We start from the raw sequence: 72,089 nt of genomic DNA, 5'->3' as shown, positions 1-72,089 counted from the left end.
ACATTTTTTGTAATTAAACTTTTTCTCACCTTTAAAAATTTCTATAGCATTTTGAATTTCTTTCTTTGCTAAATTTTTGTGTAATTACTATTTAGTCTAACATAATGTATTATCAAAACACAAGGATTATGGAAAAATATAACAAGTTTGTGAGGGAAATCAAAATTTTAGTGTCTTTTAGATTGGATGGTTGACAATTGGCAGAAAAAAATTGTGAAAATTTGAATTTTGGATCGAAATTTAGTTTTGAGAATTTGTCACTTTATTCAATTGATTGGTCATAACGGAGATAAATTTTCTCATTTTCCACCACTATAAGACAAATTTTTGGGTTAATATCATAAACCTCCCATGAGATTTCTTCTAATCACATCTAGCACCCCTCGAGTTTCCAAAATCACACCTAGCACCCCTGGCAGTAGCATGTGACAGTTTGTCCTAATCAAAAGGTGAGAAATTACCCAAAAACCACCAATATCAGGCAAATTTTTAAGTGGGGAAATGTTGGGAAAAAATAATGAATAAGAAGAATTATTGGAAACCAGAAAATAACAAAAATGCCATTGTTTTGGCGCACAAATTGAGCGCCATTTTCTGCATATATAACCATGATAACCATAAAAGGCGGGCTTTCACAAGTAAGACAACTTGAAAGGTAAGTTGCACTCTTTTTTTTAACTCAAAATTGCTCATCTACTGGAAGAATTAGGAAGAGATTGCTGATGATTAGCTGCAAATTAGTGTAGTGGTGAAGTAATATAGAACTTATGTAGTTGAAAGTGTCATTTTTAGGTGGAAGGAAAAGTTCGGCTGCATTTGAAGTCGTGGATTTTCAGCTTAACCTTCAACTTTGGATTCAACAGAATAGGTAAGCTTCATAGGCTGTCCTTGCATATTAAATTTGAAAATAGTACTCTTGATGTTGTTGATCTTGTCAAAATGAAGCCGTGAGTGATTTTTTTTTATCACAGATGTTAACAAGTAGAAGTTCAACAACTATGAGACTAAAAAGGAGTAGCTTTTGTTGTGAGCATGTGATATTCATTGATTTTGACTAATATTATGAACAAGCTAGCAAGTATATGTTATGGATATTGACAAAATTGAGATACAATACTATTTTCCATAGCATTCATGATGGTTGTTTCAATAGAGTATTTATGAAACTCAAAAAATAGCTTCGGCCAATGGTATGATCATGATGATCAATACCTATGCTGAGTGATTGTTTAATATTGCACTAGAAATGATGAAAACTTTCTTGTATACTGCTCTATAATTGTGCATTTAAGGGTAGAAATGCTTTAATGTATACATGAACATGCCTTTTTTTGTCTGTTGTATTAATCTTGTAGTGAGTAGGAACTAAAAAGTTTCTAAATTGGGATATGTAGGATGGCATCTATTTTGCTCATGACATTGTTGTTCATTACTTGGGAAATGCTAGTATTTCATACATGAATCTCAAGTGTCCTTTTAACCAACCAAATATGTTAGTTATAGCTACTTCTACATTGATACACTCCTCCTCACTTATGTTTAATCCTGGCTATCCAAAGCACCAGTTGTTTTTTAGATGCTCTTCTTTCTATTTCCTTCCATAGCCCCTAAGTGTTCCATCCATTCCTGCATAGCTTTTTGTACCACTTGTAAAGGTTGCCTATTCTCGTCCTTGAAAACTCTTTCATTTCTTGCTTTCCACAATTGCCATAGGATATTAGCCGTAAGGCCTATATGCTCCATCCCCTCTTGTCTATATCTTGCTCCTACCAAGGCACTCCACCATCTCCTGAAGTAGCCTCTTTGATCAGCTATCCAATCCCATTGTACAGGTGAAATATTCCACACTTGTTCTGCATTCTTGCAGTGAAAGAGTAAATGTTCCATCATTTCTTCTTCTTCTCCACAACCTGTGCAAATAGGGTCTCCCATCTTTGTTCTGTCGAAAATTAGTTCTTTAACTGGTAGCGCGTTGTTCATGCATTTCCAGATAAAGACTTTTAGCTTTTGTTTGACATTCACTTTCCATAACTGCTTCCACCCCTGCCTGCCCCCTTGACTCCCGCTTGGATTATCCTCTCTTTTGCTGCCTCTATTATCCTGAGTTTGCTTGCTGTTCAGTTCCTTGTATGAATTTGATGCTATTATGAATTATGGGATTTGGGGGATTTTTGGGTTTAAGGTTTGACTAATGTGCTGCTTTTAAAATCAGGTTTGCTACCGAACACCTGCTTCTGCAGCTGGAATTGAGGCGGGTGATGTTATGGTTGAGTTGGACGGAATACCCATATACAGCATTGAGCAGATATCATACTTTAGAAATAGCTGATCTGGAAGCACGTTTGTACTGTTAAGATGTTTGGCTTTAGAAGGTAATGAACATGGATTGAGAAACATGATAGAGGTGATATGATCGATTCTTTCTTTCAGGTTATGAGCATCATCGGCAGTAGGATCAATGTATCCATTAGAGTGATTGTCATCCGTTGGGATAGAGCACACTATCTTACCCTTTTTACTGGGGATGGAGCTGATCCAGCAGATGATGAACTTCCTTTCTGTATTTGAGCTTCGTTAAGATAGAAGTCAAAGGTAGAGGATTATAAGAAAATTGTAAAGATCCCCAACATGGATCAGTTAGCTTATTGTTTGTCTAGTTCATTATGACGGAGCCAAGGGGTTCGGGTAGGGGCAGCATCGCCCCAAGTTTTGGTTAATCCACTTTAAGCCCTCGAGAGTTTTGATAGTTGCCTCAAAATCTATAATAAGAATTGCTTTATATCTGAATAATTATGTTGCTACAACTTCTCTGCAGTTTTGCTGTGAAAACAGAGACTACTTTCATAAGTACACAATTATCTTCTTTCCAATGCCAGCAAGTTTTTGTGTTTTTGCTCAGAAATGCAGGTAACTGGTACTTTTGATACTTGCGACTTCAAATCCTTGCTCTCTTTTTCCAATTGTCACAGGCTTGTTTGGTCTAAGGCGTAAAAAAGTTCATCTTCTGTTGATCCAGAGCTTTGATGGTGCTCTGAAGAAGGGAAGAAAAAAAAACTCTTTCCGTTGAAGCAGTTTGAATGCCAAACAGTAGTTTGTGCTAGTATAGGAAAATCAGTGTCTTTTGTCAAGTTTTGAGCCAATCTGATATTTATTTTATTAAAATTTAAGTGTGGGCAAATGTGCCTCATTTGAACAGATATTAGTTGCAGTATTTTTTTTTGATAATTAACTTCTAGGCAAGTTACTATGACTCATACCTATTTATTCTTGTTTCCTGGAACGTCAAGTAAATAATATTAGGCGCACATTTGTGAAGTGGGTGGTGAAATAGATTTCTAATTTGGCAAAGGATCAAAATAGCTCATTAAGTTAACAAAAATATTTCAAAGACTATTTAGGTAATTTTTTAGTGATCAAATCTAGAAAAGAACTTTTTCGTTTTAAAGAATCTTGAATAAGATTCATCTATAATAAAACGGAACATGTAATATGGTCCAAATGGATGAACAATTTCAACCTTCAATAAAAAGGTCACTCCACCTTTTTTATATGTATAATACTAGTACGTCTTTGCTATGCTACACACAGCCAGTGAGCATCTTAAAGTGTTTAAGAGTAGGAAATTTTCAAAGAATGTTCCTAAGTTAAGTGTCATTTTTAAATCTATACGTATTGTGTGTATATTACTAAAATGGAAAGAAATTAGATATTGGATATAAGTATACTATTAATTTATATGTTCAATCAAAATAGCTAAATGAGTACTGTGAAGAATTCTTATGCTTCTTCTTGCTATTTAAGATTTTTTGCTTTATTTTATAAGTAATTGAAGTGGATATAATAGATAAAATTTAGTAGAAATTTTATTAAATTTAGATTTGTTGATTAATTGTTTGCTTTTAATTTTCATGCTATAATTTTTCCTTTTCATTTTCAAAATGTGGAGGCTGTGGAACATGGAATTTTTTGGGGGTTTTTGAAACTCTAATTATGTTTTAATCAAATTGTGCAGTCTTGAGATTTTAGAGTTGGCAGAGGACTGGAATGTAATTTGATGGTGAATTGCAATATTTATAAAATGAGTCTAGTTAATTGTATACATTAACAAATTATTATTATTTTTGTTTTTCAAGATTTTTTCAAGTTAATAACTTTTGTAATGTTTGTTTATCTAGTAATTGGAAAGTGCATGATGTATTTATATGTATAATATGATCGGATAAATATAAGCAAAGAAATTGAAAAACAATGCATTTGTAATATAGTTTTTAAATTTAGTTCAATAGATATTTACATGTTTTTTGTATTTAAAAGTTAAGTAGTTAAAGCAATTGGAAAGCAATGCAAAGAACTTGTGCAGGAATTCTTTTCCTTCATAAAGGCACATCTATATATAGATTGGATTTACAGCTTGTGAGCAGATTTGGTTTCCAATCCAAAAGAAACTACTTTCAAGTACATTATGTGATAAGTTATACATAAACGACAAACCAGATTATATTTTAGCTACTGTAGGACTCATTCAAATAGCAAGCAACTACTAATAGTTTACTGATCAAGCTTACAAATAGGAAGCAAACTTAAGCAGTATTCTATCAAACATTAGGCAAGTTAGTTATAAGCATTGTGATTGACCTGAAGGGATGTAATCAGCAAAGCAACAGTCATCAACAACCATGTTAGTACTGCAAAATGAAAACATAAAACATGTAAAAGAAACTATATGTTAGTATGGTAACTTATAAAAGGGGATGTTGAAGAAAAATCTGAGAAAAACCATATTACCAAATTGCAAGAAATCGAAAAATTGAAAGAGCCTCTATGTTTTGTGAGAGCACGAACAACAAGAAGCAGAGCAACACTTGCAAGTCTACCTAGCACGGTGTACTATATGATTGAAAATTTGTTTATTCATAATATTTTTTTCTAAAAAGCTAGTCAATGATATCTAAACTAACCCCATACCTTGTGTTTCAATCTAATGGTTATGAAACAATGAAGTACAATTGATAATTCATCATATGGTTGAGATTGTTGTCAAGGACTACCTAACATTAAGGGAAAAAGCAACTATCTAATCTGATTAGGTAATTGGGAAAAAGTAGAAAAGTTGAAGAAGGATTGCATTATTGACTTAAAAGAAAATAAGAGGAAATAAGGAGAACCAGACATAAAACAACGGTTGACTGCTTTTAAAATTGAGTAAAAGAATTTAAGCTTTATTGCATAATCTAACAATCCAATGACAAGGCAAAAAGGCAAAAAAAAAAAAAAATCTAATGCCTAGCACCTAAATAACAAAAATAAACAAAAGCAGCTGAATAAAATAGAATAAAAGCATATATTTTTTGTCATTCAGACATTAATGCATTCATTTGCTCAACAAAAAAAATTGTCACAATAAAAGACAAATGTACACATATCAATAAATTAAAATGAAATTGATTCGAAAGTGTATATTCTATTAGGTGGCTGGTTCGGTTTTGCATTTATAATAAATTGGAACCAATTTTTTTATCATTTTTTCCCACTTTGAAGATATCTTTTTTTTCCTTTGAGTTTCAAAAATAGCCAAGGTTTGATTAAGAAAGTTTAAATTTTTTTTAGCATGCAGATTAAAATAATAAAATTCTTGGTATGAGATTTGGATATTTCTTTTAATTTTTTAAAATGTGACAATTTTTCTATCATTTTTTACGGCTTCTAAAATAGCAAAAGTTATATTAACAATGTAGCAAAAAAAATATAAACTTTCAAAAAGACGAATAGAATTCTATGCTTTTTAATAAATTCAAGTTAATCTGTCAAATATAACTTTAAATGATATTTCAAATTATAATAAATTTAAATTTAAATAATGATAATGATAATAATATTATAATTGGATTACATCTGTCCAAGACCTAGAGGTTGAAATCAATTTTAAATATTTCTTTTTGTTTTTGAAAATACTATGATTTGAAAAATACTCTCTCAAATTGATATCATAATAAATATAAATTGAAATAATGATAATAATAATAATTTGTAATTGAATTACATCTATCAAAGGCTTACAAACTAAAAAGTCCAATAAAAATAATTGGACCTCATACTTGAATGCCAAGGCCAGACCAATTTTGGTCATTGTGCAATGCAATCCAATCTATCTACCATTTCCTATGAGAAGAAAAGGAAAGAAAAAAAGCTCAAAAATATAACAAGAGTGCCATGTGTCAGTGAGACAGCAACTTAAAACCTTTGCTTATCTTATAGTAAGAAAAAACTAGGAGGTTATCGGCTGTGCTAAGCACAACCTAGGCCCCCTATAATCTATTGTCATATATTTTCGTATAAGGTAAGATTAACAGTAATGTTTGTGAAATAGCATTCTTAAAATTACAAATTACCAATCAAGCATGCAGCTAACAATATAAGACTAAACAAAACCAAAAAACCATTAACATTGCAAAAGATAAGAGAAGACGACAAAAGATTGGCAAGTAGTGTTACAAACAACTTGATATCTTCAAGTGCAAGTTAGTCTTACAGAGATGGCAGATGACTTGCTGAATGCTTAATATAAAGTGCAATGATAGGCGGCAATTACAAAAGATCACATATTGAGATCCATTAAGGTGCACAAAAGAACAATTTCTTAATGGATGTCAATATTATGTCAAAAAATGCAAGATTAGTAATTCAGCTCTAAAGTGCTTCAACATTAGCAAAATTAGCAATTCAAAAGGCTTCAAGGAAGTTCAGAGTTCATCATCACGCTGCTTCTTCAAGGGACTTCTAGGTGCATTGGTGGGCAGCAAGGTAGATGTATTAGCTTCAGCAAAATGCAAACCAATTTTAGAAGGCACAGTTCCAAAAACCAAGGTCCTTTTTGCTGTGGTCACTGGAGGCAGCACTTTGTTTGCAGTAGCAGAAGATTCAGCGATGGTATCAAGCAATTTTTTGGTTGATGGACTGAAAAATTCATTTTTCTTGGTAGATTGTAGGACAGTAGCATGAAGGTTTGGAATTTTTTCATTCATTTCTGCAGTCGTGATTGCCATTGGAATGTGAATTGATTCCTTAGTAGTGTATGCCTTGACAATATTATACTTGCCTTCCTTCTGGCCTTGATAATCTGCCTCATAGTAGCGAATGAAACACACAATCGAATGCTTTCCGATTGCAGATGCTAGTTCAGCAGAAAAGTTAAGCTCCTGCAATTTTTTGTTTTAAAGTATAAATAATTAGCAAGTGTATCCTGAAATATTAGCTATTTGTTTGGAAGTAGAAGCTCTTATTGTAGATTTTGACTTGGGCAATGATATTCAAATTCTGAGTAACTGCATGTTGTGTAAAAAGAATTGGATCCCAATCATAAGTTATGGAAGGAAACAAAACATATTATACCCAAGACATTATGGAATTACTGTGAATGATGGCAAAGCCAAATAATCTTTTGTTTCCTACAATCATTACACGTTTACATGGTGAGAGCAGTATTCATACCCAAGAAAAGAAGCATAAAAATCATATTATTCGGTAGTTATTACTTGTGCCTACTCATCAGACTATTCTGAGTCTGTTTAAATTATTTGACTCATTCTGGACATGCAGTTCCAATTCGATTGAGGTTGGATCTGTCATGCGAAGAATGTCCAATGCTCTAATTGTCCAATCGTGCACAAACTTTATTAGTATCAGATATATAGTTCCAATTGTGCACAAAATTTCTATTTACTTATTTACCTAAAACCAATCAAATCTAGCAAAGAAGGGGCTGGAAGAGGTAACTCGATATCCCATTTACAGGATAGCTCAATTGGACTCAAATCTCAGAACCTTATCCAGAAAAATGTACCCATTGACAGCTATCATTGTTTTTTCCTGAATACCACCACCCCTCCTTTTGCTTTATGGGTTTCTTACAACTAAATTTCTAATAAATTATCGTCATACAACAGTAAGAGTTTGACAGTTTGTGGCCTTAGTAACTAATAGAAAAGGCTACAAGCATGAAAGTTCAAATTAGCAGGAAAACCAACTGGCTGAGTATCACACACAAAAACAACAAAAAAATGGAAAACAAAAATGAAACTGGCAATTCCACCAGAAATATAGTCCACATGATATAGGAAACTTTCAAGTCACTAAGAATAATCAGAGACATTTTATGTAGAAAAATGGTAGAAAAACCAGAAAAGAACTAGACAAGAGACTACTATCAATTAATGTTATCAAGAGACCGCTATCCTTTGCCTCAATTTTCCTTAAAGGCAAAAAAAGCATTTCAGATTCAAGGATATGTAACAGCAGAAAACGTGGGACTCTTCGAAAGAATTGAAGTAGCAAAAATCTAAAACGCTTTCTGTATAGATACTTTAGTAGCTGTTGGTCACGTTAGTAGGAGGATTTTTTCAGATTCTATTCCTTCTTGAAAATTTCAAGAAGTTCTTTGTACTTCGTAAGTCCAGAGGAGAAAAATTGGAAACAGGTGAACTACTCTTGCTTACAGTTGTTGTGTTTTCCTCTTTTCCTATAAATCATTTCCGTAAGTCCTCAGTACTTCGTTTTAGTCATTGAATGCACATTGAGACACTCAAATGCATCCAAGTTGTAACATTTTCAAATCACTATACATGATCTCCTATGCAAAAAGTTATATTGATTAGGCATATATCATTGGTTAATAATAAACCTTGGAATATTATAGGGTAAAATCATGTAAGTTAAATCAGAACTTCACTATAGTCAATTTACAAGCGGTGCTATTTTAAGTTCCAACGAAACAATATTACCCAAGAAACATAAAAAGAAACCAATATTAAAAAGTAATTGGCCTGAAATTAAATTGCGCAAAGGATAATTAATAATCTGGACATGTTGATGATTTAGGAAATGTTAAATTGCTAAGATTAGTTTCAGCTTATATCACCTCAGAATTTGTTAAGACGAGACGCTGAAATCTGATAGGCGGCAATCCGTTACTGGTTAACACCTGTGATTTCTCCACAACTTGCACAAGCACTGTCCACCTTCTCATCTTGTCATGGACTTCATGCACTGAAAGACATCTCCTTGCCATTGTTATCTATACTAATAAGAAAGACACATAATCAGTTTGTAAGTTAAAAGAGAAGAAATTCTGGAACATTCAGGAAAACTAAAACTAAATCATAAAACAACATATTTACTTGGCAGCTAAGCGAGAAGTTTCAAGAACTTCTCTAAATACAATAATTTTTGTCTGATCTGTTCCAGGCTTGTCAAAAAATGGAGGTTTAATGAGCACTTTGACTTGAGAAGCAGTTCTTGCTCGCGATAATGCAACATAGAGGTGCCCATGAGAAAACATTGGTTCCTTCAAATAGATACCAACACAATCAAGTGTTTGTCCTTGAGCTTTGTTTATTGTCATGGCAAAGCACAAACGAATTGAAAACTGAGTCCTTGTATATGGAATAGGATATTGTTCATCAGTTGGAGGTTGTAAGGGAATTCTATGGATGAAGACATCTTTTCCAGCAAAATCTCCCACAGCTATTTGAGCATGAATGACATGTTTGCTCAAACTTTTACAGATTAATCTTATTCCATTGCATAGATCCTCAGTAGCATCGAAGTTTCTAAGCAATATCACAGGAACACCAGGTTTCAAGATTAGTCAATAGGGTGGAAGGCCACTGGGAGATAAGGAGTTTAAAAAATCTTCATATTGAACTTGATTGTTTGGATTCAAAGCTCGATCAAAACTCAGATATTCTACTGCTATACCTGGAAATTTTTCAATTAAGATATCATTCACTTCATCCACAAAATGATTCTTTGTGATGAGGATTGCTCGATTTAATGGCAAGGCAGGATTTTCTGATCTATGTTGAATGTAGGGATAAACCATATCTATTAGATCATGAAGCGATGCATTCTGTGAACCATTGCTAACCAAAATAGAAGAAGGCAGTTGTATGAGACTGTCATCTTCAGCTTGGTCAGTGCCATCACCAACCCTTAATAAGAAATCAGCGAATGAGGGATCAAATCGAGCCCTCATGTTTTGTGTGAGCTCTAATTTTTCAAGAGCTGGCCAAATAGGGGAATTAATCAAAGAAGCAGCAATGGTTTCAGATTGGCTTCCCTTACGAACCACTGGTAAGGTTTGCCTGAAATCACCCCCAAGAACAATTACTTTCCCACCAAAGATCTTATCTGAATTCATAAGATCTCTTAGAAAATCATTTAAAGCTTCAATCGCAGATCTCTTGCATATTGAAGCCTCATTCCAAATAATTAATTTGCATTCCTTAATCATATTTGCCAAACTGCTTTATTTGCTAATTTTGCATGCTCTACCCTCTGAGGTATCAATTGGTATTTTAAACCGAGAGTGAGCGGTTCTACCTCCAAATAGTATTGATGCAGCAATACCTGATATGGCTATCGCTAATGCTATATAGCCCTTTGACCTAATATCAGCCAACAACGCTCTATAAAGAAAAGATTTTCCAGTCCCACCAGGGCCATCAACAAAAAATGCACCATTCTTATTTTCATAAACTCTTTTAGATATAACTTCAAATGCATGCCTTTGGTTCTGATTAAGCAAAGAAATTGCATTTAAGTCCTCTTCAAGGACTTTTATGATTTTTTCAGCCAATACATCTCTTGTTTGGTTCTCTACATCTGAGAATGAGTAATTATTAGGAAGTAAGCCAAATGAAGCTATATTTTTTCCCATTGACTGTAGAAAACCATTTATTTGCTCTAAAACTTTTCGTTTGATTTCTCTAGCAGACAATTCAGTATTTCTCATGAAATCTTCGGACATGACAGCCTCAAATTTTGTCCATAGCTGTTTGGGGTCATTAGGACAGGATTAAACTAATAGCGTAGCAAAAAGTCGTCTCATTTCATAAGGCATATGAAAAAGAGACGCTTCTTGTAGACAAATTTCCTGGCTATTATCATCCTCAAGTAGGCCGCGCAAAAGCGTTACCTCACGAAAGGTGGTAACTTGCACTCCATTATGAGTCATTAAGTCTTCAAAAGACTTTGGAGCACGGACTTTAGACAAAAGAAGTCTAAGGTAATATCTTTCTCCCTCAGATGGATGAGCTGTATTTATTCGACCTATAGAATCTCCCTTATCTCTAATTTTCCAGCGTTTTTCACCAACTAACCAGACAAAATGGTCTGGAAATTGAGCATCTATGCAATTTAGTTCTTGTGCAACTGAATCTGTTCTATTCATATAGAAAAATTCAGTCAACATTGTCTTCCTATTTCTTGGATTTTTGACTATGTTATTTAAATTTTCATGCTTCTTGAAGTGAATTGGCTAAAAATTTGGAAGATGCAATTGTAGGTGAATGATAGCCGGTTTAATTTCTCCCATGGAAAATCGAAATAGTCTCCAAACAGCCTCAGGCGGCGAAACCCACCGAGCTGCCTGATATTGCTGAATTTCATCAATCTGATTGTTTGGATTATCAGAATTGATATGGAAACTGATTCGATCATGCCCTTTGCATATATACTTGTAAATATATTTGACAGCCTGAATTGTTGAGCAGATCTCAACATTAATGTGGCAATTGAACTTAGCAAGCAAATATGCATTATGAGGAACGACCCATCTATTATCAAGCTTTTGTTTTCTGACTTTAATTTTAACACCATTGTTTCTTCTTCGATATTTTGGATAGGAATCTAGTGTCTGAATTGTTTGCTCAAAAAACTCTTTTGGATAAGAATTTTTGCAACAGTCATGCTTAATCATGCAAACATTTGATGGGTTCAACATACCACAAGGGCCGTGCTCATGTGTTTTTTAACCATTCTGTACAGGTGTGGATATTTTATTTTATCTAGAATTTCTGCACTGACAATTTTATCATATTCATCAGGGGTGAACATTTTGTGCTGAGGCTTTAAGATTAAAAGAAAATGAACATGTAGCAGGCCTCTTTTTTGAAATTCTATCACATATGTATAGGCTACCACTTCTTCAAAAATATTTTTCTTCAAAAGCTCATTCTTTAATTCTTTTAGTTTAGCACGAAAGACCCTTACAACCAAATCTGGTCGATTTTGGGCTTCCTCTGTTGGCAGCAAAGTCAATATGAAGAATATATCTGGCTTGCCAAATTTTTGGACCAAAGTCATTGCATCTATGTATTTTCTTCTCATATTTCTTGGTCCTCCAATAAAGCTAGCTGGTAAAAATACTCTTTGACCGACATTTGCTGCCCGGACATCACCAGTACCTATTGAGTTTACTATACCTTGTAAGAACTCTTTTCTAAATTCTTCTTGCTGGGTTCTCAAATAATCTAATCTTTGTGATTCAAGTTTAACATACATATCAACAACATATTGCTGAAATAGCCTACCAAAGTGCAATAAGAAAGATTCATCATCATTTCTCATTTGCAATTTATAGGCATAGTATTCACGGATGAAAACGAAATCAGGATCGCCGTCTGTGCCTGCCATTACTGGTTGAAGGAATTTAGAAAAAAGGTTAATGAGGCTGGCTGGCTAAAATTAATAGAATGCAGGTGGAAAAGATTTATTCTACTTACAGTCTTGTTCCATTTGTATTAACTCTTCGGCAGTAGAAGCATTCATTGGAGAAATAGAAATTTGAGCATCTCTTTTCCTAGTTTTTTTTTTGTGCACCTTTTTTCCTTGTTTTTTAATCCCTTGATGCCAACCAGATTCACGAAAAGGAAGCAAAAGAGGGTACTGGAGAGGGTCATAACAGCCATAGTAATATTGGATATTGTGTGAATAGCCACCATGGGTGCACACTCGAATATCTCGACGGCTTGTTTCTCCATTTTCTTCTCCTTCTACCCATAAAGTAGCAACTTGAGACACTGTAGGCTTATTGAATACTCTTTGGTCTAAACCAGGGTGTGTTCGTAAAACAATGCGATAAGTATCAAGGTTATGAACCTCTCTTAAGGCGCGAAAGAATCTAGCATAGGGATTTTGCTGCATGACATTCATGGTTTTTTTGGAGAATATTCTCAGTTAATCTTGGGTAGGCATCTAATCAATTTGCTAATTCATTTTCACTGTCATGAATATAGAACTGCAAATTTTTTGCGGTCTCTAAATCATTGATGAAATGATAAACCTGACCTTGCACTCTAAAAGTATAAATGCATTTATTTCTCTTAGCCAGATTTTTATCACATTTTACTCCAAAGGAAGTGAAAGCAAATGTGTTGTTAATTGTTCTAATACAGGTCCTAAACAGTTGAGCTTCCTCAGATGATGAGGTAAGAAGTTCTTTTAGAACAGTTGGGATTGAATTGCTAGCTAAAATAACATCCCCATTAGAACAACAAACATTTGCTATTTCATGAACAAATTGTTTTGCACCACAATGGGGGCAGTTTGGTTGGCGAGGAAGTAGATCGGCAGCAATAGGAATGTGATTTAAGACCTCCTAACCTATTTTTGGCATCCTTGCTATAATCGACAAGAAAAAGATATTTAGTTATTCATTTTGTGTAGTGCAGGGCAGTAGAAATTAATAAATTGAAGCTAGTAAGATATTAAATAGTTTACAAAACTTGTACGCCTTCTCTTAGGCTTTACTTGGCTTGATTGGGGTATGTCTCTATCTATTCCTTCAGTGTTTGCTACCGAAACTGGATAGAATATGGTATAAGTTAAACAAAATGGCTAAGGTGTAGGAGGTTAAAGGTTTATGTTTATGTGAAAGGTTTATCTAAGGTTAAAGTTTTTCATGGCATACTAAAGGTCTGGAAAAAACTATTTGTAAAAGGATAATAATTGCAGTAGTCAAGGGAACTCTTCTAAATGTGAAAAGGCATGAAAAATGTATAAAATTAATTTTATAGTTTATAAAAGGATAAGTTAGAGTAATTGATTTAATTTTAAGATTAAAGTCATAGGAAACTGAAGTTTATGAAAATGGCTTTAAAAGACAAAATGAGTTTAAAGTATAATCACATAATATTTTTTATGTTATGGACCTGTTTTGGTTGTCATTGAATAGAAGTCATATACTTTTACAAAAATTTAAAATGGTTAACTTGGAAAATATGCAGAAAGTAGTGAAAATAATGATATGGGAAAAATGCTGGTATGAAACTGTATGAGCTGGTTTGACTTTAATAGCATATTAATGGGGGTGATTAAGTAAAGAACCTGTAGATTCATATTGAATTCATTATGGTTGCACAATATCCACTGCAGGGATGTCAGCAATTGAAGAAAGATGAAGTTGAGGTTTGGCAGGCGCACGTTCAGATGTCTTTTTTTTTTGGCACCTTTTATGTTTTAGTATTACAGATCTCTGCCTTCTATTATTTGCTGCAACAGGATTTTTTGTTGCCAAGAGTTCAGATGGTGCATTGACCAATGAATGCACCATATTTGAACTTGCAAACAGCAAAGTAGCTGGGCTCACAGGATGAGGCATACCAGACTCAATAGAGTGAGTCACAAACCTAGAGCAGCTAGCATTTCAGCTTCCATTTGCTCTGTTTCATGCATACAATGCATCTGAGATATTTGAGTTTCTAATGTAAGAGGATCCTCTTTGTTATAGTCTATGCTGGAAGACTCAAGTGCTGCAAATCCAAATGGCGTATTCATGGATGCTTCTGTGTCATTTGAATTGGCTAGCAGGATAGAATGAAAATTTGGACGTCTAAGAAGAAATGATTGATGTGATTCCAGAGATATGGAGTGAAGCAAGCCATCTCTTTGGGATTTTTTGCTTCTACATCTCATAATTTTTTGGCTTCCATTATTTCTTATAGTAAGAAATTGATTTTCTCGAAATGGAAGTGATCTGCTCATAGATAGTTGGCTGTTATTTAGGCCTATAGGAAGCAAATGAGACACATTAATTACATTCGAGAGTCCCAGACCACGAAGTCGTGACAGCCTATCTAACCATTTTTGCCTCCATCTTTGAATAGCTTGTTTTCTATAACTAACTTTATCCATATTTTTCAGTCACCTCAAATGGAGGAATACCGGTAGCATTCTCAGAATCCCCATTTATGACAAAATATATAAGAAAAGAAGGATGCTAGTCCATCAAGGCAGACATGATAAAATAGCTAAAAGAACTTCTCTAAGGTAATGGCTGACTATCAGATATGTCGATCACTATTTAGCCAACCATGTAATTACTCTATATTATACGGTTGTTTATATACTCTTACTCAAACAATATTAGACAATCAAATGAACAGAAAACAACTATAGAATAAAGGTAAAACCAACTGGACAAATGACTAAGTAGAGCTTAAAGGAAATGAGCATATAGAGCCACCAAAGTCAAATAACAAAAGCATAAAAAATCACGAACTAAGGAGACAATATAGCTAACCACAGTTTTTTTTTGTAAAAGTCAGATTGAAGTATTAGACATACCTTGCAACAGTAACAATAAATCAGAGAGGGAAACGTACAAAGCTTTGCGTGTAGGATGAAGTATAGATTATCCAAGCAACAAAACATATGAAAAAAGAAATATCAGGGAAAGAACATAGACAAAAGGAGCAAAGGAAAATAGTAAATGTTAATTCTTGCATTAGTTTGCTATATGAACTGCTGCACTATAAAGTTGTAATCAGTGAACACATTGCGTCTAGATTAAACAAAACAGCAAGCATATCATATGCAACTTGGGGTAAAACAGGCATAATACCCTAAGTTGCTTAACTGATAGTCATATAAATGAGTGAACGAGCTGTGCCTAAAAGGGCTACAATGAATAACAGCCGAAGAATGCTCTACATACAATATCCTTAAGAAGTAACCATCAGCCTTTTCATTGCCCTAGACAAGTCTAGACTAAACGAAACAGCAAACAAGTCACACACTAAGTAATCAATTAGAAACAACAAGTACAAAGTCTTAAGTTGCTTAACCAATAGGCACTTAGATCACTAAACAAGCTTTGCCACCTTAAAGTTCTCTAAAAAATAGATAATCACTCTCATTCCTTATTTAGAATAACAACAAGTCACATATATATCAGATATGTATAATGTAAGAAAAACTAACTTAGATTCTGCATAACTTCATTGTGATTAAAGACAAAAGCACCAGTAGCAGGAGGTTGCTAATGACTTTGGTTCACAAAATCTGTTATTGATGCCCATTACTACAATCTTTTTTCTAGTGTATATAGCAATTTGACTATTTGATAGAACATTGATTATATGCAAACCAATAGGACAGCTTAGTTACCCAGAATAATATAAGCAAATGGATCTCTCCTTTTTATAGGTATGCCACTAATAATATATTGCTTCAAGAATTCACCAAATTTCAAAATAAGGATTATTGAATTGGGAACTGGATTGGTATCTTCATTTTTGGCTTGTTTTTTTAGGTGAATGGGTAGCTGAACGGGTTGTAGCAGCACAATTGTCAAAGGGTTGCAACAGGACACAAAAGAAGATTACCAAAGGGTTGTAGTCATCAACAGGCTCATTGGACTCTTAAAAATGTCATCAACCACTGGAGTTTGGAGTGGATGATGAAGAATGTATGCATCAAACTTTAAGGTTTTACCGATTTTCTCCTTTATTTATTGTGCTTTATTTGTAGAAAAAGTATAACTGTCAATATTAACAAAATCACCTGCTCAAATAAGCAATCATTTGTTTCACAAAGGATCACGCAAAACAAATAGCACCAATAAACTTAAAATAAATGAAGCAGTAACTGAAGAAAAACTACTAAAAAGAAAAGGGAAAGGTGAAATTTTACTTATGAAAATATAGTCACATAGATGAAGAAAAGCTGTTCATAGATTGAAGAAAGACAACAAACTGACCTTCAAGCTAAAGGATTCCTTGGAGGAACTGTGAGGATCCGAATTTTTCTCATTTTATTTTATTTTACTGGTTTAATTAATCATCTAACCCCTTTTGGAACAATTTACATGGAACTATGACTTTCGTGTATTTTTAAAATGTCCCGTTAATAAATTTAATTTTTGAAAACTCGTTTAGCGAGATTTAGTGAAATCACGTTTGGAGGCAATAGTCGATTCGAGAGTACAGTGACATTAGAGATTGGAGGACTCATGCGTTAGTCTTAAAATAGGTATTTTTATGATTAATTACCCAAGTATTAGTTAGTCATACTATCGTTACAAGAATTTCTTAGAAATTTCGCTTTATCGCACGCGAGTCGGAAGTTCGCGTTTTCGCGCGCGTGACAAATTGAGGGACTTTGGATATTTATTTTTAGACTACTAAGAGTGAATAATAATAGTGATAAATGAAGTGCATTAGAGGTTTAGTGCACAAGTGAAACAAACCCGAGAGGAAACGAGCACGAATCGCGCGCGTACGTGCACTATTCCTAGTTAACTTTTGGAGTAATTTTGGCCACAAACTCTTAAGCATCCAAGAGAAGCTTTTCATCAGCCACAACTCTCTCTTTCTCTCTCTCAAGCTGCCATCCAATCTCAAGGAGAAGAAGACCAAGTTTCTTCATCATCTCATCTCACTTTCTTGCACCAAATCCTCTCAAATTCATACCACAACTAGCAAATAACATGGAGATCCTCTTGGGCTAGGAAAGGAGCTTTATTCTCACGGTTTTCTTGAGCTTCTTGTGGCCAAAAATTCTGGTCTTCATCATCTAAGCAGGTAGCTAATTATCTAACCCTTAAATCTTAGCTTTTGTAAGTTAGATTGCACTTGGAAGCTTGTAGCTTCATGTGGGTAGCTTTGGATTGTTGAAAATCATGTGAGTGGCCTCTATGAAATCCCACAATGGACTTGATAATCTGATTTGATGATTTTGAGTGTTATTTGTGTTGATTAAGTGTTAATCTAGTGGATTTAAGTTGAAAGAGTGAAAAGAAAATCAAAGGAAGTGATACATGTTGAAGGGCCGAATCTGCCCTGTCATTGCCGCGCCTCTTTGTGACGGCCCCACTTCCCCCTAAGGCGAACCAGAGGGTTGGCGGGTCGCCTGCCTAACTCTCGCCAGGACTCACGCAAGCAAGCTAGTAAAATCCTTCCGAAGTATAACCTAATCTATTACAACATCGTTTCCCTCCAAATAGGCCGATAACTAAAACCACATTAACTTCAGAGATAACAGCACTATAAGATAGCTAATCGTCGATTCTTAGGATACCTTCCCGATTACAAACCATGAAACAAAACATACAATTCAAATACATTCGTACAAGCCAAGTAACAAATTCATACAAGCCACATAATCATTCTAGGGTTTGCACTTTTCCAGCTTAAAGTGGCAACCCTAAACAAAAGCTACATTGTTTAGTATGAATTACAACCATACAAAGTAAAAGTAGAGTTCAAATCTTTCTCAAGTGCCAGGACCTGTCAAGGAAAACAAATAACGTGAGGTGAGCTAAAGCTCAGTGGTGCCCCGAAACATGCAATCACATAAATCAAACAGCGAATAATAATTTCAACAAAATTAAACAATTAGGAAAGCGTATAACAGCACAAGGTAGGATACAGGGGCTCTCAGGAGCCATTCTCCACGCTTGATCAAAATTTACCGTAGTTGACCCTCCGTCAACTTTCACTACTTACGGTCCATGTAGATCTTTTCATTTTTTTTCTTTTTCTTAACTCCGACCACAGATCATACCCCTTTATCGGGCCCGCACGCCAATCACGAATGAGAGTGGTAATACTCGAGTATACCTTTTTATAAACTAGTCGAAAGATTCACCCAACGACGTCACAACGCGTAGTTACCAGGTCAGGATAAGAGGCCCTCCCACCCTAAGGTGTGGTACATTCCCCTGCCTGGTGATTTAGTACTTGAGATAGGATAAGAGGCCCTCCCACCCGCAGGTGTGGTACATTCCCTTACTCAGTACTTAGCAAGTGCGAGCAAGATATTCACAAAAATATTTCAAGCAAGTCACCACTCGAAAAGCTAGTGTGATAAAGTACACACTGCTCACTTCGATGGATCAGAAACCATTTTCCAAATTATCACGTATCGAGTCAAGAAAGCACTTTAACCAAATAAGCATAGAACAAGCAGGGACACTCACCAAAAGTGAAGTCACAGGTCAAGCTGGGAATCGAAATCCGCATCCTCGCTAAATCCTAGAAAACCAAGTTTTAAAACTATAAGTTTTACTATACAAGTTCTTGGTTTACGTATATAAAAAAAATTATCTAGTATATGACTAGTTTATTTTCTCGAAATAAATCGACAATCCACTTAAAGTTAAAACTAGTAAAAGTAGTAAAATATTTCATATAGTTTCCTTAAAAATACTTTTCTTTCTAGAGGTTCAACTAACTCTAATTTACTTGAAGTAAGTTTTCTTGCCGAGCAAGTTTTCTATGCTTTTTAGTTAAAATTATTAAAATCTCGTGTTTTTTACAATTTCCCTCTAGAACAACTAGCCAGGGACAATTTTTTAAGAAAAGAAAATAATACCTAGGGTTTTAAAAACTAGTGCAATCATTTTCTAGAAATAATAAGGCTAGTTTAAGCCAAAGAAAGAAATAACTAGTCTGCAAGGTTTTAAAAATTCCCGACACTTGAATTTCTAACATTATCGTGCTATACTAAATTTTGTAGTTCAATACTAGGGTAAAATATATTCACGTAGCTTGATTTAAAAATACTCAAGTTCACAGGACCAAAATGGACTTCACGATTTCAGTTCACACGCACATTGTATCCCAGTTGGCCACTACAGCAACATTATATTTCAAACAGCAATCTCGCTAGGACTTCATCAATCATTAGCCCTAGGTCTCAATAAATCCATTTCAAATCGGAATTTGAACAAAATAAGTCCAAGGCATCCAACACAATCCCATCAAGATTCCAACTTTTGTAAAATGTATTCAAACGACCAAGGCTTCATCAATCATTAGCTCTTGGTATCCAACAATTATTTCTTACACAATTTAGCCAAAATTTCAAATGTTTAAAGTCACTAACATGTATTTGAAACCAAGGACAAGATTTGCAACAACCTCTTATCCAAGATTGCCACCAATAATCTCATTACACGTACACAAATGCAGATTAAACATTTTCCAGCAATTTATATTCCAAAGTATCTGTTCCAATGCCAAGAAATTCCATCGACTAAACCGCAAGGGGTTTATCCACCAAGTAACTTCTATCTTAACATTTCAGCCATAAAACCAAATTGTCTCCCCAAAATTTCACATGCATGACCATCTTAATATATTTTGAAGTGCCATCAACAATAATATGACATTTCACAGTGAATCAAACTTTAGTGTAACAATTTGGAACCCAAAATTCGCAAAAGAAATCTAGAAAAATTCTTTCTTCTTCCCTCGGTTACACTGAAAAAAAATTTCAGCAGCTATGTTTCAACATTTTTGGCCAATTCTACCAGCAGATCAAGTGATTCACAACTGAATATCTTACAAGACTTAAAACAACATATTTCAGGCATTTCCAACCATTATGCTCCAAGGAAAAATTTTCAGAAGCAAGCTGAAATTCCAACTCAACTCTCGGCTACCACCAAAAATTTCCAGCAGCTAATTGGTCATAAAATCCAAACTTTTCCTCAGCTGAATCATTGTGTTAAGTACCCAAAACTAACATGCAAGGCTACGTAATGAAATTACTTATCATTTCCAATTCAAATCAAGTTCGGTCAGCAACTATAATCAACCACAATTCCAGAAATTCTGTTCACTACCCTCGGATGAACTTGCATGTAGCAGTTTTCTGTTTCATTTTTTTTCTTGCTTAGCCGAACTAATGAACTTCATGCAAAGCTTAATCACCTAATTCTTAGTTATTTAATCACGTTTATAAGCTCAGATTACTACAAAGAGACAAAATTAAAGCTGCATTTTCGTTTCAGCTTCTCGGCAATTCCATTTTCTTCCTAATCGGATTTTTCTCATGCTTTGATTTCATCATCCGAACACCTAGACTTCACATGCATGGACATAAATAGCTTAATTTACCCTTGATCAACGTATCTCAGTCCAGAAATTACCTCACAGTGAAGCTCACTCACGCGACAGAACTGAAGTTTTCTTTCCCTCTCGGCTCGCTCGCAAACTGGATGTGGTGGTCCTGGTTGCGGTGGTGCAGCTGTGGTGTTGCGGTTAGGAGTGATTGCAGCTGGTTGAGGGTGAAGAGAAGAATGGAACTCATGCACTGCCTCTCTCTCTCTTTCTCCCTCTCGCTTCACCTTCTCGGACAGAACAGAAAAGTTGCAGCTCGCAACTCGCACGGCTTCCTTCCGTTTCTCTCCTCTCGGCTTGCAGAATGCAGCTCTCTCTCTCTTGGTCGATGATCATGAGGTAAGGAAGAATGGTGTGGGATAGTTGTGATTGTGGTTGAGGCTGAGGTAGTGGAGGGGAAGTGGTTCGCGGTTGAAGGAGTGATTGAGTGTTTGAGAGGAGAAAGGATTGCATTCGGCCGAATGGAAATGTTGGTGCTTTTATGGTTGGCCGAGGGAGTTTTGATGGTTGCATGGTAAATTTTGAAATGGTGGAGGGTTAATTTGGTCTTTTTACATCTTCTCCGAATATCCACTTAAATCCTCATTCTTAATCTAATTCCACAATTTACCCCAAATGTGATTTGAATGCCTAATAATATACTAATCTCAAAAGAGTTCAATTATCGAAATTTTAACGTCCTACATGTACTAAGTGTACTTGTAACAAATCTTATTCTAAAATTTATCGACTTCGTCTTAGGGCTAAGGTTCCGGTTAACACTTAACGTTATGAACACATAAAATTAGCTATCGGAATTCAAAGAATTTACAGTAAGGCAATAAAATTAATCTAACTCAAGAAATATTAATTTAACTTAACAAAACAAGTAATTTAATATTTTAGCACAATTATATTGTTTATCACATAAAAATTGTTTTTACGCACCTATTTAAAATAAGTATAAGTAATGCTAGAATTTATTAAAGAATCAAAAGTGCAAATGCAATATGCATTGATATCTATATATATTTTTTCGAGGTTCTCACACTCTGGGTGCAATTTTTTGTGATCCAATTGACTTTATTTCAGTGTATATATGTTTTATAGGTTGTGTGAAAAGTTTCCACCAAAAATCACTTGATTTGGTTGGGTAAATGTTTGGATTTCGAGAATTTTTCATGGCTGGAAAACGTGTCCATAGTTGCTCTGGCAGTGAATTTCAAATAACTATAACTCTTTGCTCCAATGTCTAAATAGAGTGTCATTTGTGGCATTAGAAACTAGACATTTCCAGTTTTCTAACGGTATAAAATGCATCCCCTGATTCCACTTGAGTGAACCGTACTAGCCTTTCAAAGTCACCTGTCCTGTTTCTCGGCTGTGTTGGAAAACCTGTTACGTGTTGCTACTTGTTGCTCGAAAATGAGCTAGTTATGGACATAATTTCAGAATGATTTCTTTTGAGAAATTGTAGCCCTATGAATTTAGTTTCCAAAACCACCAACCACACCCAATTCTAAGTTGAATTGAGTGAGTTGTGGCCGAATTATAAAACTATCTCAGTGATGGAAAACCCTCGTTTTGGCTAGCCGATGGCTTAGCTCAAATTGGGACTTGATATTTTGAATCTTTTAATGTCAATCACCTACCAAATATATGTTGGATATTTCTTAGACCTTGTCTTCATAATTGAACCATGTTTGAAAATATTTCATTGACCCAAAAGTTAGAAAAGGGAAAACTGAAGTACAACGCAGATTTGTCTTGGAAATTCTTGGAACTTTAACGGCTTTGTTAACTGACCTTCCATACGAATTTTTGCTTGAAATTTGATAGAGGAATAGCCCTTATATGGTAGGGTAATACTACCAAATTTGGTGCCATTCAAAGTCCATTTCGATGCCCAACTAAAGTCCCAAAATTCAAGCTTCAAATCTGGAAAAATCTTTGTTCAGTGAGGAAATTTCAGCAAATTTGAGCTGCTATATCTTGGCGCTCAAAACTCCGATTCTTGTTCTAATTATTGTGTTTTAAACTTTGATTGTAACTCTAATTTATTTCCAAATTTTAGAGGCTAGTTCGCATTCTGTGAATTTTTCCGAATTTCCAAAGTTTGCCAAAAACCAACCTCAAATTTGTCTCGATAGTACAAATCAGCAACTTTGAACCGAATTTTGAGTGTCTTCCATTTTGAATCATGGAAAAGTATCTCCTAGGAACTTTTAGTACTTTAGAAGTAGTTTCCAACGGTGCCAAGTTTTCCAATTTTGGACCTACAGAGACTGAGATACTATTTTTCAAAGATTACTTGTCAAATCTGAAATTTCCAAACTTAAAGGCAATTGAGTTTTTAGAACTCACCATTTTCCCTCGATATTGCTTGATCATTTTACACTTATTTCAAACCTGAAAATCAGATTTCTCTTGTGTTTTAAAACCCCACTTTTGAGTCTCGATTTGCAAGTAATTAAGGATCATTTTTATGATTTCTTCTTAGATTGTACAAGAGTGCAATCTTCCTCGATAATTAAGGGTTTTAAGCTATAGTGTGTAATAGTTCATTATCAATTGGTCAGGCACTCATGAGGACCTTCGAGAGGATCCCACGGTGGACGCCTGAACCCTCAAGTGGACATTTCTCACTTGTTTTTTATTTTACTTGGTGAGTGTCAAGTGCATGAATATTTGGAAATTATGTGAATAATTCATTATGAAATGGATGGTTTATAACTGCTGAGTCGAGTGTGTACTTTATCGAACGTGTTCTCATTTAAATGAATTGTAATTGAATTGCTTGAAAAGAATTGAATTATATGCCAGGGCTGCATATGTCGTTGGAGTGAATCTCCTCGACTCATAATTGAACTGTATGACTACCGATTGGAGTGCGCTCCTCGGCCTATAACGGTATTAGTCGATTGGACTGAATGTTATCAACCCTTATAATTATAATCGTATAATCGGGTCTCTGAGCGATAGCATGTACCACACCAATTCGGGTGGGAGGTATGTCTCATGTCGTCTCCGAACCATAAACCTTTCTAAGTCAATTGGAGCGATGTCTCATCGACTACTGGGCGAAGTATGTACCACACCGATTCGGGTGGGAGGTACCTCTCATGTGGACTCAGAATCATAAACAAAATATAAGTCGATTGGAGCGATGTCTCATCGACCACTGAACGATAGTATGTACCACACCGATCCAGGTGGGAGGTATCTCTCATGTCACCTCAGAACTGTAACACATAATCGATTTCCTGAGCGATAGCATGTACCACACCAATTCGGGGGGGAGGTACCTCTCATGTCGATTCAGAACCATAAATGGAGGTATTGAATTGAACTTGGGCAAAACAATTGGAAATTAGCTCCTGAGAGCTCCTGCATCCTACTCAAGTGTATTTTATTATAAATTGCGAATTACTTGAATGTTATAGCTTTCACTATTGTGTAAGTTTTATTGTTATTTGAACTACGTGTTTTGCATGTTTTCTTGGCCTCACGAGCATTCGCTCACCCCGTTAGATTTGTTTTCCTTAACAGGAGCTGAAATGGAAAGAATTATGGAGAGGTCGACTTGATGGCTCTTTTGATTAGAATTTTGAATATATTCGTTTAAACAACTTCTGGATACTAGATATTTTGGGAATGTAAGATATTTTTGGTAGCTTATGATGTAAGCCTTAAACGATTATTAAGGAATTGACCTTCCTTTGTATCTTCGACCTTTAATATCGTTTGATTATTCATAAATTTGAATTGAATTTGTATCGAGTCCTGGCGAGATTTTAGCAGGCGTTCCGCGGATATCCTTGTGTTCGCCCTTGGGAGAAGTGGGGAAGTCACAGTTGGTATCAGAGCTTAGGATTCAAATCTTTGTAGAGTGTCCTAGGCTTGAAAGTTTAGGATGTTGGACAATGGGATTTGATTGTGTAATGCGTGCAATGTGATCTTGGTGCTTGAGGTTGTAGCACCATTTTTGCTCACAAAATACTATAAGACTTTACTCTTTAAGTTAGGTTGGAGATGAGTCAAGATTAGGAAATTTAAATAGCCATTTGGTGAGTTTAAGGGTTAGGAACCTTGCTTTCCCCATTATTTTGCTTGCCGAACTTTCTGAAAGAAAAGTTGAACCATTTGAACAATTTTGGGCTCCACTTTGAACTTGAAAATAATATATCTATTGCATTCCATTTGATTTGACTTATTACCCTAGTTTGTATAAGAACTTTCACCTTGAATCTAGTAAGGAGGCGAAGAATTTAGAAAGTAGTTTAGGTTTTTGGATGGAATTTGAAGTTTATAATTACTTAAATGATATGGTTTGGTATCATGGATTCTTCTAGTTTTGTCCCTAACTAGACTTATAGTTTTTCTTTTGATCCTGCCTAGTATAGTAGGGGTGGTGCTCGCCGTGAGGTCTCTTGTATTTTGCCTACATGTACTCCTATATTTGTGGCACTTAGTTGCCTATGACCTGTATTTGATACTATTAACTCGTTGTATACACATTGACATGTGACATGACTTCTAACTTATGCAAATAGCTGTGCTTTGATTTAAAGTGTTCTTGCAATGTGTACATGTTTTTCAATTCATGCGCTTATACTTTTCACTTTTATTATGCATTTAGAATCTTGCTAAATGGATCGGCGAGAACGTGGACGGGGGCGTGGGTTTCGGCAACCCCGCACTCCCGAGAGAGGTGAGGGATTCGCGATTGGACCAAACCAAAACCCTAGAAACGAAGAGAGTGATCAAGTGGCTATGGCCATTAACCGCATGACCGATATTCTTGAGCGCTTAGCTGAGCACAAAGGACCTGAACTAGTCAACCAACCTAGGAACCAAGAGAGGGGTGAGGATAAAGCCCTAGAGCGATTCTAGAAATTCGCTCCACCTAAGTTCCATAGAGGGTCTGATCCCGAAGTAACGGAAAATTAGTTTGAAAGGATGGTTGATATTTTTGCTGCTTTAGATTATACCGAAGAAAGGCAAGTGAATTTTGCTGTTTTTCAATTTGTGGGGGCGGCACGCTCGTGGTAGAATGTTGTTAGTGCAAAGTGAGAAAGAGAACAAATCCCTTGGATTTGGGTAAACTTTGGGAGGGAGTTTAATGTCAAGTTCCTCCCGCCAATTATACAAGAAAAGAGGGAGGATGACTTTATTAAATTGAAACAAGAATTATTAAGTGTGGCCAAATATGAGGAGCGGTTCACCAAACTTTTCAAATTTACCCCTGAGCTTGTAGTCATCGAACGGAAAAGGATAAGAAGGTTTATTCAGGAATTAAATATAGAAATCCAAGAATCTCTAGCAACAGCCCAGATTACCACTTTTACGGATGCCTTGGATAAGGCACAGAGGGTAGAAAATGCTAAATCTCAATCTAAGACTTTTCATGCTAGAAAGAGGGGTAACCAAAGCGATACCCCTAAACAATTCGAGAGATCTACCCAACCCCTTAAAATGGGAAAAGGGCTGGAGGAGTGAAAATGCCTGAAAAACTCAGAGAAACTCTATCAAGCGAAGCCCCGCCAGATGGAAATCAGAGTAGGCGAGATCAACGAAAGGGAAAATCTCAAACTAGTCAAGCCGTGGCTCCTCACGTAACTTGTGGATACTGTGGCAAGATTAACCACACCGAGGCCGAGTGCTGGAAAAAGCAAGGAAAATGTCTGAGGTGTGGTAGTACCGAGCATAAGTTTTCGAATTGTCCTAGAGCTTCTAAGGGAGAAGGAAATTCTCAACAACCTACTAAATCCACTGCAAATCATTCGAGTGCCAAAAGGAGTGATTAATGCTGATGATTGTAAAAGGAATCCAAATAGTGAAAACTCTACGAGTAGGGGTGAATCTGACTCCACTCGACAAATAGAGATCGTAGTTTTACCCTAGTATAGACTGGCACTTTTAGAGGTTGTAATCTTTTGTATAGAGGATGACATCCTTTTGTTGTATATTGTGACTTAGCACATTTTGATCTTGTTGTTTCCCCTTTTTCTTTTGAAATGATTTGATGAACTTATTATAATTTAGTGTAACTATTATGATCTTTTATGGCATATGAAAATTTACCTTGCTTTTAATTGATTTTACGGTTTATATGTATATGTAATCTCTTGCTCCAAGCCTCTAGACCTGTAATAAACTCCTGAATGGCACCTGAGAGTAGTTAAATTCAATAAGTGTGAGTTTTGAAGGAGAGAAGTAAAAGTGATGAAAATTGGTCACGTGAGAATAGGGCCGGTCAATATTTTGATCGAAAAGTGAAGAAGTTAAAATGCAAGCAGACCCCTTTAATGAAGGTTTTATAGAGACATTATGCAATTGAGGAAGCAATTTGAGAAGTTAAAGAGGAAACCGAAAAAAAAAGTATTTGGGGTTATTCATAAATCAAGATATGAATTTCGAGAACGAAATTCTTTTAAGGAGGGAAGGTTGTGAGGACCCGAATTTTTCTTATTTTATTTTATTTTACTGGCTTAATTAATCATCTATCCACCCATTTTTTTTGAATAATTTATTTCAACTCCTTTTGGAACCATTTACATGGAACTATGACTTGCATGTACTTTTAAAATGCCCCGTTAATAATTTTAATTTTTGGAAGCTCGTTTAGCGAGATTTAGTGAAATCGCGTTTGGAGACAATAGTCGATTCGAGAGTACAGTGACCTTGGAGATTGGAAGACTCATGCGTTAGTCTTAAAATAGGTATTTTTATGATTAATTATCCAAGTATTAGTTAGTTATACTATCGTTACAAGAATTTCTTAGAAATTTCGCTTTATCGCGCGCGAGTCAGAAGTTCCCGTTTTCGCGCGCGTGACTAATTGAGGGACTTTGGACATTTATTTTTAGACTACTAAGAGTGAATAATAATAGTGATAAATGAAGTGCATTAGAGGTTTAGTGCACAAGTGAAACAAACCCGAGAGGAAACGAGCACGAATCGCGCTCGTACGCGCACTATTCCTAGTTGATTTTTGGAGTAATTTTGGCCACAAACTCTTAAGCTTCCAAGAGAAGCTTTCCATCAGCCACAACTCTCTCTTTCTCTCTCTCAAGCTGCCATCCAACCTCAAGGAGAAGAAGACTGAGTTTCTTCATCATCTCATCTCACTTTCTTGCACCAAATCCTCTCAAATTCATACCACAACTAGCAAATAATTTGGAGATCCTCTTGGGCTAGGAAAGGAGCTTCATTCTCACGGTTTTCTTGAGCTTCTTGTGGCCCAAAATTCTGGTTTTCAACATCTAAGGAGGTAGTTAATCATCTAACCTTTGAATCTTAGCTTTTGTAAGTTAGATTGCACTTAAAAACTTGTAACTTCATGTGGGTAGCTTTGAATTGTTGAAAATCATGTGAGTGGGCTCTATGAAATCCCACAATGGACTTGATGATCTGATTTGATGATTTTGAGTGTTATTTGTGTTGATTTACTGTTAATCTAGTGGATTTAAGTTGAAAGAGTGAAAAAAAAAAATCAAAGGAAGTGATGCATGTTGAAGGGCCGAATCTGCCCTGTCATTGCCGCGCCTCTTGGTGCAATTTTTTTTGGTCCAATTGACTTGATTTCGGTGTATATATGTTTTATAGGTTGTGTGGAAAGTTTCCACCAAAAATCACTTGATTTGGTTGGGTAAATGTTTGGATTTCGAGAATTTTTCATGGCTGGAAAACGTGTCCAGAGTTGCTCTGGCAGTGAATTTCAAATGATTATAACTCTTCGCTCCAATGTCTAAATAGAGTGTCATTTGCGGCATTAGAAACTAGACATTTCAGTATAAAATGCATCCTCTGATTCCACTTGAGTGAACCGTACCAGCCTTTCAAAGTCACCTATCCTGTTTCTCGGCTGTGTTGGAAAACCTATTACGTGTTGCTACTTGTTGCTCGAAAATGAGCTAGTTATGGACAGAATTTCAAAATGATTTCTTCTGAGAAATTGTAGCCCTATGAATTTAGTTTCCAACGCCACCAACCACACCGAATTTCAAGTTGAATTGAATGAGTTGTGGCTGAATTATTAAACTGTCTCAGTGATGGAAAACCCTCATTTTGGCTAGTCGAATGGCTTAGCTCAAATTGGGACTAGATATTTTGAATCTTTTGATGTCAATCACCTACCAAATGTATGTTGGATATTTCTTAGACCTTGTCTTCATAATTGAACCATGTTTGAAATGGTTTCAATGACCCAAAAGTTAGAAAAGAGAAAACGGAAGTACAAGGCAGATTTGTCTTGGAAATTCTTGGAACTTTAGCGGCTTTATTAACTGACCTTCCGTACGAATTTTTGCATGAAATTTGACAGAGGAATAACCCTTATATGGTAGGGTAATACTACCAAATTTGGTGACATTCAAAGTCCATTTCGATGCCCAAATAAAGTCCCAAAGTTCAAGCTTCAAATCTGGAAAAATCTTGGTTCAGTGAGAAAATTTCAGCAATTTTGAGCTGCTATATCTTGGCGCTCAAAACTCCAATTCTTGTTCTACTTCTGTGTTTTAAACTTTTATTGTAACTCTAATTGGGTTCCAAATTTCAGAGGCTAGTTCGCATTCTGTGAATTTTGCCAATTTTCCAAAATTTGCCAAAAACCAACCCCAAATCTGTCTCGATGGTACAAATCAGCAAATTTGAGCCAAATTTTGAGTGTCTTCCATTTTGAATCATGAAAAAGTGTCTCCTAGGAACTTTTAGTACTCTGGAAGTAATTTTCAACGATACCAAGTTTTCCAATTTCGAACCTATAGAGAGTGAGATACGATTTTTCAAAAATTGCTTGTCAAATCTGAAATTTCTGAATTTAAAGGCAATTGAGTTTTAGAACTCACCATTTTCCCTCGATATTGCTTGATCGTTTTACACTTGATTTCAAAGATGAAAATCAGATTTTTCTTGTATTTTAAAACCTGACTTTTGAGTCTCGATTTGCGAGTAATTAAAGGTCATTTTCATGATTTCTTCTTAGATTGTACAAGAGTGCAATCTTCCTCAATAATTAGGGTTTTTAAACTATAGTGTGTAATAGTTCATTATCAATTGCACAGGCACTCAGGAGGACCTTCGAGAGGATCTCACGGTGGACGCCTGAACTCTCGAGTGGGCATTTCTCACTTGTTTCTTATTTTACTTGGTGAGTGTCAAGTGCATGAATATTTAAAAATTATGTGAATTGTTCATTATGAAATGGATGGTTTATAACTGCTGAGTCGAGTGTGTACTTTATCGAACGCGTTCTCATTTAAATGAATTGTAATTGAATTGCTTGAAAAGAATTGAATTATATGCTAGGGCTACATATGTCATTAGAGTGAATCTCCTCAACTCATAATTGAACTGTATGACTGCCGATTGGAGTGCTCTCCTCGGTCTATAATGGTATTGGTCGATTGGACTGAATATCATCAATCCTTACAATTATAATCGTATAATCGGGTCTTTGAGCGATCGCATGTACCACACCAATTCGGGTGGGAGGTTCCTCTCATATCGGCTCAAAACCTAAATAAATGATCGGTTCTCTGAACGATAGCATGTACCACACCGATTCGGGTGGGAGGTACCTCTCATGTCATTTCAGAACCATAAACCTTTCTAAGTCGATTGGAGCGACGTCTCATCGACTACTGGGCGAAGTATGTACCACACCGATTCGGGTGGGATGTGACGGCCCCACCTCCCCCTAAGGCGAACCAAAGGGTTCGGTGGGCCGCCTGCCCAACTCTCGCCGGGACTCAAAATTTTAAACAATAAAATTAAATAAACCGACAAGCATACTATTCACAAGATATCTAACGCCAAAAGAGTTCTATTTACATCTTCAAAAGTATCGAGTCAAACCACTCTAATACATTAGAATAACAACCAGCAGAAGGTAGACCCTATGGAGGGTTCTTATACAAACCACCAAAATAAACACAAACATCCTAACTGTCCGACTGTTACAATCAAACCTAACTATACTAGTGTATGTGTCAAAAGTCCCCGCGTCGGCCCCTGCTAAGGAAAACAAAAGGAAAGAGGTAAGTTATATGCTTAGTAAGTAAACAGGGGCAAAAGCGTAAATGTCACGTAACAACAATTGCACAGTAAGAGTAAAGCAAAAGCAGAAAAGTAACATCACATAATAAGGATACAGGTGGCTCCAAAGCCAAGTCATTTGCCATGCGTGATCTCCTGTCGACACTCCGTCGACCATAAATAAGGTCCGTAGAAACTTCACTTGTACACCCACCGAACACCTTATCACCCTCACTGGCCAGTCACCTCACAAACTTGTCCGGGCGAACGAAATCACAAACTTGAGCTTGAATCACAAGCTCGGGTCACAAACTTGGTCCACATTCTCGGTGAACCGGATTCACAAACTTGGTGACCTCAGACTAAGTTGGACTGGCTTCGACCAAGCCCTGACCGGCTCGAATAGTCCATCTCGGTCGGAAGATCAACCCCAAACTCACAAACTTCACAAAATTATTCAAAAGTCACCCCGAGCCACAAGCTCAAGGGGTTTAGTTCCAAAATGATTCATATACATATGCCATATACAAATGTGTGCGTAAATTAGGGTTTAGGTCGAGTGCAATAAAGTACACCCTCGCCTAGGTACCCTTTTCATACATATCAAAACACATAAGCAACTAACACATAAGAGCGGCCTGAATACTTACACAACGAACAAAAGAGCAAAAGTACGAAATTCGTGCCGCGAGGAGTAGCTAGTAGGCCCCACCGGCTCCACCTAACTCACCAACGTCTGAAATTGAAGATTGTGTCACAATATATCACAAACGGCTACTAACATACTTAAAACAAGCAAAACGGCAAAATCGGCACATGCAAGTGCGGAAACGGCAAAACGGGTGCACGCGCCCGCGCGGAACGGCAAACGGAAATGGTCAAATCTGCCTTCTCAAACCGTTTTGATCAAAAGTTAGCCTAGGAATGTCGGATCAAGGTACATGAGGTACCGTTACGAAGCTAAGAGGAAGGGCTACTATTTTCATGAAGACACCTAAGTCCGGATCTGAACAGAAATAGGTCGAAAGTATGGAAAATCGTTCAAGAAATTCGCACTTTAGAGTGACGAACAGGGTATGTTGGCTGGACCATAACTCCCAGCTCACAAATCGAAATCAGAAAATTCCAAAGGCATTTGAAAGCTGAGACATAAGGCTAAAACTTTGATGTTTTGGTCAAGACCTGAATCCATTCAGAACAGAACGAAAATTGAGTGCCAAAGTACCCGTCAGAACTGTCCAGATCAAAGGCAGTTCTGACGATCAATCTTGTTTTGGTCATAACGGAAGCTACGGAACTCGGAATTCGACGCACTTTATACCGTTTCGAAGCTAAAACCAAGATCTACATTTCTTATGAAGGAGTCGACACCCAGATCGTACAGGATCAAAACCGAAAAATGCACGGTCAGAGGCTGAAATTCAAAACGTACACAATTTCAGGGTACAAAACAGGTGCGAGTGTTTTGGTTATAACTCGAGCTACACAGATCCGTTTGACCGGAAATTTTGCAGATATATTCAGGACATAAGAGGCTACAATATTGAAGAAGGCCACTCAGTCCAGTTTCGAGGGTAACTAGGTCAAACATGCAAGAAACTACACCATAACCGGAAAAACAGATTCACAAAATGCATTCTAGCGGAAACATCATAAATCAGGCTATCCAAGTCCAAATCCAGAAATTCCAAAACCAGCTGAAATATAAGAAACAGGGTTACATTTCATCAGAAGACCTCAACAACCAATTCGGAAGCAATCCTGACCAAAACAACCAATTACAGGCGCAATTCTTACATTCGGGTAAAACCAGAACAGCAATAGTAATTTCGACTTTTCTCATTCCACACTACTCCGATTGACCTGAAATTTTGTAGAAACCTTTAAAATGTCATTCCCTACAACTTTCATGTTTTGAGCTAAGGCCAATTCGGCCTCTATCTAGGACCTAAAAATTCGGACAGAATGCTCCCTTAAGAACCCTAGGTTTTTCAATTTTCTTCCAAAACAGAAATTGGTTGCAATTAATCACTTTTCCCACCTCCTAGAGTCAATATAGACCATTTCCAATCATCATAGATAGCCACACAATCATGCTTATATTAAAACAGAAAAATCCCCAAAAATAATAAAACTTCATCATTTCAACCACAAATCAAGAAATAACCCATAAATTTGCATCTCATACAACCACTAAGCATGATTTAAGCATCAATTAAAGGAGGAGGGTGGTTCTTCACAACTTACCTTTAAAACAAGAGAGAGAGAGCTATTGGTCACCTTAGCTTTTCAAACAACTTCACCAATCACTTTAAAATCACCAAGTGGAGGAGTTTTGTGGAGCAAAACCAAAATTAAACGGTAGGAGTGGAAGATTGAGCAAGTTTGGATCAAATTTTGGAAGAGCTTTTCTTTTCTTTTCTCTCTAATGAGGGCCGGCTATGAGCTTGATATTTGTGGGAATTTTTGGGTCAAATTGTTGAGTTATTTTGGTAAAATGGTAAAAGCATGAATAGTAAGTCAAAAGTAGAATTTAATCTCTAAGTGACACATGTCACTTGCATTAATGGTTTGCCTAACTTTTGTCTCTCTCACACCTATCCACTTGGCAACCTCTAAATATTTCATAACACCCGGTAATTTAATTCCAGTATTCAAAACTTAACCTAGTTGGCCGAATTTTTCCGAACTTTTCGCACTAGTGGGTCCCACATCCAGTATACGCTCTTAATTTCTCAAAACCTATTCGATACTAGAAAAATCATCTAAAAACTATATCTGCTCCTTAACAATATCTAGAATTTTTTTCCTAATCACGAAAATGCAGAAAACAAGCCATGAAAAATGCGAAAACCTAGAAAATGCAAATTACGGGTTCTCACATGGGAGATACCTCTCATGTCGACTCAGAATCATAAACAAAGTATAAGTCGATTGGAGCGATATCTCATCGACCACTGAGTGATAGTATGTACCACACCGATCCGGGTGGGAGGTGCCTCTCATGTCGCCTCAGAACCGTAACACATAATCGATTCCCTGAGCAATAGCATGTACCACACCAATTTGGTTGGGAGGTACCTCTCATGTCGACTCAGAACCATAAATGGAGGTATTGAATTGAATTTGGGCAAAGCAATTGGAAATTAGCTCCTAAGAGCTCCTGCATCCTACTCAAGTGTATTTTATTATGAATTGTAAATTACTTGAATGTTATAGCTTTCACTATTGTGTAAGTGTTATTGTTATTTGAATTACGTGTTTTGTATATTTTCTCGGCCTCACAAGCATTCGCTCACCCCGTTAGAATTGTTTTTCTTAACAGGAGCTGAAATGGAAGGAATTATGAAGAGGTCGACTTGATGGCTCTTTTAATTAAAATTTTGAATGTATTCGTTTAGACAACTTTTGGATACTGGATATTTTGGGAATGTAAGATATTTTTGGTAGCTTATGATGTAAGCCTTGAACGATTATTAAGGAATTGACCTTCCTTTGTATCTTCAACCTTTAGTATCGTTTGGTCATTCTTAAGTTTGAATTGAATTTGTATCGAGTCCTGGCAAAAGTTGAGCAGGCGTTTCGTGGATACCCTTGGGTTCGCCCTTGGGAGAAGTGGAGGCGTCACCGGAACCGCAGCAAAAGGAACCTATCAATTGAAGGATATATGAATATTAGAATTTATTAATCTGTGTATTATTTATACGTGAAAAATTTGGCAAAAAAAAGGGGTAGATTTTTTCTCACCAAAGAGACTCTAGAGAACAAGGTGTAAAGACTCAGAGGCTTCTTCTTGCAGTTCATAAGGCAGAGGAGCCAGCACCATGCACTCATAAATACGTCTATTCCATGTTTTTGATTTCGTAAGTCACTGGAAAAAATACAGGCTAAGTGAATAGAAAACCTATTTCTTATCATAACTGGAATAAGGGGAAAATCACATCTACCTTGTATATAAGAAAGGAGCAAGGTTTAGTGTTTTCCTTTCCTTATGCCATGTGGCTTCTTAATTATCTGACAAGTGGCAACGTAAAATGTTTCTTGCAAATTGTCTAAAGCTTTCTCTTGTCCGAAGCCTTGTATTTCTTTCTTTTGGCATGCAACCGTTCCTTTCTCAATTCTCATTAATGCTCCCCTTATTTTTTTTCCCAGGCTTCTTAATTCTCTGACAAGTTGACCGAAGCTTGACCGAAGCTTTTTCCTTGCAACTTGACCGGAGCCTTTTCCTTCTTTTGGCATTCCACTGTTTCTTTCTCAGTCAGATTGCCATTGAAACCTTTTCCTCCTTTCTCTTTACCACATGCTACGCACCTATTCTGAGCAAGTCCAATTCCAAATGCCTATATTACCAAACCCAGCAGGTCAGCAACCCTCTTGAACCATGTAAAAAGTTTGAATTTTTTCATGATTTGGGAGATGGGCTTTGTGAGTTTCTTCTTCAAGCCAGTGGGTCAACTGCTACTTCTGCAGACTCTTGATTTGCTGATCACTCACATGGTGTTTGTACTTCAGAGGAGGAAAATTGGGAGCAGGTGAACTACTTAACCCATTTCTGTATCAATTTCATGTTGCCCAATTGTTGGACACTCACGTGATAATTGTACTTTAAAGGAGTGAAATTGGGATTTTTTGTTAGATTAGGTATGGCATTCTACTCTCATCAACTTTGCTATTCAATTTTCCGCTCAAATCATGCTTTCTATTCAATTTTCAGCAGCCGTACGATTATGATGAGAAATATCTGTTTAGATGTGATTTTTCCCTTATTCCAGTTATGATAAGAAATAGGTTTCCTATTCACTTAGCCTGTACTTTTTCCAGTGACTTACGAAATCAAAAACATGGAATAGACGTATTTATGAGTGCATGGTGCTGGCTCCTCTGCCTTATGAATTGCAAGAAGAAGCCTCCGAGTCTTTACACCTTATTCTCTAGAGTCTCTTTGGTGAGAAAAAATCTTCCCCTTTTTTTTGCCAAATTTTCCACGTGTAAATAATACACAGATTAATAAATTCTAATATTCATATATGCTTCAATTGATAGGTTCCTTTTGCTGCGATTCCTCCAAGGAATTCTTTAGCTTGAAGGTCAGTTTGTTGTCTTTCTTCAATCTATGAACAGCTTTTCTTCACCTATGTGACTATATTTTCATAAGTAAAATTTCACCTTTCCCTTTTCTTTTTAGTAGTTTTTCTTCAGTTTCTGCTTCATTTATTTTAAGTTTATTAGTGCTATTTGTTTTATGTGATCCTTTGTGAAACAAATGATTGCTTATTTGAGCAGGTGATTTTGTTAATATTGACAGTTATACTTTTTCTGCAAACAAAGCACAATAAATAAAGGAAAAAATTGGTAAAACCTTAAAGCTTGATGAATACATTCTTCATCATCCACTCCAAACTCCAGTGGTTGATGACATTTTTAAGAGTCCAATGAGCCTGTTGATGACTACAACCCTTTGGTAATCTTCTTTTGTGTCCTGTTGCAACCCTTTGACAATTGTGCTGCTGCAACCCGTTCAGCTACCCATTCACCTAAAAATACAAACCAAAAATGAAGATACCAATCCAGCTCCCAATTCAATAATCCTTATTTTGAAATTTGGTGAATTCCTGAAACAATATATTATTAGTGGCATACCTATAAAAAGGAGAGATCCATTTGCTGATATTATTCTGGGTAACTAAGCTATCCTATTGGTTTGTATATAATCAATGTTCTATCAAATAGTCAAATTGCTATATACACTAGAAAAAAGATTGTAGTAATGGGCATCAACAACAGATTTTGTGAACCAAAGTCATTAGCAACCTCCTGCTACTGGTGCTTTTGTCTTTAATCACAATGAAGTTATGCAGAATCTAAGTTAGTTTTTCTTACAATATACATATCTGATATATATGTGACCTGTTGTTGTTCTAAATAAGGAATGGGAGTGATTATCTAATTTTTAGAGAACTCTAAGGTGGCAAAGCTTGTTTAATGATCTAAGTGCCTATTGGTTAAGCAACTTAAGACTTTGTACTTGTTGTTTGTAATTGATTACTTAGTGTGTGACTTGTTTGTTGTTTCGTTTAGTCTAGGCTTGTCTAGGGCAATGAAAAGGCTGATGGTTACTTCTTAAGGATATTGTATGTAGAGCATTCTTCGGTTGTTATTCATTGTAGCCCTTTTAGGCTTTATATGACTATCAGTTAAGTAACTTAGGTTATTGTGCCTGTTTTACCCCAAGTTGCATGTGATATGCTTGCTATTTTGTTTAATCTAGACGCAATGTGTTCACTGATTACAACTTTATGTGACGCCCGAAAGGAAAATAAACGAAAAATTTTGGTGGAAGGTGAGGATCAAATCCGGCCGCAAATTCGGCCAGTTATTGGCCGGATTGCCGGCCGGATTGTTGGTGCATTTTGAAAAAAAATGGATTTCGTTCTGCCTTGAATCCGGCCTGGAATCCGGCCGGATTGTGACGTGGCATGGTCGGCAGCCAGGTTTGACTGGCTGTTTTCTTCATTCTTATCTTGCTTTTGGCTGAAAATATCTTCATTTCTTTCCTTTGCCTGGCCGAGCTTCAAGAGGGAGAGAAGAGAGAAAGAAAACTCCAACTTCATTCTTCCATTTCTTGCTTACATTTTGAGATTTCACAGATGGTTTTGGAAACCACTCCATACAAATGTGTGTTTAGGAGGTTTAAAGCTTTTGGTGGAGTGATCTTTGAAAGGGAAGCTATAAGTTGCTAGCTTTCTTGAGTTATGATGTAAGTTGCTTGGAAAATTCCTAAGGCGGAATCAAATTCCGATTTTAGGGTTTACTTTGGGGCTTTCTTATTGTGGGTTCCTGAGCTCTTAATTGGTTAAGATTGAAGGGGGTATTATGACCCTTATTAAGAGTGTGTAATAGCCTATAATGTATATGTGCAATTGTGGTTGATGGTTATGGATTTGGTGAATGTTTGTAGGTTGGAAAAATAAAGAAAATAAGGGGAAATGCTGTCCGATTTTTGAGAGTGGTTGATTGCTTTGATTTTGTGATCTGGGGCTTGGACTTGCGTAAGGCAATGATATATGATGGATGGTTCCTGAGCCGTGGTTGGTGAGTGACCCCAAACTATTTCCAAAGCTACTTATGAACTGTATCTTGCATTATTTACTCAATTGCATATCATGTGTGGTTGCATGTGAGTTCATGACATGATTTGGCTTCAATGAGTTCTTGGGAAGTCTTGTGCTAAACACCAACGTCTCCATCACTGTTTACTTGGAGCAAATGGCTTCCTATCACTGTTTCACTGTTACTGGATCAATTTGAGCGTTGGATGTTTAAGTACAATGATTTCACTGACTCACAAGAGCAATAAACGTATATTTGATTACTGATTCATGACATCATTGAAATGAACTATTGTGAAACTTATTTGATTACTGATTTTACTGGTTACTCGCTGAGCTTCTAGCTCACCCCAAAAATATTTTATGTCCCCTCCACAGGGCTCGAGGCAAAGGAAGCGCTTGTATTACGTTATTTGTGGGACTGGGTGGCATATATCTTGTACAGTTTAGATTTGGATTCATTTTGTGTAATAGTTGGGCTAGTGTGACTGTTTGGAATTGAAACGAATGTATGTGAAAGTTCCACACTTGGGAACTAGTTTTCACTTCGCTTAATATGTAATTCATGGAGGATTTAATGTATTATTTGAGATGTATCTTGTAAGTTATTTGAACTCTGTAGTGAGTGAGTGAGTCCTGGCGAGAGTTGGGCAGGCGGTCCGCCGAACCCTTTGGTTCGCCTTAGGGGGAGGTGGGGCTGTCACACTTTATAGTGCAGCAGTTCATATAGCAAACTAATGCAAGAATTAACATTTACTGTTTTCCTTTGCCCCTTTTGTCTATGTTCTTTTCCTGATGTTTCTTTTTCCTTGTTTTTTGTTGCTTGGATAATCTACACTTCATCCTAGACGCAAAGCTTTGTACGTTTCCCTCTCTGATTTATTGTTACTGTTGCAAGGATGTCTAATACTTCAATCTGACTTTTACAAAAAAAAAAAAAAACTATGGTTAGCTATATTGACTCCTTAGTTCATGATTTTTTATGCTTTTGTTATTAGACTTTGGTGGCTCTATATGCTCATTTCCTTTAAACTCTACTTAGTCATATGTCCAGTTGGTTTTACCTTTATTCTGTAGTTTTTTTCTGTTCATTTGATTGTCTAATATTGTTTGAGTAAGAGTATATAAACAACCGTATAATATAGAGCAATTATATGGTTGGCTAAATAGTGATCGACATATCTGATGGTCAGCCATTACCTTAGAAAAGTTCTTTTAGCTATTTTATCATGTCTGCCTTGATAGACTAGCATCCTTATTTTCTTATATATTTTGTCATAAATGAGGATTCTGAGAATGCTACCGGTATTCCTCCATTTGAGGTGACTGAAAAATATGGATAAAGTTAGTTATAAAAAACAAGCTATTCAAAGAAGGAGGCAAAAACGGTTAGATAGGCTGTCGCGACTTCGTGGTCTGGGACCCTCAAATGTAATTAATGTGCCTCATTTGCTTTCTATAGGCCCAAATAACAGCCAACTATCTATGAGCAGATCACTTCCATTTCTAGAAAATCAATTTCTTACTATAAGAAATAATGGAAGCCAAAAAATTATGAGATGTAGAAGCAAAAAATCCCAAAGAGATGGCTTGCTTCACTCCATATCTCTGGAATCACATCAATCATTTCTTCTTAGACATCCGAATTTTCATTCTATCCTGCTAGCCAATTCAAATGACACAGAAGCATCCATGAATACGTCATTTGGATTTGCAGCACTTGAGTCTTCCAGCATAGACTATAACAAAGAGGATCCTCTTACATTAGAAGCTCAAATATCTCAGATGCATTGTATGCATGAAACAGAGCAAATAGAAGCTGAAAATGCTAGCTGCTCTAGGTTTGTGACTCACTCTATTGAGTCTGGCATGCCTCATCCTGTGAGCCCAGCTACTCTGCTGTTTGCAAGTTCAAATATGGTGCATTCATTGGTCAATGCACCATCTGAACTCTTGGCAACAAAAAATCCTGTTTCAGCAAATAATAGAAGGCAGAGATCTGTGATACTAAAATATAAAAGGTGCCAAAAAAAAAAGACATCTGAACGTGCGCCTGCCAAACCTCAACTTCATCTTTCTTCAATTGTTGACATCCCTGCAGTGGATATTGTGCAACCAGAATCAATTCAATATGAATCTACAGGTTCTTTACTTAATCACCCCCATTAATATGCTATTAAAGTCAAACCAACTTATACAGTTTCATACCAGCATTTTTCCCATATCATTATTTTCACTAATTTCTGCATATTTTCCAAGTTAACCATTTTAAATTTTTGTAAAAGTATATGACTTCTATTCAATGACAACCAAAACAGGTCCATAACATAAAAAATATTATGTGATTATACTTTAAACTCATTTTGACTTTTAAATCCATTTTCATAAACTTCAGTTTCCTATGAATTCAATCTTAAAATTAAATCAATTACTCTAACTTATCATTTTATAAACTATAAAATTAATTTTATAAATTTTTCATGCCTTTTCACATTTAGAATAGTTCCCTTGACTACTGCAATTATTATCCTTTTACAAACAGTTTTTTCCAGACCTTTAGTATGCCATGAAAAACTTTAACCTTAGATAAACCTTTCACATAAACATAAACCTTTAACCTCCTACACCTTAGCTTTTTTGTTTAACTTATACAATATTCTATCCAGTTTCGGTAGCAAATACTTAAGGAATAGATAGAGACATACCCCAATCAAGCCAAGTAAAGCCTAAGAGAAGGCGTACAGGTTTTGTAAACTATTTAATATCTTACTAGCTTCAGTTTTTTAATTTCTACTGCCCTGCACTACACAAAATGAATAACTAAATATCTTTTTCTTGTCGATTATAGCAAGGATGCCAAAAATAGGTCGGGAGGTCTTAAATCACATTCCTACTGCTGCCGATCTACTTCCTCGCCAACCAAACTGCCCCCATTGTGGTGCAAAAAAATTTGCTCATGAAACAGCAAATTTTTGTTGTTCTAATGGGGATGTTATTTTAGCCAGCAATTCAATCCCAACTGTTCTAAAAGAACTTCTTACCTCATCATCTGAGGAAGCTCAACTGTTTAGGACCTGTATTAGAACAATTAATAACACATTTGCTTTCACTTCCTTTGGAGTAAAATGTGATAAAAATTTGGCTAAGAGAAATAAAGGCATTCATACTTTTAGAGTGCAAGGTCAGGTTTATCATTTCATCAATGATTTAGAGACCTCAAAAAATTTGCAGTTCTATATTCATGATAGTGAAAATGAATTAGCAAATCGATTAGATGCCTACCCAAGTGTCGCGCCCCACTTTTTGAATGAATGATGATGTGTGTGTGTGAGATACATGTGATCGTGTGCGAAATGAAAGGTAAAAGGCCATGGGACTTAGGAATGCGACGATTTGGCCAAGTGAAGTTCAAAAGGGTTTTTTAATGAAAATGGAGTCGCCACTTGGTATCGAGTTAGGGTGTACCAAGTCACCCAAAAATGATTTTTTTGTTTTTGATTGAAAAAGTAAATGAACCCTTTTAAAGAACTTTTGGGTCTACGTAACCAAAAAGAGGGATCGGGGGTCACATTTGACGAAGGGGAAGGCAAGGATAAAAATCCAAGGCACCCCTTCGACCTAGCCAAAGCTAGTTGCGTGACTTAAACCAATTTTTCCTAATTTTTCTACCCAAGATATGTATCGCGTATTGGATATGTCTATATGAATGCAAAAACCTAGACCTAGGGGGACATGGGGGAAATTTCTCTTCAAAGGTTGAGTGGTGCCAATCACATTAATTGTGAAGCCCAACAATGATCCTTTTGGAGAGGTCACACCTAAACCTAAATGATGTGAAAAATGAATGAATGAATGCATGCCATGAAAAATGTGAGTTTGTGTGAAAAAGTAATAAAAACAATGGTGTGAGTGGAAGTGTGCAAAGCAAATGTCCTTGAATGTAAGAGTGTTGGGGTGCAAATGAAAAAGTGCTCGTGTGCAAGTGAATAAAAATATGGCATAGATGGTAGTGTGCAAATGGGTGTAATTTGTGAGGTAGAAAAATAAATGAGTGATAGGAGAAGTGCGTGAACATAGCATGTGAAGTGAGAAAATCATAAGTAGTGAAAAATGTAGATGAAAGAGTGAAATGATAAGATGAGATGCATGAACCTATAGGAGTGCATCAAGTCGGGTACGGGAGAGCTAAGTCGTGACTCAATTTTCCCTTTGATAGAGGGAATATAAGCGTGCTAAGGCTTTAGAAAAAGCCACACTCGTCTATATCCCATATTTAAGGGGACTCTCCAGGCAAATGAATCCTATAACTAGTATGAGATGCAAAAATCCTAAAATGAGGGGAAAAGGGGTTCGAGGAGCATGCCAAATGATAAAACTAAGAAAAATGCATGACATGTAGTGAACATGCAAATATGCACTATCGAAAGGGAAATCCTAAGGGTCTAGCGTTGGACTAGCCCATCTATGAATTCCGACTAGCGTTGGACTAGCGGAAACGTACATTCATCCATCACATTCATTCATGGTTATGGAAAGCGAGTAGACATGCCAAACACTCGTAAACACATAGCACGTAACACTTAGCATGCTCGACTAGATGCAAGGCCCTAACAAAGCAAATTAACATGTAACAACTAAGCAGGCAAGACACATAAGGCAACTAAAGCCCTAACTATTACATTTGCTAGCTAGGCACACGTCTTCGATAGGTCTTCATCGAATGCTCCTCCAAGCCCTATCTATTACAAGCCAAGAGGTGTACACATACCCCATAATGAATAACTTAAACAAAGGGGGAAAGGGAAAATGGACAAGAAGGCTCGCCAAGCCCTATCTATTACAAGCCAAGAGGTGTACACATACCCCATAATGAATAACTTAAATAAAAGTAAAAGTAAGTAAATGCATGCAAGGAGGTAGGGAAAGCGAAGTAGACAGGCATGCTCACATAACACATAAGGTCACATAGGAGAGACAAAAAGGGATAAAAGAAGTTGTACCTCCCTCGCATTGGTAATCAAATGAAGTAAAAATGGCTTCAAAACAATAAAAAGGTCAAGGTACCACTTTATTTAAGAAAAATTAAAAGAAATGTGCCAAAACAAAGCTCACTTGATCATAAAGTCCCTAAGGTCATGTCTTAAGCGCAATTGAAGAAAAGCATGGTAGTTAATTGAAGCAAACAAGCCATGAAGTTGCACAAATAAAAATTATCAAGGACCAATTTGATGAAATTCTTTAATTGATTGGGTCCTAGTGGAACAAGAAGAGACTTGGGGGGTTGGGATGCAATTTTCTGGAAGTTATTCATGCAGAATGCATGCAAATGCTACGAAGACAACGTTTCTGCAACATTTCTTATGCTCTCAAAACTTCAGCAATTTTGCCGGCAAATTCACACAACCATTTCAATCCCAAAACCAACCTCAAACTTCTACCAAACTTATCATGTATACCATAACCAGAATGAAAAAGGTTTGCACGCAAATTATATGTGACAACTGAGAAAACATTCCAGCAGCAAAAGAAACTTTCGGCAAAATGGTTTTTAAACTTCAGCTAGCAAATATCTTTGCTTCAGCCCCTTACATGGCAAATGCATTCAATCATCTCAAACCACCCCAATCCCAAGTTCTTATTAGACTTAGCATGCATACAAAAACAGAATGGGAAAGGTTTCTAGGCCAACCCCATGTAAGCTATGGAAAAGAGTAAACTTTCTGCAAAAAATCTGGGTTAATGCAACTTTCCTAATGGTTGGGACTTCAGCAAAGCAACTCTGATTACTCGCCTAAATGTTTTTGCACCACAACAAAATACCACAGCAACGAAAGAAAGGAATCTGATGACAACATGCATACCAGCTACACAAAAAAACTGTTCTGCAAGGAAAGAGAAGAAATGCCGCAAGTTTCTGCAATTTTTCCCAGCCGAGGCTCTTTTTACTTCATCATGCAAGTGAGTTCAACTTCCAAAACTTCAACTACTGACTAAATGAAACGCAGACCCTTGTTGCAGAATTGAAACCAAACATTTAAGTGGCCCAACAGCAAAGGAAAAGGGAATTTTTCATGCAAGTTTCATGCAAAGAATGAGCTTCTTGCAACCGAGAGAGATGCTACAATTTTTATTCTGTTAAACCACTATCCCATCAGCAAACTACACTCAATCCAAAACTCCACCTTGACCTTAACAACAAAATTACCAAACTCAAAATCCAAATAAACTAAAAGACTTAGCAAGAGGATAGGCAATTCCAGAAATTTCTGCTATCGCTGTCATGAACAACAAAGCATCATTTTTGATCAAAAACACAAAACACAATCCATTTAAACATGATAAAATGTGCACTAGACACTCAATGAAAGAACATCAGCCACAAATGGCCAACTACATCATCTGAATATGCGCTTGTTTCTACCTCACTCTATTAGATTTACAAGTGCAAACATAAAAGACAGCAAAAGCAACGTGAGGATTTGCAGCAATGTACTTCGCTCGCTTCACTCTAGTTTCATGAACGGAAGTGAGCTGATGATTTTTGTTCATTCATAGAGCAAACTATTTCAAAGGACATTCGGTATGGATTAGCATTATCTTGTCATAAAACACAGAGGAGCTAAGTGCACAGAAACAATCAAAGCTGCAAACTTTCTGCAATTCTTCCTTTCGGCTAAGACACAATCACGCAAGACACCGATTCCTCAACCAAACTTCAGATTTTTCATTACCCAAATAAGAACCATCAATCATATTGAATCCAAAGCAGAACCAGTAAACAGCAAAGGAATGCAAACAACCGACTAAAGCAAGCAGCTTTCAACTATAAAAAAAAAGGTGAATACAATACCTTGACCAAGGAATGGAACGTGTGATGACCAAGAAAAGGCTCAAATGATTCTTTTGGATGCTCGAAGGAAATGTCAGGCGATGACGAATGGAAGCCCAGCCGATCCCCTCCTGCAACTTCCAGCCGAGGATTCTTCTTGCTCCTTCCCAGTTTTCTCCTTTTTCGTAAGATTTTTCTATCCCAGCCGAAGATCCTTCTTGCTTTCTCTATCGCTTTCCTTTTTGTCCTCACAAACTCTCTTTTGCTCTCTTGGTAGCAGCCCTCACTTTCCAGATGTTCTCTCTCAGAATTTTCAGTTCAGCCCTCACTCTCATCTGGTTTCTCTCTATCCGTTCACTCCTAAAGAACTCCTTTCCTTTTTTTTTGCTGTGTTTCTATCCCTTCTCCCAAAACCGAGCTCCCTCTGTTTCGTTTTTGCCTTTGCTGTTTTTTCCTTCAGCCGCCCATTCTCTCCCTCCTTGCTCTCTACGCTCTTTCTCTCTCAGACCTCAGCCCAGATTTTTCTCCTTTTCTCTCGGTTTTGTTTAGCCCAGAAAAGCTTCCTCTCCTTTGTTTTCTTTTCAGCCGCTTAACTCTCTCTCCTTTCCCCCCTTGCGGCTGTAGCTTTTCATTCTACTTATACGGGGTACCCAACCCTAAAACCTTCAGTCCTTCTTCTGCAATTTGCAGCCAGGGGCTGCCCCAAAGTTCTCTTGCAAGCTGCGACCAAAACGCAGCTTGCGTGCCGCGATTCTCATCATCATTTTTCTTTTTCTTTTTTTCCTTTTTTCATCAAGCAAAATTGATAAAAATAAAGATAAATAAATAATAATAACAAATTAACAAAATTGTCAACAAAACTAAGTAACAATAATAATAATAATCTAAAAAAATCTAAACCACTAAAACAACAAAAATGGACATTTTTCAATCTTTTTCTACATTTTTCATTGTTTTCTTTTTTCTTTTGAGAAATTCCATGCTAAAAGCTTAAAAATAAAATAACAACATGAAAACTAAAAAAAACTAAAAACTAAAAATGAATAAAACAAACATGACAAAAACAAAAACTAAGAAATAAAGAGTAAATGAACTTGAGCTAAAATTTGGTGTCTACACCAAGATTAACTGAGAGTATTCTCCAAAAAACCATGAATGTCATGCAGTAAAATCCCTATGCTAGATTCTTTCGCGCCTTAAGAGAGGTTCATAACCTTGATACTTATCGCATTGTTTTACGAACACACCCTGGTTTAGACCAAAGAGTATTCAACAAGCCTACAGTGTCTCAAGTTGCTACTTTATGGGTAGAAAGAGAACAAAATGGAGAAACAAGCCGTCGAGATATTCGAGTGTACACCCATGGTGGTCATTCACACAATATCCAATATTACTATGGCTGTTATGACCCTCTCCAGTACCTTCTTTTGCTTCCTTTTGGTGAATCTGATTGGCATCAAGGGATTAAAAAACAAGGAAAAAAGGTGCACAAAAAAATACTAGGAAAAGAGATGCTCAAATTTCTATTTCTCCAATGAATGCTTCTACTGCTGAAGAGTTAATACAAATGGAACAAGACTGTAAGTAGAATAAATCTTTTCCACCTGCGTTCTGTTAATTTTAGCATGCCAGCCTCATTAACCTTTTTTCTAAATTCCTTCAACCAGTAATGGCAGGAATAGACGGCGATCCTGATTTCGTTTCCATCCATGAATACTATGCCTATAAATTGCAAATGAGAAATGATGATGAATCTTTCTTATTGCACTTTGGTAGGCTATTTCAGCAATATGTTGTTGATATGTATGTTAAACTTGAATCACAAAGATTAGATTATTTGAGAACCCAGCAAGAAGAATTTAGAAAAGAGTTCTTACAAGGTATAGTAAACTCAATAGGTACTGGTGAAGTCCGGGCAGCAAATGTCGGTCAAAGAGTATTTTTACCAGCTAGCTTTATTGGAGGACCAAGAAATATGAGAAGAAGATACATAGATGCAATGACTTTGGTCCAAAAATTTGGCAAGCCGGATATATTCTTGACCATGACTTGCAATCCTAATTGGCTAGAAATAAAAGAACATTTGTTGCCAACAGAGGAAGCCCAAAATCGACCAGATTTGGTTGTAAGGGTCTTTTGTGCTAAACTAGAAGAATTAAAGAATGAGCTTTTGAAGAAAAATATTTTTGGAGAAGTGGTAGCATATACATATGTGATAGAATTTCAAAAAAGAGGCCTGCCACATGTTCATTTTCTTTTAATGTTAAAGCCTCAGCACAAAATGTTCATCCCTGATGAATATGATAAAATTGTCAGTGTAGAAATTCCAGATAAAATAAAATATCCACACCTGTACAGAATGGTTAAAAAACACATGATGCACAACCCTTGTGGTGTGTTGAACCCATCAAATGTTTGCATGACTAAGCATGGTTGCTGCAAAAATTCTTATCCAAAAGAGTTTTCTGAGCAAACAATTCAGACACTAGATTCCTATCCAAAATATCGAAGAAGAAACAATGGTGTTAAAATTAAAGTCAGAAAACAAAAGTTTGATAATAGATGGGTCGTTCCTCATAATGCATATTTACTTGCTAAGTTCAATTGCCACATTAATGTTGAGATCTGCTCAACAATTCAGGCTGTCAAATATATTTACAAGTATATATGCAAAGGGCATGATCGAATCAGTTTCCTTATCAATTCTGATAATCCAAACAATCAGATTGATGAAATTCAGCAATATCAGGCAGCTCAGTGGGTTTCGCAGCCTGAGGCTGTTTGGAGACTATTTCGATTTTCCATGGGAGAAATTAAACCGGCTATCATTCACCTACAATCGCATCTTCCAAATTTTCAGCCAATTCACTTCAAGAAACATGAAACTTTAAATAACATAGTCAAAAACCCAAGAAATAAGAAGACAATGTTGACTGAATTTTTCTATATGAATAGAACAGATTCAGTTGCACAAGAACTAAATTGCACATATGCTCAATTTCTAGACCATTTTGTCTGGTTAGCTGATGAAAAACGTTGGGAAATTAGAGATAAGGGAGATTCTATAGGTCGAATAAATACAGCTCATCCATCTGAGGGAGAAAGATATTACCTTAGACTTCTTTTGTCTAAAGTCCGTGCTCCAAAGTCTTTTGAAGACTTAATAACTCATAATGGAGTGCAAGTTACCACCTTTCGTGAGGCGGTGCTTTTGCGTGGCCTACTTGAGGATGATAACAGCCAGGAAATTTGTCTCCAAGAAGCGTCTCTTTTTCATATGCCTTATGAAATGAGACGACTTTTTGCTACGCTATTAGTTTATTCCTGTCCTAATGACCCCAAACAGCCATGGACAAAATTTGAGGCTGTCATGTCCGAAGATTTCATGAGAAATACTGAATTGTCTGCTAGAGAAATCAAACGAAAAGTTTTAGAGTAAATAAATGGTTTTCTACAGTCAATGGGAAAAAATATAGCTTCATTTGGCTTACTTCCTAATAATTACTCATTCTCAGATGTAGAGAACCAAACAAGAGATGTATTGGCTGAAAAAAGCATAAAAGTCCTTGAAGAGGACTTAAATGCAATTTCTTTGCTTAATCAAAACCAAAGGCATGCATTTGAAGTTATATCTAAAAGAGTTTATGAAAATAAGAATGGTGAATGTTTTGTTGATGGCCCTGGTGGGACTAGAAAATCTTTTCTTTATAGAGCGTTGTTAGCTGATATTAGGTCAAAGGGCTATATAGCATTAGCGACAGCCACATCAGGTATTGCTGCATCAATACTACCTAGAGGTAGAACCGCTCACTCTCGGTTTAAAATACCAACTGATACCTCAGAGGGTAGAGCATGCAAAATTAGCAAACAAAGCAGTTTGGCAAATATGATTAAGGAATGCAAATTAATTATTTGGGATGAGGCTCCAATGTGCATGAGATCTGCGATTGAAACTTTAAATGATTTTCTAAGAGATCTTATGTATTCAGATAAGATCTTTGGTGGGAAAGTAATTGTTCTTGGGGGTGATTTCAGGCAAACCTTACAAGTGGTTCGTAAGGGAAGCCAATCTGAAACCATTGCTACTTCTTTGATTAATTCCCCTATTTGGCTAGCTCTTGAAAAATTAGAGCTCACACAAAACATGAGGGCTCGATTTGATCCCTCATTCACTAATTTCTTATTAAGGGTTGGTGATGGCACTGACCAAGCTGAAGATGACAGTCTCATACAACTGCCTTCTTCTATTTTGGTTAGCAACGGTTCACAGAATGCATCGCTTCATGATCAAATAGATATGGTTTATCCCCACATTCAACATAGATCAGAAAATCCTGCCTTGCCATTAAATCGAGCAATCCTCACCACAAAGAATCATTTTGTGGATGAAGTGAATGATATCTTAATTGAAAAATTTCCAGGTATAGCAGTAGAATATCTGAGTTTTGATCGAGCTTTGAATCCAAACAATCAAGTTCAATATGAAGATTTTTTAAACTCCTTATCTCCCAGTGGCCTTCCACCCTATAGACTAATCTTGAAACCTAGTGTTCCTGTGATATTGTTTAGAAACCTCGACCTTACTGAGGGTCTATGCAATGGAACAAGATTAATCTGTAAAAGTTTGAGCAAACATGTCATTCATGCTCAAATAGCTGTGGGAGATTTTGCTAGAAAAGATGTCTTCATCCATAGAATTCCCTTACAACCTCCAACTGATGAACAGTATCCTATTCCATATACAAGGACTCAGTTTCCAATTCGTTTGTGCTTTGCCATGACAATAAACAAAGCTCAAGGACAAACACTTAATTATGTTGGTATCTATTTGAAGGAACCAGTGTTTTCCCATGGGCAGCTCTATGTTGCATTATCGCGAGCAAGAACTGCTTCTCAAGTCAAAGTGCTCATTAAACCTCCATTTTTTGACAAGCCTAGAACAGATCAGACAAAAAATATTGTATTTAAAGCTGCCAAGTAAATATGTTGTTTTATGATTTAGTTTCAGATTTCATGAATGTTCCAGAATTTCTTCTCTTTTAACTTACAAACTGGTTATGTGTCTTTCTTATTAGTATAGATAACAATGGCAAGGAGATGTCTTTCAGTGCATGAAGTCCATGACAAGATGAGAAGGTGGACAGTGCTTGTGCAAGTTGTGAAGAAATCACACGTGTTAACCAGTAACGGATCCCCGCCTATCAGATTTCAGCGTCTCGTCTTAACAGATTTTGAGGTGATATAAGCTGAAACTAATCTTAGCAATTTAACATTTCCTAAATCATCAACATGTCCAGATTATTAATTATTCTTTGTACAATTTAATTTCAGGCCAATTACTTTTTAATAGTGGTTTCTTTTTATGTTTCTTGGGTAATATTGTTTCGTTGGAACTTAAAATAGCAACGCTTGTAAATTGGCTATAGTGAAGTTTTGATTTAACTTACATGATTCTACCCTATAATATTCCAAGGTTTATTATTAACCAATGATATATGCTTAATCAGTATAATTTTCTGCATGGGAGATCATATATAGTGATTTGAAAATGTTACAACTTGGATGCATTTGAGTGTCTCCTCAATGTGCATTCAATGACTAAAACGAAGTACTGAGGACTTACGGAAATGATTTATAGTAAAAGAGGAAAACATAGCAACTGTAAGCAAGAGTAGTCCACCTGTTTCCAATTTTTCTCTTCTAGACTTACGAATTACAAAGAACTTCTTGAAATTTTCAAGAAGGAATAGAATCTGAAAAAAAAATCCTCCTACTAACGTGACCAATAGCTGCTAAAGTATCTATACAGAAAGCATTTTAGATTTTTGCTACTTCAATTCTTTCGAAGAGTCCCACGTTTTCTACTGTTACATATCCCATGTATCTGAATGTTTTTTTTGCCTTTAAGGAAAATTGAGGCAAAGGATAGCGGTCTTTTGATAACATTAATTGATAGCAGTCTCTTGTCTAATTCTTTTCTGGTTTTTCTACCATTTTTCTACATAAATGTCTCCAATTATTCTTAGTGATTTGCTTCTTGCAACTCAAATATTGCTGTTATATGTTTTCTTCCCCCTCTCCCTCCTAAAAGAAAAAAACTCTGCATACTTGTTGTTGTATGTATCTTACCTTGAGTGTTCTACTTCAGCTTTTTAGTTAATATTGCTCATCTTGGTTCTTTCTGTGAACAGGGGACTATGGTTTCAGCTGTCATTTATGGAAATGACATTCGTTATTTTGCTAATCTGCTGCAACCATTCAAGCGATACTATATCACTAGTGAGACTGTCAAAAAACAGGATGCAAAGTATAAAGTTAGTGACTATCACTTCTCATGGGTGATTCATAACAAGACATTAGTTGAAGAGTATGTCGAGCCAAATCCACCAATGCTACCATGAACTTTTGAATTTTCCAAATTTGAAGACCTTTTTAGGTTCGCAGACACGGAGAATGTTCAAAGTAAGTTATATCTATGCTTTACTAATTGAAATATAAATTCATTTTCATATTTCCTTTAATTATTGAAACACAGCTAACCTCTTCTCTTTTGGTTTGTACAAAGGTTTACAAGCTGCTGTCATCACTGCATTTGCGACAAAGGAACAGAATAACGGCTCTACAACAAGAGACTTCATTGTTGTGAATGAAGAGTTAGTTATATGAACCTTACTTTTAATATTTCTATTCAATGCATAAAATTATTGCATTCGCATTTTTCCCCATTTTTCCTCTTTTTTGTAAAGGAAAAAGCCAATGCTTCTTACTCTTTGGAATGAGTTCGAACAAAATCAGGGAACACAGTTTGCAAATAGCATTGGGAATGCCAACGTTATCATTGGCATGAAACTGAAAATCACAACTTTTAATTGTAAGTGAAACTAATATACTTTTAACAGCTCATACTTCTATTCATCCAGTTAGAATAACTTAGCCAATCACTGGCTTTTAAATTGCTCTATTACTTAATGAAAACTATTACTTTTATTATTAGACTTATCCCTGACAACCAAGCCTGGGAGTGGCCTTCTGATTAATCCTCCCACATCTGAAGCAAATGCACTCAAAGAATGGTACGTATGTTCTTTGATCATTTAAGTTAAACTTTTCTAGATCCTTTTGATAAATTATAGTCTGTTGCATTGATTTTTTGGATAGGTATAATGCAAATAAAGAAGAAATTGCAGAGTTGATAAACCAAATGGCATACAAAGATTCATCTAAGCTGCTGCCACCTCCAAGTGCTAATGACATGATCGGTGTAGCCAATGCACTTAACGCAATCAAAGATGTAATTTCCTTTTTCATTTATTACCTGATTTATATCTTTTAGCCATCCAAAATAATGCAAGACTTAGGTGTTTTTCTTTCTGTTCACAAAAATATCTATTAGGTGAAAACAGCTTGGATAATAGGAAAAACCAGTTTGACCCCTGGGCAACAAAAATTTTGGTTTGAAGCATGTGAGAACCGCCAAAAGGCAATCAATGTTGACGTAGGATGGGTTATGAGATGCTCATCGTGCAAAGAAGAGAGCAAAGTTGTAGCAAGGTAATTACCAAATTAAGTTTCCTTCTCTTGTAATGAAAAATTAGAATATAATATTTTATTTCCAATGTGTAATAGGACCCGAATTGGGATTACCGTGGATGATGGTACGGGCTCCATAAAGACTGTTATCTTTGGCCTTGATACTGAAAAGCTTATCCCATTTACAGCTCTTCAATTCTGGGAAGCTCATAATGAGGTAAGCTAACAATCTTGGCAACAAAAATTTCTGCTACAAGTTTAACTCTTGCATGATAATATAACTACCAGCTTAATACATCTTGCTTAATGTTGTCGATTCTTTTTCCCTTCATAGATTTCTTCATTTTCCCCTTCAACTACCATGAACTTCATGTGCCTATATTTCTGCTGCCCATTATAGTTTTCTATATTTCTGCTGACTTGAAAGTTTCCTATATCATGTGGCCTATATTTCTGGTGGAATTGCCAGTTTCATTTTTGTTTTCCATTTTTTTGTTGTTTTTGTGTGTGATACTCAGCCAATTGTTTTTCCTGCTAATTTGAACTTTCATGCTTGTAGCCTTTTCTATTAGTTACTGAGGCCACAAACTGTCAAATTCTTACTGTTGTATAAGGACAATTTATTAGAAATTTAGTTGTAAGAAACCCATAAAGCAAAAGGAGGGGTGGTGGTATTCAGGAAAAAATAATGATAGCTGTCAATGGGTACATTTTTCTGGATAAGGTTCTGAGATTTGAGTCCAATTGAGCTATCCTGTAAATGGGATATCGAGTTACCTCTTCCAACCCCTTCTTTGCCAAATTTGATTGGTTTTAGGTAAATAAGTAAATAGAAATTTTATGCACAATTGGAACTGTATATTTGATACTAATAAAGTTTGTGCACGATTGGACAATTAGAGCATTGGACATTCTTCGAATGACAGATCCAATCTCAATCGAATTGGAACTGCATGTCCAGAATGAGTCAAATAATTTAAACAGACTCAGAATAGTCCGATGAGTAGGCACAAGTAATAACTACCGAATAATCTGATTTTTATGCTTCTTTTATTGGATATGAATACTGCTCTCACCATGTAAAAGTGTAATGATTGTAGGAAACAAAAGATTATTTGGCTTTGCCATCATTCACAGTAATTCCATAATGTCTTGGGTATAATATGTTTTGTTTCCTTCCATAACTTATGATTGGGATCCAATTCTTTTTACACAACATGAAGGTACTCAGAATTTGAATATCATTGCCCAAGTCAAAATCTACAATAAGAGCTTCTACTTCCAAACAAATAGCTAATATTTCAGGATACACTTGCTAATTATTTATACTTTAAAACAAAAAATTGCAGGAGCTTAACTTTTCTGCAGAACTAGCATCTGCAATCGGAAAGCATTCGATTGTGTGTTTCATTCGCTACTATGAGGCAGATTATCAAGGCCAGAAGGAAGGCAAGTATAATATTGTCAAAGCATACACTACTGAGGAATCAGTTCACATTCCAATGGCAATCACGACTGCAGAAACAAATGAAAAAATTCCAGACCTTCATGCTACTGTCCTGCAGTCTACTAAGAAAAATGAATTTTTCAGTCCATCAACCAAAAAATTGCTTGATACCATCGCTGAATCTTCTGCTACTGCAAACAAAGTGCCGCCTCCAGTGACTACAGCAAAAAGGACCTCGGTTTTTGGAACTGTGCCTTCTGAAATTGGTTTGAATTTTGCTGAAGCTAATACATCTACCTTGCTGCCCACCAATGCACCTGGAAGTCCCTTGAAGAAGCAGCGTGATAATGAACTCTGAACTACCTTGAAGCCTTTTGAATTGCTAATTTTGCTAATGTTAAAGCACTTTACAGCTGAATTACTAATCTTGCATCTTTTGACATAATATTGACATCTATTAAGTGTCAGAACCCAAATTTTTCTCATTTTATTTTATTTTACTGGCTTAATTAATCATTTACTCACCTATTTTCTCTGAATAATTTATTTCAATTATTTTAAACTTATTTACATGGAATAATGTCTTAATTATATTTTAACATGTCTCATTAGTAAAATTAATTCTAGGACTCGTTTAGTGAAAAATAAGGTATACACATTTTTTGAGACTATGTTCGATCCGAGAGTACATTAGTTCTAGAGAATTAAGAATGATCAATAGTAGATTAAGAAAAGTTAATTGAGAGATTAGATGTGAGTAAGTTAAAATTAATCTTATACCGTGCGCGCGTCGAAAGTTTTTTGAAAGACGCGCTGGTACAAATTAATTGGAGATTTGAGGAATTAATACTAGACTCATGTGAGGACTCATGTTTTATTTCTAAAATAGTTATTTTCATGATTATGTACCCTAGTATTAGTTAATTACATCATCGTTACAAGAATTTCTTTGAAATTACGCTTTATCGCGCACGAGTCGGAAGTTCGCGTTTTCACGCGCGCGACTAATTAATGGATTTTAGAAACTTAATCTAGACTACTAAGAGTGAATAATAATAGTGTTTAAGAAAGTACATTAGAGGGTTAGTGCACAAGTGAAACAAACCCGAGAGGAATCGGACACGAAACGCGCGCGTAGAGTTGACTTTTGTGCACCTTAAAGCTACCCACCAAGCTTCCTCAAGAAGCTTCATTATCAGATTTCACTCTCTCTTTTCTCTCTCATTGTGGCTGAAACTTGGAACCAAAGAAGGAGCAAAAAGCTTCATCCCATTTCACTCCAAAATCTTGCACCTTTTCACCTCAAATTCATACCACAACCTCAAAACAACTTGGAGATCATCTTGGACTACAAGAGGAGCACCATTTCCACGGTTTTCTTGGAGCTTCTAGTGGCCGAAAATTCTGAGTTCATCAACCAAGGAGGTAGTGAATCATCCAACCGTTGAATCTTAGTTATAGTGAGTTTAATTTTACTTAGAAGCGTGTAGCTTCATGTGGGTACATTTATTTTGTTGAAAATCACTTGAGTGGGCTCTATGAAATCCCACAATGGACATGTTGGACTGATTCGATGATTTTGGATGTTATTTATGTTGATTAAGTGTTAAATGAGTGGTTATAAGTTGAAAAATGGAAAGAAAATCAAAGGAGGTTGAAACCTAAGAAGGGTCAAATCTGCCCTGTTCTTGCTGCAGCCTTAGTGTGATTTTTTGGTTGTCAAATTGTCTTAATTTTGATGTAGATATGCTGTATAGCTTGTGTGGAAAGTTTCCACCAAAAATTACTTGATTTGGTTGGGTAAATGTTTGGATTTTGAAATTTCTTCATAGCTGGAAAACGTGTTCAGAGTCACTCTGGCAGTGAATTTTAAATGACCATAACTCTTTACTCCGATGTCAAAATCGAGTGTCGTTTGTGGCATTTGAAACTAGACACGTTTAGTTTTCTAACGGTATAAAATTTATCCCCTAATTCGACTCGAGTGAACTGTACCACCTCTTCAAAGTTACCTGTCCTGTTTCACAACTGTGCTAGAGAGACAGTGAGGTGCTGGAACTTGTTGCTTGAATTTGAGCTAGCTATGGATAGAATTTCAGAATGATTTTTTCTGAGAAATTGTAACCTTATGAATTTAGTTTCCAACGCCACCAACTATTCCCAATTCCAAGTTGAAATGAGTGAGTTGTGGCCGAATTACGAAACTATCTCAGTGATGGAAAACCCTCATTTTGGCTAGCCGAATGGCTTAGCTCAAATTGGGACTTGATATTTTGAATCTTTTGATGTCCATCACCTATCAAATGTATGTTGGATATTTCTTAGACCTTTCCTTTATAAATGGACCAGATTTGAAATGATTTCATTGGCCAAAAGTTAGAAAACGGAAAACGGAAGTACAAGGCAGATTTGCCTTGGAAATTCTTGAAACATTAGTGGCTTTATTAACTGATCTTTCATACTAATTTTTTTGCATGAAATTTGACAGAGAAATAGCCCTTATATGGTAGTGTAATACTACCAAATTTGGTGTCATTCCAAGTCCATTTCGATGCCCAACCAAAGTCTTAAAGTTCATGTTTCAAATCTGGAAAACCCTTGTTCAGTGAGAAATTTTTAGCAACTTTGAGCTGCAATATCTTGGTGCTCAAAACTCCGATTCTTGTTCTGTTTGTTTTGTTTCAAACTTTGATTGTAATTCTAATTGAGTTTCAAAATTCAGAGGCTAGTTCGCATTCTGTGAATTTTACCGAATTTCCAAAGTTTGCCAAAAACCAACCCCGAATCTGTCTTGAGAGTCCAAATCAGCAACTTGAAACCAAAATTTGAGTAACTTCCATTTTGAATCATGAAAAAATACCTTCTAGGAACTTTTAGTACTTTGGAACTAGTTTCCAACGGTACTAAGTTTTCCAATTTTGGACCTACGGAGTGTGAGATGTGATTTTTCAAAGATTTCACCTCAAATCTGGAATTTTTGAACTTGAAGGGAATTAAGTTTTTAGAAACTCTCCATTTCCCTTCGATATTGCTTGACCGTTTTACACTTGATTTCAAAGATGAAAATCAGTTTTTCCTTGTATTATTAAACCCCACTTTTGAGACTCGATTTAGGAATAATTAAGGCTCATTTTCATGATATTTTCTTAGGATGTACAATCTACCTTGATAACTAGGGGTTTTTAAGGGATTGTGCATGATAGTTAATTATTATTTACTCAGGCACTCAAGGAGACCTTCAAGAGAACCTTACAACGGACGCTTAAACACTTGAATTGTGCACCACACTCTCTTATTTTGCCTAGGTGAGTGTCAAGTGCATGAATATTTGGAAATTATGTGAATTGCTCAATATGAAATGGATGGTTTATAACTGCTGAGTCGAGTGTGTACTTTATTGAACGCGTTCTCATTTAAATGAATTGTAATTGAATTGCCTGAAATAAATTGAATTATATGCTAGGGATGCATATGTTGTTGGAGTGAATCTCCTCGACTCATAATTGAACTGTATGACTGCCGATTAGAGTGCGCTCCTCGGCCTATAACGGTATTTGTTGGTTGGACTGAATGTCATCAATCCTTATAATTATAATCGTATAATCGGGTCTTCGAGCGATAGCATGTACCACACCAATTCGGGTGGGAGGTACCTCTCATGTCGGCTTAAAACCCTAAATAAATGATCAATTCTCTGAGCGATAGCATGTACCACACTGATTCGGGTGGGAGGTACCTCTCATGTCGTCTCAGAACCATAAACCTTTCTAAGTTGATTGGAGCGATGTCTCATCGACTACTGGGCGATAGTATGTACCACACCGATTCGGGTGGGAGGTACCTCTCATGTCCACTCAAAATCATAAATAAAGTGCAAGTCGATTAGAGCGATGTCTCATCGACCACTGAGCGATAGTATGTACCACACCGATCCGGGTGGGAGGTACCTCTCATGTCGCCTCAAAACTGTAAACACCTAATCGATTCCCTGAGCAATAGCATGTACCACACTAATTCGGGTGGAAGGTACCTCTCATGTCGACTCAAAACCATAAATGGAGGTATTGAATTGAACTTGGGCAAAGCAATTGGAAATTAGCTCCTGAGAGCTCCTGCATCCTACTCAAGTGTATTTTATTATAAATTGTGAATTACTTGAATGTTATAACTTTCACTATTGTGTAAGTGTTATTGTTATTTGAACTATGTATTTTGCATGTTTTCTTGGCCTCACGAGCATTCGCTCACTCCATTAGATTTGTTTTCCTTAACAAGAGCTGAAATGGAAGGAATTATGGAGAGGTCGACTTGATGGCCCTTTTGATTAGAATTTTGAATGTATTCGTTTAGACAACTTTTGGATGCTGGATATTTTGGGAATGTAAGATATTTTTGGTAGCTTATGATGTAAGACTTGAACGATTATTAAGGAATTGACCTTCCTTTGTATCTTTGACTTTTAGTATTAAGTTTGAATTGAATTTGTATCGAGTCCTGGCGAGAGTTGGGCAAGCGTTCCGCGGATACCCTTGGGTTCGCCCTTGGGAGAAGTGAGGGGTCACATTAAGAAATTGTTCCTTTGTGCACCTTAATGGATCTCAATATGTGATCTTTTCTTATTGCCGCCTATCATTGCATTTTACATTAAGCATTCAGCAAGTCATCTCCCATCTCTGTAAGACTAACTTGCACTTGAAAATATCAAGCTGTTTGTAACACTACTTGCCAATCTTTTGTCATCTTCTCTTATCTTTTGCAATGCTAATGGTTTTTTGGTTTTGTTTAGTCTTATATTGTTAGCTGCATGGTTGATTGGTAATTTATAATTTTAAGAATGCTATTTCACAAACATTACTGTTAATCTTACCTTATACGAAAATATATGACAATAGATTATAGGGGGCCTAGGCTATGCTTAGCACAGTCGATAACCTCCTAGTCTAAACAGATATTTCTCATCATAATCATACGGCTGCTGAAAATTGAATAGAAAGCATGATTTGAGCGAAAAATTGAATAGCAAAGCTGATGAGAATAGAATGTCATACCTAATCTAACAAAAAATCCCCAATTTCACTCCTTTAAAGTACAATTATCACGTGAGTGTCCAACAATTGGGCAACATGAAATTGATACAGAAATGGGTTAAGTAGTTCACCTGCTCCCAATTTTCCTCCTCTGAAGTACAAACAAGTGATCAGCAAATCAAGCGTCTGCAGAAGTAGCAGTTGACCCACTGGCTTGAAGAAGGAACTCACAAAGCCCATCTCCCAAATCATGAAAAAATCCAAACTTTTTACATGCTTCAAGAGGGTTGCTGACCTACTGGGTTTGGTAGTATAGGCGTTTGGAATTGGATTTGCTCAGAATAGGTGCGCCGCGTGTGGTAAAGAGAAAGGACGAAAAGGTTTCAACGGCAATCTGACTGAGAAAGAAACAGTGGAATGCCAAAAGAAGGAAAAGGCTTCAGTCAAGTTGCAAGGAAAAAGCTTCGGTCAAGCTTCGGTCAACTTGTCAGAGAATTAAGAAGCCTGGGGCAAAAGATAAGGGAAGCACTAATGAGAATTGAGAAAGGAACGGTTGCATGCCAAAAGAAAGAAATACAAGGCTTCGGACAAGAGAAAACTTTAGACAATTTGCAAGAAACATTTTACTTTGCCACTTGTCAGATAATTAAGAAGCCACATGGCATAAGGAAAGGAAAACACTAAACCTTGCTCCTTTCTTATATACAAGGTAGAAATCCCAATAAACAAGGGCCACTGCCACAGGACCATGGCCCACACAGGGGTTGGAGAGGCAGTTAGTGAAAGAGAAGTAAAAAGTAAGATTTACTCTTTAAAATAATATAATATAAGTATACGGCAAATTATGTAAAAATAGAACACCACCAGAATGATTATAATTGTGACTTCATTGGTATGGGGTCATCACGACAACTGATCCTAGTAAGTTATAATTCCACTATAGATTTTCTTGATATAATTTTTTAAATTTATTTATCCTATTCAGGGAAATTTTTCAATAATAAATATTTTAATTGCAATTGCATAGTTATTCTAGTATCATCGGAGAATTAAAGTGGACGTTGTTGCAGGTTATCAAGAATGCACCTATGTGGCTAAGGGGGAAGGAAGAGTCAATGGCACAAATGCACAATGCCTCGGTCTTCTCTACTGATGTTCCCATGCTGGGCAGTTGTTATATATAGCCAATTCTTTAGGTATTTTATAATTAGAGAGAAGGCTATTAGTTATAATATTTTGAGTAGGGATTTGAACTTTTGACGCTATTCAAAATGTCATGTAATTCATCTTTGCGACAAAGGAAAATGGTAAAAGCCTTATCCTTAAGAGCTAGTACGTCTAATTCTTACCAATTTGAAAAATTGCATGAGTGTTTTTTTTTTATAGGAGGAAATTTTATGATGTATAAGATAATAGGACATTTTTCAAGCATTGAATTTTTTTATAACATTTTAGAAGATGAGTAATCGTGGAGGACAATTATAATATGCATGCAACGTTATACCTTTTACTCATATAATTATATATCATTAAATTTCAAATTTGACCCCATTTATTGTTGGGTCTTGTCTCTGCAATGCATCCATAGTAGTGGTAATTGGGGATTAATGATAAGGCCCATAATAAAAATTGTTGTACTCGTTTCATTCAATTGAAAGTGTCATACTTTCTATTTTTTGATATTTCAAAACTTTTGTCATGTCACAAAGTCAAAACCATCTTTGATCTCTATCCCCAATATTAAACATTCCTTTAATGTTACTCTCAAATTTAAAATTTGAATTTTCAAGGGGCAAGAATGAAAAAAGAAATACAGACATTACAATCAAAATATTATTGCTAAAAAGTTGAATTCTTGAAAAGTGACAATAAAAAAATGGTTTAATTACATTTACCTCCGTCGAGGTTAGGCCAAATGTGATGACCCCACTCCTCCTAGGGCGTACCCAAGCCAACTCTCGCCAGGACTCACTCCTTCACTCAATTAACTCTCGAGATTAATTAATCAAGCCTTCAAAATAACATTTAAGTTCTACAATTCAACCAAAATGCAAACTTATTTACAACCCAAAAGTCAAATGTATGATACAACGTCAAATGTCAAAATACATCCTATCAACCAAGAGTATAAGTACAAGAGGGTTATACACTCTAGGTCACACTTAATTGCTCCAGACCTCCATTCCTGTAAGGAAAACAAAAATTAAAGGAATGAGCTAAAAATCCAGTGAGGTTCTGAAACAAGCAATCAGGTAGAGAAACCATGAAAGTATGGTATTTAACAGTTGGAACAATTTACACAATAATAAACAGTCATTCAAGAAATAAACATTCATTCATTGCAAGGATACGTGCTCATTTGTAGCCATTTATTCAGTCATTCAGTTGCCAACGATTTCTCTTATTCCTCCGCCATTTGAAAATATTTAACAGTGAAAACTCCTTCAGTATTTATTGTCACTTATTCATTGATTTCATTGTATAGAATTCACTGGTTAATTTTCCACCAGACTTTGTGGTAATACTCGAGTATACCAAAACACTGTTCCAGGGTCACCAGCCGCCCGACCGAGTTCACTTCTGGCTCGAGTCGACTAGCAACGAAGGGTAAGGGCCCAGTTCAGCCAAAAGGCTTATATTCATGCACAAGTAGCATTCAATCATTAAAAATTCACTTTTGCTTGGGTCGAGTGCGACAAAGTACATACTCCCCCATCGAAAATCCATTTAGCAATCATTGGAAAGCATTTAACATTCCGACAACATTCATAACATTTCACATAGTCATTTAAAGTATACATATGCAAGGAACACTCACCAGTTTAAGCAAAATAATGTCAAAAGTTTCCTTCCGGATTATGCTCTTGATCACCGACAAACCCTAAGAATAACCAAGAGTAAATATTATAGTTCAACCATCCAAAGTTTAGGTGAACCAAAGAAAATCCAACTAACTACTAGTACAAATGTGCAAATATGGTTTTGGATTGAAAAGAGAACATTTAGACCCAAGGGACATGAGTAACCAAGAATTTCCTCATTTCAATCATAAACCAAGCTCAAAATGGTTTAACAACTCCAACTTAAAGTTGGAAATGAAAGTAAGGACAGTTTTAGGAAAACATAATTATTCCAGTTTTGAGCGATACTATTTGAAAAATCATATTTCAAGCTTCTTAAGTCCAAAATTTATAAACTTTATACCGTTGAAAAATAGATTCAAAGTGTTACAATTTCTCAGAAGACACCTTTGCAAGGTTCTGTCCACAAGTCAATCAAAATCCAATCTCAAGTGGCTGCTTTATCTAGTAGAAAGACAGAACAGGAATGGAAATTCAGTCAACTTTGGAAAATCACAGATATTCATAGTAATTGAGGAAAATTCTGAAATTTTCACGATAGAAAGTACTCTGAATCTAGTTTCAAACACAATAAGTAGAACTCAATTTGGAATTTTCTACACCGAGATACAACATATTTCCCAAAAATACTCAGAGTCTCCTGCGGAAAAAATTTCAGCAGCACTTCCTTTGTATTGACCAATTCTTTTCCAGCCATGAAAGGCTTCAAGTTTTTCCTCAATCAACCCAATTCAACCACCACAAGTTAGCATAACAATATAGCTCTTCAGCTAGGCTAAAAACCATCCAAATATAACTCATATTTATCAAATATTCCACACTATCAAATCTGGAATTTTCTCATCAAAGCTGAAAATTCATCTTTTAATGCTAAAAAGTCACAATCATGCCATTAATTACCTCACAAATTTCACATCCAAGCTCAATACCAACATTTGCTAGTTAAACAACACAATCAAAGCTGAAAAATATAAAACCCTAACTGAAATTTTCACTAAACAACCCAAAACTAGAAAATCATCCATAATATTCCAAGATTCAAAGCCTCTATAGCATATTTAGCAATATTAAGGTAAAGACAAGAAGTGGACAAACTTATACCTTCCAAAACCTTCTTGAAAGTGAAGAACCAAGCTATTTTTTCCAAAACTTTCACCACACCAAGCTTTCTAAGCACAAAGGCGAAGGTTTAATCGATTTAGTTTTTGTGGTTCAACTCAAACAAGGCTAAATCAAGATGTAGTTGGAGGTTTCTTCCCTCTTGTTTTTTTCTCCCAAAATTTCAGCTACCATGAAGGAACATGAAGAAAAATGAGCCAAGAAAAAAGAAAACTCATTTGATCAAACATTTCCTTGATTGCCGACACTTGGCAACTCAAGATTCTTTCTTTTTTTTTTCTTTTTTCATCTTTCTTTAGTCAAAATTGGTGGCTGACTTGAGGGTTAATTTAGGAGAAATTAAATGATATAAAAACAAGAAAATTAGGGTAAAAAAGTATTGGTCAAGCGGTGTACTCAACCGGTAACAAACGCCGCACGTCGGTTCAAGTCTATTTCCCTTAACTCCCTTATATTTTTGTTTTAACTTATGATTCACTAACTTATTATTAACACTTCTAATCACATACTTCCTCTTATCTAATACTCACTCTTATCCACCAAATTTAGTACACATATCTCACCAAGTGATCACACGACCAAAATGCACCAAAACCCTAACTTACTCTAACTTTAAAAGTAAAAGTAAAACTCTTAACTCAACTAATAAAATCACCATGAAATTTAGGGCTAGTAAATAATTAAATAGTCAAAGTAAAGAACTATATAAGGAAATATAATTTAATTTTTCAAAATGGGAAGAGATTCTAAAGGAATTTTCGAGTCCTAACACTCTCTCCCCCTTAAGAAAATTTCGTTCTCAAAATTTTTACCTTCCATCGCTTCAGATGACTCCAGAGCCTGTTGCTTATCTAATGCATATACCCCTGTTGGGACTTTTGGTCGATTCCCTCTTTCATTAGCTTGTCTAGGTTTGGTTCTATCCACTTGTTAAACATTATTCCCTCGTGGCTGCTTCTTCGGGCAGTTATTAATTGGATGATCGCTACTCCCACAAATCAAACACTTTCGCCCTTTTACCCAGCATTCATCCTCAGTATGATTTGTCTTTCCACAATATCTACAAGCCAAGCGAGGAGCCACATTTTGGCTTTCTCAAAGAACTCCCTCTTGTTGCCCTTTTTCTATTTGAATTACTTGTGAAGAACCTTCTTCTAATTGTCCTAATGTCCAGGGTAGGTAGTGCGGAAAATCCGTTCTTCTTACTTTGGAGAGCGTTACATCTTCCTTAGATTCCTTAGGTGTACTATTAAGGGTATTCCTCTTTCTCGCTTGAAAAGTCTTCACTTGCGCCCTCGCAATTTCAATTCTTTGAGCTTTTTCAAGAACTTCCGTGAATATATTAATTTGTGTTGCTGCCAAAGCTTCTTGTATTTCTACATTTAAACCCTGTACAAATCGCATCACCCTCCTTTGCTCCGTAGCTACCAATTAAGGAGCAAATTTGGACAGTTTAGTGAATTGTGTTTCATATTCAGCCACGCTTAGGGTTCCTTGGCGTAACCTAATGAAATCATCCTCTCTTTTCTCTTGGACCAGAGATAGGAAGTATTTCTCATTAAATTTTCTCATAAAGTTTACCCAAGTCCATGCTGTCTGTTCTCTCTCCCACTTTATCCTAATAACATTCCATCATGCCCTAGCCGGTCCTTCAAATTGAAAGACAGCAAAAGCCACTTGTCTTTCCTCCGTATAATGCAAGGCTACAAAAATATTTATCATTACCTCCAACCAATTTTCAGCTATTTCCTGGTCAGACCCTCCAAAGAATTTCAGTGGAAAAAACTTTTGGAAACGCTCTAAGGCCCTGTCCTCTCCTATCTCAGGGTTCCTAGACTGATTCACTGGAGCTCGGCCTTGTTGCTCTACCAATTGCGCTAAGATATTAGCCATTTGTTGTATTGCAGTTGCTACTTGATCCCCTGCTTTGGCCCTTGGTTCTTGTTGCTGCTCTGCCGCCGTGTCTCTTGTTTCTCTTGGTTCTTGCACTTGACTACCTCCACGTCCACGGTTAGCCCCACATCCCAGATTAGCCTCTCGTCCTTGATTTTGTCTACCCTCCATACCCTTCTCTCTCTCTCTCTCTTTATTTTTTTTCAAAATGTTATATGGCACATAAACAAAATCAATCGACTATAGCAGCAAAAGAAAGACATTTTTAAATCACATCGTTAAAAATAAGGAAATGCACTTAGTATACTTATAGCATTCCAAGTTCATTCATCAGGTTTCAAAGATACTTTACATATCAACTTGATCAAAATCAAGTGCGTAAAACAAAGCAGATACCATATACATTAGTATTGATACGTCACTAGCATCATACATACAGTGGCAGAACAAGAAATGGCTTGTTATCCTAGTTACCTACACCCACGTCCTGCATTCTCAAGTCTCTAACCTAGGTCATTATCGAACTGACTGATTCTACTTCTCTCTCGGCGCAGATTGCGCTACCTTAGCCTCAAGATTACATTCATTAGGGCCTGCATACCCTTGACTTCCCTTGGATAGGTTCACTTGTACTACCTCATCCACAAGCAACTCAAATTAGTCAAAGTGCAAAACTCTTCAATTGCAGATACAAATTCAAATACATCATTCATAATGCCAATCCAAGATAATAATCTATTCTTTCGATCTAGAAACAATTCATATAAGCATAACCTAATCGCATCTTCCACACTTACCTCAATTTCATTCATAACCGTCATAAAAGTATCAACTCTTTGATACTCGGGTACAAGAATCCAAAAATAGAATAATTCACAACTCGAGTCGACCGGTCCCAAGAGTAAATCACCCATATTAGAGATTCCTACCTGACATACATATCCATCCTCCCCAAGTATCAAGAAAAAGGGTTTATACCTATAAATTCATGATTCACAACTTATACTCAAGAAGAGCATCTAATTCTTTACACTTTTCACGTAATCAGAACTATAACACCATTTGGCCCAAATTTAACCCCGCGCAGAGACCACGCGAGATAGTTCTGATACCACCTGTGACGACTCCGCCTCCTCTTAGGGCTTACCCAAGGGGCTTGGTGGGCCGCCTGCCCAACTCTCGTCAGGACTCATTCCTTCACTCAATCGACTCTCGAGATTAATCAATCAAGCCTCCAAAATAACATTTAAATTCTACAATTTAACTAAAATGCAAACTTATTTACAACCCAAAAGTCAAATGTATGATACAACATCAAATGTCAAAATACATCCTATCAACCAAGAGTACAAGTACAAGAGGGTTATACACTCTATGTGACGCCCCCACCTCCCCCTTAGGCGTACCCCAGGGTTCGGCGGGTTGCCTGTCCAACTCTCGCCAGGACTCACTCACTCAGAACTCAAGAAAAATAACGTACATCCATAGAAAATAAATAACACAGCCACTTTAATTTAATGTAATCCACAAGCTTAATTACATCTCACTAATCTACTAACCACCCAACCGTTATAATTACCTATTCTCTTGCTTACCAATGATTAATTACCTAGCCAAGCTCTCATTGTCTTCTAGCACCTTATAAAATAATATCGCTTAACACAGAACTCCAACTAGTTGCCAAAAATTATCGCACGTACCGCACTAGTGGGTCCCACGTCCAATATAAGCTACTCATGTCACATGAACTAATTTATATCGGAAAAATGTCTTGAAAACTTAATTCCCTTATAAAAATAACTAGAAAATTAATATAATAAAGAAAAGTATAGAAAATGTATGCATGGAATTAAAATAATGGCTAGAAAATAAGAAAATTTTCGAGTTCTCACACTCTCTCCCTCTTAAGAGAATTTCGTCCTCAAAATTCATACATATATTCGTAAATAGCTTAGGGTATTTTTCTTGCATGTCATTCTTTAGCTCCCAAATCTCACCATTAGCCAAACATGTAGCCAGACAAGGGAAAACATGAATTGTACCTTGGTGGTCTAAAGCATATACTCTAGCTGGCACTCTGGATTTATCCCCTCCTCTATTCGGTTGTTTAGGGTTTGATGTGTCTACTGGCTGGGTATCACTGATCAGTGGATAATTGGCGATCTGGTGCTCAGTACTTCCACACCGTAAACACCTTCGAGCCTTTCGCCCGCAATTACCTTCTGTGTGGTTGGATTTTCCACAGTATCCATAAGATACTCGAGGGGCTGGTGTCTGACCTCCTTGCGAGGCACCTCTTGCTTGCCCCCTTCCACCTGAGACCCCTCTTGAAGTAATTTCCTTAAGTGTCTCCGAAATTTCCTCACCACCATCTTCTCGACCCATCTTAGAGGGTGGCATATCTAGATCACCTTGTCTCTGCCCTTGACTTCCACCAGGCACACCTCTCCTTTTTGCATGAAAAGCCCTCACTTGTGTCTTAACAATTTCTATTCTCTGGGCTTTCTCCAAAACCTCCGTAAAAGTATTAATTGGTGCTGCCGCCAAAGCCTTCTTTATATACAAATCATACTTCCTTTATATACATATTATAGTAATTCACATATTCTATTTGACATTAACCCCCAGGTATTGTTCAAGCACTACACTTAATCCAAACTCGAAAAGTACAACCAGGTATGTATACTGGCATACTAAGGGTCCTAATTCTCACTAATCGCTTCAATGTATTCAAGATCCAGACTATTCGCATTCCCCGTGCCTTGGCTTTCGTCATCCAGACTTATCCTCATATTACTCGGGATATCAACTTATCATAAAGGTATCACTCTTTGGTATTCGGGTACAAGAATCCAAAAATATGATCATTCCCCACTCGAGTTAGCTACGCTCAAGAGGAAATTAACCACTTTTGAGATTCCTATCCAACATACATATCTAAGGTCCCCAACAATAGACATTTGTTTCACACTTAACAAGCCAATCCCTACAGTCCGAGAGCCCTCTCCCGGCACGAACTCGATAGGAACTCTGATACCATCCGTGACGGCCCCACCTCCCCCTAGGGCGTACCCCAGGGTTCGGCGGGTCGCCTGCCCAACTCTTGCCAGGACTCACTCACTCAGAATTCAAAAAAATAACGTACATCCATAGAAAATAAATAATACAGCCACTTCAACTTAATGTAATCCACAAGCTTAATTACACCTCACTAATTTACTAACCACCCAACTGTTATAATTACCTATCCTCTTGCTTACCAATGATTAATTACCTAGCCAAGCTCTCATTGTCTTCTAGCACCTTATAAAATAATATCCCTTAACACAGAACTCCAACTAGTTGGCAAAAATTATCGCACGTACCGCACTAGCGGGTCCCACGTCCAATATACGCTGCTCATGTCACATGAACTAACTTATACCGGAAAAATGTCTTGAAAACTTAATTCCCTTATAAAAATAACTAGAAAATTAATATAATAAAGAAAAGTATAGAAAATATATGCACGAAATTAAAATAATGGTTAGAAAATAAGAAAATTTTCGGGTTCTCACACTCTAGGTCACACTTAATTGCTCCAAACCTCCATTCCTATAAAGAAAACAAAAATTAAAGGAATGAACTAAAAATCCAGTGAGATTCCCAAACAAGCAATCAGGTAGAGAAACTATGGAAGTATGGTATTTAACAGTTGGAACACTTCGCACAATAATAAACAGTCATTCAAGAAATAAACATTCATTCATTGGAAGGATACGTGCTCACTTGGAGCCATTCATTCAATCATTCAGTCGCCAACGATTTCCCTTATTCCTCTGCCATTTGAAAATATTTAACAGTGAAAACTCCTTCAGTATTCATTGTCACTCATTCATTAATTTCATTGTATTGAATTCACTGAACAGTTCTCCACCAGATTTCGTAGCAATACTCGAGTATACCAAAACACTGTCCTAGGGTCACCAGCCACTCGACCAAGTCCGCTTCTGGCTCGAGTCGACTAGCAACGATGGGCAAAGGCCCAATTCAACCAAAAGGCTTATATTCATGCACAAGTAGCATTCAATCATTAAAAAATCACTTTTACTTGGGTCGAGTGTGATAAAGTACATACTCGCCCATCAAAAATCCATTTAGCAATCATTGGAAAGCATTTAACATTCCGGCAACATTCACAACATTTCACATAGTCATTTAAAGCATACGCATGCAAGAAACACTCACCAGTTTAAGCAAAATAATGTCAAAAGTTTCTTTCTGGATTATGCTCTTGATCACCGACAAATCCTAAGAATAACCAAGAGAAAATATTATGGTTCAACCATCCAAAGTTTAGGTGAACTAAAGAAAATCCGAATAACTACTAGTACAATGGTGCAAATATGGTTTCGGAGTGAAAATGGAACATTTAGACCCAAGGGACATGAGTAACCAAGAATTTCCTCATTCTAATCATAAACCAAGTTCAAAATGGTTTAACAACTCCAACTTAAAGTTGGAAATGAAAGTAAGGACCGGTTTTAGGAAAACATAATTTTTCCAGTTTTACGCGATACTATTTGAAAAATCATATTTCAAGTTTCTTAAGTCCAAAATTTATAAACTATATACCGTTGAAAAATAGATTCAAAGAGTTACAATTTCTCAGAAGACACCTTTGCAAGGTTCTATCCACAAGTCAGTCAAAATCCAATCTCAAGTGGTTGCTTTATCTAGTAGAAAGACAGAACAGAAATGGAAATTCAGTCAACTTTGAAAAATCACAGATATTCATAGTAATTGAGCGAAAGTACTCTAAATCTAGTTTCAAACGCAATAAGTAGAACTCAATTTGGATTTTTCTACACCAAGATATAACAGATTTCCCAAGACTGCTCAGAGTCTCCTGCGAGAAAAATTTCAGCAGCACTTCCTTTGTGTTTACCAATTTTTTTCCAACCATGAAAGGCTTCAAGTTTTTCGTCAATCAACCCAATTCAACCACCACAAGTAAGCATATCAATATAGCTCTTCATCTAGGCTAAAAATCATCCAAATATAACTCATATCTATCAAATATTCCACCACTACCAAATCTGAAATTTTCTCATCAAAACTGAAAATTCATCTTTTAATGTTAAAAAGTCACAATCATGCCATTAATCACCTAACAAATTCTATATCCAAGCTCAATACCAACATTTGCTAGTTAAACAACACAATCAAAGCCGAAAAATATAAAACCCTAGCTGAAATTTTCACTAAACAACCCAAAACTAGAAAATCATCTATAATATTCCAAGATTCAAAGCCTCTATAGCATATTTAGCAAGATTAAGGTAAAAACAAGAAGTGGATGAACTTATACCTTCCAAAACCTTCTTGAAAGTGAAGAACCAAGCTACTTCTTCCAAAACTTTCACCACACCAAGCTTCGTAAGCACCAAGGTGAAGGTTCAATCGGTTTAGTTTTTGTGGTTCAACTCAAACAAGGCTAAATCAAGATGTAGTTGGATGTTTCTTCCCTCTTGTTTTTCTCTCCCAAATTTCGGCCACCATGAAGGAAAATGAAGAAAAATGAGCCAAAAAGAAAGATAACAAGAAAGAAAACTCATTTGGTCAAACATTTCCTTGATTGCCGACGCTTGGCAACTCAAGATTCTTTCTTTTTTTCTTCTTTGTTCACCTTTCTTTAGTCAAAATTGGTGGCTGACTTAAGGGTTAATTTAGGGAAAATTAAATGACATAAAAATAAGAAAATTAGGGTAAGAAAGTATTGGTCAAGCAGTGTATTCAACCGGTAACAAACGGCGCACGTCGGTTCAAGCCTATTTCCCTTAACTCCCTTGTACTTTTGTTTTAGCTTATGATTCACTAATTTATTATTAGCACTTCTAATCACACACTTCCTCTTACCTAATACTCCCTCTTATCTACCAAATTTAGTACACATATCTCACCAAGTGATCACATGACCTAAATGTACCAAAACCCTAACTTACTCTAACTTTAAAAGTAAAAGTAAAACTCTTGACTCAACTTTAAAATCACCATGAAATTTAGGACTAGTAAATAGTTAAATAGTCAAAGTAAAAAACTATGGAAGGAAATATAAATTAATTTTTCAAAATGGGAGGAAATTCTAAAGAAATTTTCGGGTCCTTACACCAAACCACCAATCAATCCCTGTGGTTTCAAAAAATAATAGATACCCCCTTCAAATTTATTACTATTTAACAAAAGCCACCCTACCATCTAAAACCGTTAGGAATTCTACTAGTGCCAACCAAAAAATTAAAGTCAAAGTCCAAAAATGTCCTTCAAGACCAATGTGCCATTATCTTTCTATTCTTTTATTCCAAAAATAGCCTTTTTCGTCCGAACAAAGATTAAATAATGAAAATACTTCAAAAAAAGCCCCCACAATCTTTTCCAATAAATATCATAAAAATATTTTTCAAATCATTGAAAATTGTTTCCATTGATAGATCTCTAAATAGGTGAGTAAAATTTTTACTTAAAATGCTTCAGGTTAGCCATGAAAGCCATGATGAGTTTAAAGATGTACCATCCTTCGAAACTCTTACCACTTCAACAAGCCAAACAATACTACTACAATTTTCTATTTTGTTTTGGTTATCAACAGGAGTAGAAAGCAAAATATTTGAATAAATAAGAAAGAGTAGATTGATTAGAGTTTAAAGATTAAAACTTTGAACCATGTAGAGGAGAAAGGGTTAATAGAGAAGGAGAGAGAGAGTAGGACTATGATGATAAATACGATGATTGCTATAATAGCGGCTGGAATAGTGGCAAACATATAGGAGACCTCTATAGCTTTTCCTGCCAAAAGACTATTTGTGTAATTTTAAAATAATTTTTTTATTTTAGAAATTGATCAGACATGTTGAAGGGCATTTACTCTTTTTTCTTACTTCCGTTAATCACAAGAGACGGAAGTTATTGTGAGGGGCCATCTGTTATTTTTTAAAACCACGAGGATTGATTAGTAGTTTGGCCAAAGCTCAAGGGAGGTAAATGTAATTAACCCTAAAAAATTGGGTCGGAGGAAGTATTATCTATTGGTGACCTGTAAGTTTTCCTCTATACCTCTTGGTTTTTTTTTTAATGAGGAGGTTTTGATTTCAGGATCTCTTATTTATAATCCCTTCCACCTTACCACCTAATTCAATCCTCCCCCTATTGCTCTTGGGTCTGCTTCAATAGTTTGGAGTAATTTATGAATTGAATGACATTTTTTTTAAAATTTGCAATTGAGAAGAATTGTTTTTACACCTCACTCAATCAATCT

The 72,089-nt window shown here is 36.2% G+C and overlaps 2 protein-coding genes and 1 long non-coding RNA gene across 3 annotated transcripts; all 3 read left to right on the top strand.

The window, feature by feature from the left end:
* Positions 1-46,587: 46,587 nt before the first annotated feature.
* Positions 46,588-48,357, top strand: LOC113751983. Its single transcript, XM_027296128.1, has one exon. It carries the CDS (start codon positions 46,588-46,590, stop codon positions 48,355-48,357), a length of 1,770 nt encoding a protein of 589 aa, XP_027151929.1.
* A 21-nt stretch (positions 48,358-48,378) lies between these two features.
* On the top strand, positions 48,379-49,899 carry LOC113751982 (ATP-dependent DNA helicase RRM3-like). The gene has a single exon (XM_027296127.1). It carries the CDS (start codon positions 48,379-48,381, stop codon positions 49,897-49,899), a length of 1,521 nt encoding a protein of 506 aa, XP_027151928.1.
* A 1,641-nt stretch (positions 49,900-51,540) lies between these two features.
* On the top strand, positions 51,541-51,987 carry LOC113751549. Its single transcript, XR_003464839.1, has 3 exons — positions 51,541-51,571; positions 51,665-51,789; positions 51,913-51,987. It is a non-coding gene; the product is annotated as an uncharacterized LOC113751549 (long non-coding RNA).
* The last annotated feature ends 20,102 nt before the right edge of the window (positions 51,988-72,089 follow it).

This window comes from Coffea eugenioides, chromosome 11, assembly GCF_003713205.1.
Source record: "Coffea eugenioides isolate CCC68of chromosome 11, Ceug_1.0, whole genome shotgun sequence".
In the NCBI taxonomy this organism is placed as follows: domain Eukaryota; kingdom Viridiplantae; phylum Streptophyta; class Magnoliopsida; order Gentianales; family Rubiaceae; genus Coffea; species Coffea eugenioides.
The sequence above is the reverse complement of the archived record's forward strand: the minus strand, read 5'-3'. Positions and strand labels throughout refer to the sequence as shown.

What these genes read in the sequence shown, in the direction of transcription:
- LOC113751983 (XM_027296128.1), top strand. Translation starts at nt 46,588, where the DNA reads ATGGCAGGAATAGACGGCGATCCTGATTTCGTTTCCATCCATGAATAC.
- LOC113751982 (XM_027296127.1), top strand. Translation starts at nt 48,379, where the DNA reads ATGGGAAAAAATATAGCTTCATTTGGCTTACTTCCTAATAATTACTCA.